General features: G+C 40.6%; 1 protein-coding gene across 1 annotated transcript; it reads left to right on the top strand.

The window, feature by feature from the left end:
- The first annotated feature begins 18,896 nt into the window (after positions 1–18,896).
- LOC125903952 (B-cadherin-like) lies at positions 18,897–52,315 on the top strand. Its single transcript, XM_049601170.1, has 18 exons — positions 18,897–19,305; positions 20,597–20,711; positions 24,240–24,328; positions 25,818–26,030; positions 27,601–27,741; positions 29,776–29,931; positions 31,026–31,170; positions 32,984–33,156; positions 34,351–34,479; positions 35,051–35,236; positions 35,799–36,043; positions 42,106–42,248; positions 42,406–42,497; positions 42,652–42,784; positions 44,244–44,462; positions 45,435–45,565; positions 48,402–48,545; positions 51,265–52,315. The coding sequence occupies exons 1-18, from the start codon at positions 19,255–19,257 to the stop codon at positions 51,475–51,477; spliced, it is 2,718 nt and encodes a 905-aa protein (XP_049457127.1). The 5' UTR covers positions 18,897–19,254; the 3' UTR covers positions 51,478–52,315.
- Positions 52,316–72,089: the final 19,774 nt, after the last annotated feature.

Below are 72,089 nucleotides of genomic sequence, written 5' to 3'. Positions count from 1 at the left end.
CCTGGGCGACGACCCCCTATTGCATTGCATTCACACGTTGTCACGTAAATAACAAATTCCAGCGCTCCTGTCAATCAGTCTTGGATATGTCAAAGATTTAATATTTATGACCCTCTTAAGTCATTAAGGACAAAAATGTGCACTTCCAAAAACTGCTATAAAAATAATACAGATTAATATTTTTTTCTGCTTTTTGGGTTAAAGCTTTCAACAAAATCAACACACCTTAAATGTCAATATGATAACTCTGACCACTCCATTTGTTCTCACTGTCTCTCTTGCATGACACAGAACTATGGACCATCAGTGAGGTGCTGATGTCTTTCTGCAGCGTTGGTGAAGAGGAAATACAAAAAGAGCTGGATGAAGCAGTGACGCAGCTATTACCATCTGCTAAGAACCCCCCCACACAGGAAGAGTACTGTGTGTGGCGGAAATGCAAAACACATCTATGGTTTATGGTTATGGTGTAGAGTTGTAAGGGTACTATACTGAAAGTGTTTGGTGTTTTGTTATTTGTGTTCCTCCCCTTGTAAGGTATGGTCACTATGTCAACTGTGTTTTAAACAGCTTTATAGGCTACATGAATAACATTTGCTTCCTTGCTACTTGTCTGGCACCATCTCTTTCACTCCCAACCACCTGCTTTCTCTACTAAATAACAAGATTCAAGTTCAATTGGAGTTTGGGAGCTTGTTATACATTACAGTATGATAGTGAAAGGACACAGAGGTTTTGTGTGTGTGAGAGTGTGTGTGTGTGTGTGTGTGTGTGTGTTAAAGAGAGAGAAAGAGACAGAGATAAAGAAAGAGAAAGAGAGGAAAGTGATCTGGTCAGAATAAACTTTGTCTATTAGTTGACACACAGAAAGACAGAAAGTTCAGTGGGTTATTTTTTTTCAGCTTGAGTACGACAAATAGTTGGTAGACTGCTTTGTTTCTTTAGATTTTACTTAGTGAAATGTTAAAGCTGCACTCCAATTCAAGAGGATGTTACAGCTGCATATACAATACAAACAGACCAGGGAGTTTGATAGGGTCTGCACAGAAGCTAAGATCATTACTTGGTTTGTTTAGCTTCAATTATTTGGTACAAATAATTAGTAGGTACAAATTGGCGAGTGAGGCTAGATGGCTTTTGAAGACAAGATATTATCATGAATATCACAGTAGAATGTAAAAGGTCAGAAACCTTTGCATGCCAACCCTAAATTGGTGGCAGAAAAGCTCCATCCTATGAAGCATTGTGAGAAGAATACAACAAGATCAGTGTTTAATCAATGTGCAACATTAACAAGTATAAATTAAGACACTGTGTCAGGCTGTGTAGTGGAGGAACCTAAAATACCCAACACTGGCTTCATCCATCTGTTAAAGAAATGCCTTTTTGTCATTCAGACATTGGTGCGTTTTACAGAAATGTTCATTACAGTTTTTTTCAGACATAACAGGATTGTTATGGTAAGAATCACTTCAGAAGAATTTCCTTAACAATTTAGAATAGGCTCACGGTTTGTGGAGCAGATTTTCTTTCTTTATGCAAGGGATTATAATTAATGCTCATGCACTGACCTCACTGTAATGCAAGTAATTTTTAAATATGCAAATGAATCACATTTTTGTGGGGCTAAAGGTGTAAATAGTGTTGCTTTCGTCAACGAAAAGTATGACTAAATATATTCGTCAACGAACCTTTATCACATGACGAAAACGAGACGAGACACAACGTAAATGGTGGTCATGTGATGATAACTATAATTAAATATATAATACAATATTGTTGACGAATAAAAACGAGACTAAATGTGGTTTACAAAATAAAACCTCTGCCAAAATGTCTCTTCATTTTCGTTGACCAAAACGAGATGAGACAAAATAAAGTTATAATGTTTAGTCGTGTTATTATTATTTTGCAGTATTTCTGTTTCCTAGGCTGTGTGTCGCACTGCGCACACAGATTACAGCCGTGACGATATACAGTACAACATCACTCGCTCTCATGTGATATTGCTTTTATACAACAGTTCAACAACAGCTTAAACAGCAATGCTGAGTAAGGAAATGTTAACAAAAGGTAATGAAATAAAAGTATGTTATGTAGCTCCGCGATCCCCCAGTCTGTTGCCAGGAGCTCACAAGCTACTTTGTATTCACATTGATCTGCAACTGTGTAAATTCGTCCAGTTCGGCTGATGAAATGTTGGCAAACCTGGATGTTGGCACGGCCGGATTCAGCTTCCACTCTCCCTCTCCCTCATCCTCATCAGTACCTCATCAGATGATCATTGATAATTCCTGACCGTGTTCGCTTCATTTTTGCTCCTCTCCAGTTTGTCGAGGTCGGCTGATGTTACACAAACACACCTGGAGGTCTGCACAGAAGAGTCCTGGCTTTCCTTTTCCTCGTCCTCTCCTGACGACCTCTCATAATTTAATTCAGATGTAATTTTGGGGAAAATATCCATCTTCTTGGTGTAACGCTATAATGTCCGTTTGCGTCAATGTAGCGAGTGTGACAGTTGGTTAATTAACGGTTGTATTTATATTTATTACACGGCTCTATTAAATGCTGTATTCTGATTGGTCAGTCGCGGCATTCAGAGGTCTGATAATACTGTGCAATGACTGTTGCTATGTAGCCCAGCGTTGCTAGGGACGCTTCCCTGACAAGGAGATTCAACCGTTGCCGGCAGGGCAGGGTGCGCGTCGGGTTCTATTCCCCTGTCGGGAGTTATTTTCCCAGTATTCACCGGCTCATTATACATTATCCCTTACTTATAACACCTGTGAGCGGAGTGATTTTACTGTTCCAAGTCCCAGTGATGTTATACTCTATATCAGCACTCACGGAATGCCTCTCGTCCAATCAAATTACTCTAAACTAACTGTTGTATAAATAAATATATATTTAGCTCTAACTAGGAGCTAATTTAGAAAAGAAAATTTTGGTTTGGTTATACTATACTAGGTACTTATAGTATATTGACTGGGTATAATAGAATTGCATTAGCCTACTAAAGAGAGACTAAAATACAATTTTCATTGACTAAAACTAGACTAAAATGTCATCAGTTTTCGTCGATTAAAACGAGATGAAAATAGTCATGAATTATTCTGACTAAAATAAGACTAAAATGCTCAGACTTTTAGTTGACTGAAACTTGACTAGACAAAAAAGAGTATGAACGTGACTAAAACTAATAAAAACTAAAATGACGGTTTGACACAAAGACTAGACTAAAACTAAAATTAAAACAGGCTGCCAAAAACAACACTAGGTGTAAAGTGTAAAAATCTCTGAAACTTCACACAGAGGTGAAGTCAGAAGTGGTGAAAGTTTATGTTTTATGGTTGCACATTGATGTGGCAAAATGACTACACTGAATGGCCCACATCTACTTAGTTACCTAGTTGGACAAATTTTGGTACACACATGTCTCACCTCTAGACCCTAAAAAAGATTCTTGGTACTGTGACGGCACCTTGGCCTCTGACTACTTTGTTTGGTTGCCTGGGATCTGGGGAATGGCTCATTAGGAGAGATGGCTAACACCTCATTTGGTGAGAATGCTCACCTATTTATATTGGGGCCTGAGAATTCAGTCTCTCTCTCCTCTTTTAGTTGCTGGGTTTGTTTGATCTTGGGTTATTTCATTTTTTGTTATCTTACATCTAAACACATTCACACACTTCAGACATTACTGATAACTGACATACACATTCAAGTTTAGTTTATTTAAATAAATTATTTTTTTCTACTTTAAAGTCATGTGTGGTCTCCATATTTTGTCATACCTTTAAGCCAGGTTGTAGGTAGGAGGTTTGTCCCATTCATGCAAAAGTTTTGGCAATACAAGCATTTCCTGTTCCGTCCACTAAGTGGGAGTTGTTGCGTTTCTTGGGGATGGCCGGTTATTATCGGGGGTTTTGTGCCAATTTTAGCCTCTGTAGTGGCCCCATTGACTGAGTTGTTGAAGGCTGACGTTAAATATGTTTGGTCTCCCCTTTGTCAGCAGGCATATGACCAAGTGAAGTGTCTGTTGTCGTCCGCTCTTGTGCTCGCAGCTCCCCAGCTGGACTTGCCTTTCCAATTGCAAGTAGATGCAAGTGATGTTGGGGCGGGTACAGTTTTGTTACAGACAGATGAAGGGGGAGGAAAGGCCCGTTCGTTACTTCTCTAAGAAGTTCAAAGGGTACCAAAGGCATTACTCTGTCATAGAAAAAGAAGCACTTGCTCTTGTTTGGGCCCTCCAACATTTTGATGTTTATGTTGGGTCAGGTTCTACTCTGGTGGTATATACTGACCATAACCCATTAACTTTTTTGCGTTCGCTTCAAAACCTGAACCAAAGACTGATGCGGTGGGCCTTATTTTTGCAACCCTATCATTTGGATATACGTCATATTAAAGACAAGGAAAATGTAGTTGCGGATGCATTGTCATGTGCGCCTTGGACTTAAGATTTACCTTTGGGTAAAATTTGCCTATTCCTCTTTTGTATTTCTTCTGTCCCAATTTTTTATGTACTCTTAAAAGTGCTTCCTCCGGATCCAAGGTTGCTGGGTCATGAGAATTGGGAGGGAGGTGGTATTGGGAAGGGATGGAGAAATTTTTGTGGTTAAAGGGTTAAGGTAGAGATGTGCTAATCTCATTGGTTATTTGTGAAAAATGGATTAGATAATTGTTTGTTGAATAAAACTGAATATCCATGATATTTAATATGTCTGTCTTTTCAGGGTCTGAGGTGGGACCTCGCTCTTGAGGAGGGGGATGTGACGGCTCCTTGGCCTCTGACTACTTTGTTTGGTTGCCTGGGATCTGGGGAATGGCTCATTAGGAGAGATGGCCAACACCTGATTTGTTGTGAATGCTCACCTATACTGGGGCCTGAGCATTCAGCCTCTCTCTCCTCTTTGAGTTGCTGGGGGTTTTTTTTATCTTGGGTTATTTTGTTTTTGTTATCTTACATCTAAACACATTCACACGCTTCAGACATTACTGATAACTGACATACACATTTAAGTTTAGTGTATTTAAATAAATTAGTTTTTTCTACTTTAAAGTCATGTGTGGTCTCCATATTTTGTTTTTTTTCACCATTTTGAGGTGCTGTACTGTCATAAACAGTATGCAACAAATCCTGCGTAGTATGCCTTTAAAAGGGTGAGTAGAATTCTCAGTTACTAGCAGCCTATTTGGAATCAAAGGTAAACTACTTGTAGCTGGAGAGTCAAAACCTCCTTCTGCCTTCAAATGCTGCTCACAAGGACTGCCTGGTGGCTGGGAAATCTGAAATAGCAACAAGGAGCCATTTCATTTAATGCTCTGCACCTGCAAGGGCAAGGAGCAGAGTTGGAGCTGACTTCGTCACTGGGACCTCAATCTGGAAATCCATCGGTTAAAAAAAAACAACTTTTTTTATTCCTTCCTTTACTTCTGGAGGCACAGCCCAGAGTTTTTCGACTAACGGAAGTGCAGGGGCCTCGGCGATCACTCACACCCTTCACTTCCAGCGGTGCCCCCAGCAGAGTTTAGTTATATATCACATTTTTCACATCACTATATCACCGTTTAGACTAATCTGATGTTTGTAAAGTCTATAAACACAATGATTGAACAAACATTACTATTTCTGTGTGCACGTTTTGTAGGCTAATTAATAACATGGTTATCGTAGATTAGCTGGGCTAACCGTTAGCTGTTAACATTAGCCATTAGCGGTGTCTGTAAAAACCATAGACTAGCCTTTATAAAAATAAAGTAATGACTCAATAAGCAGTCCGTGAATAAAATATTTTTTTCCAGCGGATATCTTAGTTACAACATGATTGAGCTAGCAAAGTAGTTTTGTGTTGCTATGTGTGGTATTTATTAAGTTATGGGAAATCACGATGTCTAGAAAGCAGCAGTGGCTGCAGCTAACAGGGACAGTTAGCAAAGCTAACATCAGGACGTCATCTGTTAAAAGCCTCCCGTTGTCGGATACGACATGAAACTACTCCAGTTAGCTCAATCATGTTGTAATTAAGACAATTGCTGGAATTTTTTTTTTTTTTTTTTTCACGTTGACGGGATGGCGTTTTGGGTGAAGCGGTCGCTATGAACGTGGAGCTTGCTGTTTCTGTAGGTACACATTTCCTGGGGACACCTGCAGGTCTCGGATACGCCCCCTCCGTTGTGATTGGCTAAAGCGCAGCATCGTTCAAACTCAACAATGTAAATTGCAGTGTAAATTGCAGAATCTGTCTTGAGAGATTACTGGGACCTTGGCAGTATAAAAAGGCACCTGGAGTGTGAAACATCACTTCTCTGTGGGGGAGGGGGCAGAGTGTTGGCTCTGGAACTGTTGTGCTTGATAAGGGGTGGTCTTCTTTTGTTAGAGAACAGTAAGATCACTTTGTTACTTAACATATGACATGTGGCTGCCTCACTGAGGTACTTATGAAATATATACAGTACAGAGAAAAAAATTCTTGCCGATTTGTCAGTGTTGTTTTTCCATCTGTTTTCCCCTCCAGCGTAACTAACCAACATTTATTAATCTGAAAATAACCACATAATTTGTCGTTCTTGCTGAGAATCATGGGTGCAGAAGAAAATACTCTCGCCAGTACAAACTAAGTAATGTTTCTATCCACGTATCTGGAGGACAAGGAGAAAGATCAACATTTTCACTGAGCAACTTTTCAGACTCAGCATGCCTTGGAATCCTAAATAAAAGCTTCCCACCTCCAATTTTATGTAATTTTGTCCACCCCACCCCATTTCTTATGCACCCTATAAAAAGACATAAGTCTTGATCACACTTCGGTACAGATGTGGGTGTATACAGCTGCAAACTTGAAGGCAGACATGCACATGTTTGTGTATACTACAGTTGCTGGTGACTAAAGTCCCTTTTCCACCGCAGGAACATTTATCATTAACCCGGGATTTTGAAAAACCTCGGCGCGTTTCCACAGAAATTACTCAGGGAAAAAACTTTCCCTCAACCCCAAACTTTCCCTGAAAAAAGTAAAAAGTAAAAAGAGGGGTAGAACTTTTCGGATTACCAGGAATTCTTGAGGGGCAGGGCTGTGTGCTGAAGAATGCTGATTGGTGCAACACACTTGCAATGTTCCGCACTTCCTGGCACGGGCAGCTGCTGCAAACTTTATTTATGATAGAATAGAAATGTATTGTCATTGCTCCAAAAAAAACAATGAAAAACAGTTTGCAACTCCAGTATTGCAGCAGCAAACATCATACATACATTCATAGCAATAAAAGAGATTAAAAGTGCAACTCGTGCAGACAGTTCAGTGCAATTCAGTTCAGTGCAATTCTCAGTTAATTTCTACAAGCTTCACTTCCTTTGGTACCGAAACCCAGTACTAAATTAGCCCCGGGGCTAAATTATCAAAGACCATAGCACTGATAAGCGCTAACAGTATCGGTTCTTTTGTGCCAGCACTGAACTCCTCCACATACACAAACATCTACACACAAACGCGTACAAGACACGGTAACCAGTGAACAGCTGAGTGGCCTCGGTGGAAACTTGGTGAAGATAACTCAAAAATTACTAAATTACTATGTTACTGTAAGTGAAATTAAACCTTGGTGAATAAGAAGCCAATACTTCATCAATACATGTGTTCAGCAGGCATGAACATGTAAATACGCAGACAGCGATATTCAATATGCTCTGCTCTCATCCACCGTCACTAATGTTATGTTTTACACAAGGACAGTATGCTAGTTCGGCTGATAGCGAATTGTTACTAATAAGCTCAAATGACGGCTGTCTGTATGTAGACTAATGTAGTTTGACACTATTTTAATATACTTTTAAACTTAGCTGCTGGCTGAGACAAACAGCCCCAACTCTCTACACCAGCATGTAAACAGCCAAGCTGGTGGAGCCAAATACAGGGCACACGGCGAATCATCTATGTCATTAGCCTGATTTGAATAAATTTTCCAGAACTGCGCTGGAAACGCAAACCACACAAATTACCAGGAATTCTTTTACCCGGGTAAATAAATTCCTGGAAATAAAAGTTCCTGAAATGTTGGCAGAAAAAGGGCTTATGACATGCCAATATGCTGATATGTAGCAGGTCTAATATTTTAACTATATTTACAGTTGTAGCATTAATTAGCAAATGTTAGCATTTAAACATTTGCTAATGTTAGAATCAGCAAATTAGCCCTTTAAAAATGGACCTCCCACGGATGGCAGGGAAAGATACTTGCTGTTTACATAATCCTGTATGTATAGATCGATCTAGAATAAAAACCACAACAGCTTAAACACTCATTATTTTAGCAGCAGAAAGCTAAGGTTTCTGTCTTCCTCATCATCACATCATTATCTTATGTTACCTTTCTTTACGTGCCGTGCAAATGTAGTATTTTACCGGAAATACACTGGAATTTCCCCATTACGGCCGAGGGAGACCGTTGTTTGCATGATCCTGGATATATCAATCTAAAATAAAAATGATAATAGCTAGAGGATCCATACTTTTTGCATCAGTGAGCTAAGGCTTCTGTCTTCTGTGTCATCATGTTGTGCACTCCTATGATGTCATTACACCAGGTTGTGTGTATCATGCAACAGGGAATGGCTTTTCACTCTGGTCATTAAAATAAGCATATCTCAAAAAATGAACAATGTACAACGTTGGGGTGTAAGAAATGTTTTCTTTAAATACTTTCTCCTTTAAATGAAATGTTTTGATCCTTTTTTTTTTGACGACACATTTCAATACTTAAATCAATTATTGTGGTTTATTGATGTACATCACCTTTTAGCTAGGTTGTATAGATAATAACTGTTCAAAATTTCAGTTGCTGAGATAATTTAGTCTGAACCAAAGAGTTTGACTGACAGACCAACCAACATTTCCATCTCCACTCAACTGAACACTGCAGGAACAGTACAGATATTTTTTGCTTAAGTATCCTTATACTGGATAAAGCTACTTTCACATTTTAAGTGTACTGCATTGAGCAAGAAAAAAAAAATTGCTCAAGTAAACGGAAGGGCTAGGCCCAATTATTCCTGTTTACCTGTCTCACCAATAATACGCTGCCCCTGTGTAATAATCTGATTATGTGGTTTAATCATATCCTGATGAACACTTCATGGGGACATGACAGTTACAAATGTGTGAAATGTGTCGTATGAACTTTAATCAACCCCAAAACAAGCTGCGACAAGCCATCAGTCTCTATACACAGACTGGTGTGATTACACCCATAGTCACACATGAGGAAGTGAATCACTCACTCTTGAAACGCAACAAACTAACAATGTAATGTGACACCGCTTGCTGCCTTCCTCCCACTCCTGCCCCTACTTCACTGCCCCCTCATTTCAGTCCTCCTCCTGTCTTGTCTCTCACACTCTCCATTCCACACTGACCGTTTTTTTTACTGGCTAAGTGGTGGCCTCTGTAAACTGACCAGTCTGTCTTCTGCACCCACATCCCTCTGTCTTTCTGTGGGAAGGATGGGGCGGAAGTGCAAAAGATAACATCTCTTAAGTGCTTTTGGAAACGTCCCCCATCTCTCATGTGTATTCACCCTGAAGCTGTATAAGGGTTACATCACAGAATATATTCTAATGCCTAAGATGAGAGGGACACTTGAAATAAATGTTTTAAACTGAATGTTGCTAAAGTAACTAAAGTGACAAAAAAGTAGTGTAATCAGTAAACGCATTACTTTACACACTTTAACACTGCAAAGTATCTTATTGCTTTCAAATAGAATAGAATAGAATAGATTAGAATAGAATAGAAATAATTTTATTCATTCCCAAAGGGAAATTTATCCAGCAGCTCATAAAAGACAAAAAACAACAACCACACTTCCCCTCATCAACAACAACACAGTGGTATTAAAATATACATAAAATAAGTCAAAATAAATGCATAAATAGAAATTAAATTAAACTAAAATTGCCCATTCCACAGTCCAATCCAGTTGTGGCCAATGTCATCTGTGTAAGTGTGTGTGACCGGATTCAGGAGGTGTTTAGCAGTCTTATTGCCGTGGGGACGAAGGATCTCCTGAAACGCTCACTTCTGCAATGCTGCCAACGCAGTGAGATGAGCCAACTGCTGCAGTTGTTCCTCTATTGCTGTGGAGAGGGTGTCTGCTATTGTCCATTATAGCTTTCAGTTTGTTCAATGTGCCCCTCTCCACCAGTTCTTAGTGGGTCCAGTCTCCTGCTGAGCATGGAGCCAGCTTTTTTAACCAGGGGCCTTTTGTTAGAAAGTAGAATTAAACAATCCAGGATAAGTGGAAAAGCGAGGCTGGACAAATTCCCCTAAATCCATTCTGGCTTAATTGGTTGTTCGAACACCAAGCCAGGCTGAGGAGGTGCGGCTTTGTCAAGCCAGGTGTAACTTATTCAGGTGAGTGCACGTCCACGGCTTTTTTAAATCGACCCCGAGATCGATCACAGATTCACCGATGCAGCAATGGAGAGGGCACGTGCCGCATACTTCTCACCCAGTGAGCAGCGTCTCACCATGGACACTTATGAAGAAGTAAAACATATAGTCACGAAGAAAGGAAACACTGAAGCGATATTAAAGCAGAGAGAGAGTGCGTGGCAAACAATTGCGGACCGACTGAATGCGTAACCTAAAAATATACACTTGCGGCGCAAATGAATCTGTCATAATTAGAGTTCCTTCCACAAATTAACAGTTGTACACTTCACCTTAAAGGTGAGCAGTGGAAGTTCAGCAACTGCTGATTTCACACCAGCAGAAGAGCTCGCCCTGGATCAGAACTGAGGCAGGCCGATGATGGAGGACGGAGGGGGGGAAACCGCCCTCTTCATACAAGGTACATTATTCCAGTATACTGTACATGGAATCAATCATTTTATTCATTCATTAATCAACCACTGGTGTTATGTGGACTGTCTGACTTTGGATTGTCTTGCAGTGGAATACAAATTGACAAATTAAAAGAAAAACTGGACTAAATTGGACTTAGTAAGTGATTTTAATGCACATTGTAAGCATGATGCAATGTATTAATCAGTGTTATTTCTCTCTTTCTCTCCACAGCTCAAAGCAGACAGTGACTGATTACAGTATTTTTCATTTAAATAAAATGAGGTCAAAGAATATTGTGGTTTCATCTTCATGTTTTCATTCACTGATGTAAAGTACTCTGGAGTTATTGGTCCAGTTAACTGGGAATATAATTTGGGAAGGTCATACAGTTATGAAACCTAATAACCACTAATTGTGTTAATGCCAAATACACCTACTTGTATGTTTATTCCAACAATTAATCCTTTTATTGGTTAGGATATGTGCATGTCAAAGTATGTTTGGGCTATGACAAAAATGTTTTAAATGTTAAACGTTTTTTTTTATTATTACATGAAATGACGGTAAAACACATTGTTTTCCGATCGCATTGACAGCTGGCTGGACAGATAAGGCACCAGGCTAAACTAAGCCTGGTTGTTAGCCTGGTCGGGACCAGGCTAAGTGCACAGAATAAATATCCATGGCAACATATGTGCCTCTGCTTTCGAACAACCGAATCAGCGCTAGATTAAGCCAGGATAACCAACATATCCCTGCTTAATCCCTTATCTAGGTTTCAAACAACAGGCCTCAGCTTGTCCAGTCGCTTGGTGTTTTTGTCCGTCAAGCTGCCTCCCCAACACACTGTAGCGTAGTGGCCACTGCACTGGCCATCACCATGTGATAGAACATGGTCAGCATCTCCACACACACATCAAAGGACCTCAGTACCCGCAGGAAGAACAGCCAACTCTGCTTCCTCTGGTAGAGGGCGTCAGTTTTAGAGGACCAGTCCAGCTTCTCATCCAAGAGGACCCCCAGATATTTGTAGGTGTGCACCACCTCAATGTCCTCCATCTGTATGCAGACTGGTTAATGGGGTATCCTCTTCCTTCTGAAATCCACTGCCATCTCCTTGGTTTTGGCTGTGTTCAGGTGGGGACAGCACTTACTGCACCAATCCCTGAAGGCATCCACAAGGTCCCTGTACTCCCACTCCTGATCACTCCTGATACAAGCCACAATAGCTGGATCATCAGTATTTCTGTGTGTGGCAGGACTCTTGAGTTGTACTTAAAGTTTGCTGTGTAGAGTATGAACAGAGTGCTAAAACAGTTCCCTGTGAAGCACCAGTGCTGCTCCTGACCATCCCAGAGACACATTTTCCAAGCCTGACATACTGAGGCCACTCTGTCAGGTAGTCTGTTATGCAGGAGGTCAGGAAGTGATCTACTCCCATCCCCTTCCAACCGGTCTCTCAGTATGGGGGGCAGGATAGTATTAAAAGCACTTGAAAAGTCAAGCAAAAGGATCCTCAAACAACATCCCGGCTCCTTCAAGTGGGTGTAGGCCTGATACTGCATGTAAAGAACCACATCTTCCACTCCAATGTGCTCCTGATAGGCAAACTGGAGGGGGTCCACAGTGGACCCCCTCCAAGGCCTGCAGCCTTTCCTGTACAGTCTCATGAGCTCCACCCTCATCTTGTCTGCTGTAAAGGACAGTGGTAGTTGGCCATGGACGGTAGATGTTGTAGTTGGAGTAAGTTGGTGCTTCGCTGTCATGCCATGTCAGCTTCATTAAAAGCATAGCTGCAAATTAAAGCAACAATACAGTAGATGTAAAAACACACAGAGACAATACATCTGTGATCAGTTCCCTAATTTAATTTTAACAATTTTTTAAAATCTTTTCCTCTTTTCCAATTTCTCGTTTTATTTTATAGAAGTGATCAGTGTAAAACTTAATGAAAGATAAAAGCAACAAAATAAAAGACGCGTGGTACATTCGTTACAAGCGTATCAGTTTGTAGCATGGACCGCGGAACGCATCTGAACAAGTGGGGGCCATAATTTTAAGTCACACGGAGGAGGTGGGGGGGCATATGCATTGAAACAGACAATATTACTATTGTATTAAATAACGTTGCGGAGCACTTTTTTTATTCCGATGCCACACAGTCACATCTGCAGTACACGCTTGAACACGAACACATGCTTGCTCAGATTAACCCCTCTGAGCCCACTCTAACATTCACACACAACAGGCCAAGCCTATTTACACATAAACGCACAGATGAAACTATAGCAAACAACAACAAACAAAGTACATCCAGTCCACAACCGCAACCAAAACTCATCTTGCTGTCTTGAATCTAAATCAACATTATATTCATTATCATCACGTCAGCACTCATATCAGACTGATGTGCAGAGCCGCACACACACACACACACACACACACACACACAAACAACAAAACAAGCGCAGCTGCACAGTTACTGAAAAGTAACCAGAACGCTGAATTTCTGACCATTACCGCCTGCAACCGCAATGTGTATGTCCACTCCCGCCTGCTCCCGCAAAACTCTGAGAATTTATGCCCGCACAATAATAGAGATGCATTGATTTTGTGTCTTCTCCCGTCCCGCAGGAGGAAACACGTCATTTTATAGGCTATTAATAAAGAGATTCATGGGGTTTGTTTCGTTTCCCTGGTCTGCATGTCTTTTGATGCACTGGTAAGGAATAGCGCTCCTATTTCGTTGTTTTCATTTATTCTATTCTCCTCCTCTGTATTTATTTATTTTTCTACCTTTATATAATCATGCAGTGATTGAGATTAAGGCAAGCCCCGCGCCAGGATGAAGTTACTGAGGGGGCGGTTAAAAAAAACGAGGGGGCAAATCTTTATTATGCAACCTGGGTTCACACAGTGAGTTATAAGAGCGCGCAGACGTGCATAATAGTCGCGGCAAATTGGTATGAAAGCTGGTTCAGGGCATATTGGTCCATTTATGAATAAATATGGAGTGGAAACGCTCATGCATGTGCACCAAGTTCCTGTGTTGACATCCTGTCGCTAGGCTACATCTTCTTCTTCTTTTTCTTCTTCTTCTACTGTTTAATGGGGACCCGCGGGACCCGGCGGGACCCAATCCCAATGCAGCCCTCTGTGTCAGAGTACAAAAGTTACCTGGGCCATGGCCCCCCGGCCCCCCCCCCCCCCCCGGTTCCACGGTCTGTGGTTTGTAGAACAAGTTTGTAGAACAGTTTTGAACAGTTAGAACAAGAGTCTGCACTGCAACGTGCAAATCACTCCTTCTCGTGGCAACCCGCGCTCTCCCTGTCCTCGTGGCTGCAACTCTCTTCACACTTCATCGCCAATGCTGTACACAATTTAAAAACTACAACACCCATAATTCATGTAGGAACTGCTGCAGCCAATGTGCAGCCGGCGGGAGCTGCAGGACGACTCAACCACCATGATCCGTTTTTATTGTTTTGTCAGGCAATAACTACTCCAGACCCTGCTCTAGTGTAATTTTCGGGACAATTAGGGCAGGATTCACGATTCGGGACAACTGCTTGGATTTCGGGACTGTCCCGAATTTTTTCGGGACGTCTGGTCACCCTATGAGCGCATGAGACTACACTCCCTGTGGAGTCATCGGCTCCTCACCAGTGCCAACAGCTCATCACATGCTACACAGCTCACAAGAGCAAATTGAAATTCCCCATAAGGACCGACGGCAGGAAAGATTTCTATCTTGTATCTCCTATCTATTGGGTGTCTAACTCCTTAAGTGCTTCTTGTCAGAGCCAGAAGATAGTCCCTCATATACACAACTTTACTCATCACATTGGAAAGATAAACAACCATTAAAAAAAGAAAAAAAATCCCGTAAACCAGCATAAACTCAATCTGATTCTGCCCATCCAGGGCTTGAACCTCTAATAATGAGAACAATTAGGGTTTCAGGAAGAAGCTTTGCTGCTTGGACCCCTACCCTAACAGTTGAGTTACAGATACAATTGAGTTTCAGCCCTTTGAGCTTGAACCCCAAATGCTGACAACAAAAACAACAGAGCTCCAGCAGCAAGTGTCACTTCTCTCCTATATGAGGCTCCAGCAGCGAGCCCAAAGGAAAAAAGCCACATAAGCTGACATTGCCTGCTCCTAAGATTGCCGGATTTTCACAGTAAGTATACTGGGATTGATTTAGTGCTTTATTTGCATTTATCTATCACCAATAATTTAGTTAAGTTACTAATGAAGCATGGCTTTCACATTGTTTGCAAACTGAGTAAGCTGAGTAAGGTTAACAAACATTAGCAAGGACTTGCTAGTCCCTTAGCAAGAATTTGCTATAAGGTTATTCTAGCTAAAGTTACATAAATGAAGATGGATACACAGATTGTAGACTATTGATTTAAAGAAAGTCTTCTGTTAACATTAAATATAAAATGGTCAACCTAATTATTGGCAGTGTTACCTAGCTAACATTAACACTACTGAAAGGAAAAGAGGAAAAATGCTGACTAGTTGCATACACAGTAAAATGTTAACAGATATTTTAATGGAAATAACATTTTGAACACAATAAGTTCTTCCTTGAAAAACTTAAGTGAAGAGAGTGTTTTTGTTTTTGTCATTCCTGTACATTTTCTTTTGACGCAGACAATTTAGGAGCAGCAGTCTGTTAGCTTGTACCTAGTTGTTAGCTAGTAACCCAGTATGATGCCTGTTTCTGGCTAGCTCAACATTGTGTGCTAACGTAGCCACAAAGTATAATAGCTATTTCTTTACACATCCATGCCACTAAGAGGTGGGGCACAAAATCCAGTTTTGTTGTAAGCAGCCTAGATATAGTATGTTATCAAGCAAGCAGGGTAAAGGAAACAGACCTTGTACATTAATGCTGTTACCCATCATGTGAGTTGCTCATGTTTCTCGCGTGTTATTTTTCTGCAGTATGAGGGCAACCATAAACTTTGAAATGTTTGCGAGTTGATAAGGACCCCCTGAATACACAGTTAGTTTTGATGTCTCATTTGTGGAGGAATAGCGAGTTAAGCCTGGCTTCCAGGTCCTCTGAAGGACCTACCTTTGTTGGTCACATACTCCTGGGGATCCACTGGATACGCAGCTACTGTCACAGTTTATGTTGTACTAGTCCAGTCACAATTCTGTTGGCCAGGCTCCAGTCACACAGTCAACAAGGGTAGAAAAAAATATTGCTTTGGTGAATTGTTTGAAAAAAAATAAAAAATGTGAAAAGAAAAATGTTTAAATTACAGCTATTAATCAGAATGCTGGTGTTAAAATTTATTTTCAGTTGAAAGTTTATGTAACATTCATTCTGTTGCTTTGCATCTTTTAGTTGTGCAGGAATGCCTTCTTTTGATAAAGCCTGTTTCCATACATTTTACAGCTTGACTGCCCAGTTTAAAATATTTTTCAGAAAGTTAATCAAAAACTAATCAAATGTAATAAGTTAAATTACTTTGATGAGATAATTAAAATAGTTGCATAATGTATTACATTTCTAACAGGGTAACTAGTAATCTGTAACCAATTACATTTCAAAAGTAACCTTTCCAACACTGTTTGTATCCAGTTCACACTGAATTCACTTACAATGAGTTCAGGTACACGAAAAGCCAGATCAATTACTTTAAGACAGTAGGCTAAGTAGATAGTAATAAATAAAATTAAGTCTTAAGATCAGTCAGCTAAGGATTTTGCATGTGAGGGGGGCCATAAAAGTTGCTGGGCCCTTACAATGCCTTAGACACTGACTGCAAGGCTGTCGATGCAAGGCTGTTAACCTAAAATACTGTCTGCCAGCTGATGTCCAGACAGTTAGGGGAAGAAAAGAATGGATGGATGAAGGAAGCACTCTTTTCTTAGGAATTAATTATTGATGTTTCTCAAAAGAGACTGACTTTAATGAGCACATTGAGGTTTACAAGACTTGCGAACTACAGCCTAATGATTTTGGTGCTCATGTATGATGTTGCATACTCAAATGACACAGTGAATACATCAGAATTAAAAGTCATCAAATCTATCAAGATAAAATAGGATGAAAAGTAATGTAGCTGTGTTTAACCATATCTGAATGTGTGAAAACATTTTGATCAAATGAACGGAAGGAAGCTTCAAAAGGAATTTAAGATTTGATTTGTACTTGTAGATTTGATTCAAGATGTAAATGTGGGTGTCATAGAGTTGAGTGCTGTGTGAATTTTTTTTCATCCACAAACAGGTAAACTGCAAATGTTTGTACAAATCTTTATGCACTCAAATCTTTCTCATTTATGAAAAAAAATGTTATGCACAGCTGTAGATGTTCTTACAGATTCAAAAACTAAATTTCTTTGCTCAGATATATTTTTTACATGTCAAACATTTTGTTTTGTTTGTTTGTGGTTATGTTGTATTTTAGGTAGCCTTGTGTAACATCTTTCCCAAGGGACTACAGAAAAAAAAAATAGCCTCTTGGCTAATTCTGGCATTTTTATACCATGTGAATTTATTAATTTGCACTGTCCTTTCTTAAATAAACTAACTCAAAGTCATTTTAATTCTTTGATCAAAATGTTTCTACACATTCACAGATTTAAATTCAATAATACAAAATGTTTTCACACATTCAGATATGGTCAAACACAGCCACAATAGACTTTTTAATTGCTGTACTGTTGCTCAGGCAATCGGACATCTACTGCATAGCTTCTTCGCATATGACGTCATATGTGATGTGCGCTGTCCAGATGGAGGGCAGACAGCTAGAGGCAAAGTCTACCTACACTGCACACAAATACCTATGATTTGCACCGTTTATGGCTGTTCCATTTAATTAAACTGAGAAAAAACAAAAGCCATTTTACATTCTGAAAATAGTATCACACAAAAAGGTGAAATAAAAAAGTCATGGAGAAACACTGGCAGGTGCAGATCAAAATACTCTTGTCTGTCTGGAGGAGCACAGTCAACTGATTTAAACCCAGATTTTTAACAGCGTTTACCAGACATCGAGGAATGGTTGACCTAGTAGGTAGAAAATAGCTAAAGTTAATTAGTAACATGAGTCTGACGATGGTGTATCCATTTACAGAGCTGAAATGTAAAAGAAAGTAAGAAGAAAGTTACTCTAGCACATTTACTTACCTGACCAAAAACAAGACAACATTCAAATCGTTTCAGTCATGGAACCAACTGCTCACAAAATAGTTATAGCCCACTAGACTTTTGTAGACTTTCATCAGCTCGCCATGTAAGGTTAGTAACGTTAGGAAGTCTGGAGAATGAAATGATTTGTAATTCCAATCGTGTCCACACCAGGCAAGTCGGTCAAATTGTGGTGGAAAATAAAAAAACAACACTTCATTTTGCATGGATCTCATCCAACACCAGTTTCAATTCTCTGATGATACCTGTTGCCTGCAGGTTCATCCAACCCTTTTGTCACTTTCCTCTATATGCAGTTCACACAGTATATAAATTTATCACGTTCTACCCTCCATCTGACTTTTGCCATCATAATAGTCATGTGACTGCAAACAAGCTATTAACAAACATTCCAACAGGAAATACACTTGGACTCTTTTAGAATGTCAGTGTTGATCAGTTAAACAGTCTATACATTTGTGTCTAGTTTGACTCCATACAAATCTTGCCCAAAATCTGTAGTGCGTAATATTCTGAAAACTCTCATTTCACCATACTGACTACACAGAGATCTCATTTGGTTTCATGAAAATGGGGAACCTGAGACAACTGGTTTTCAGAGGCTGGTTTCATACCAATGACAGACCAGTGACTCTTGATGAACAAAAAAAATATGTGGTCAATAGCCTATTAGATTATAAATTGTTGTCAATTTTACCTAGACAATTCCAACGTATGTGGGCGTGCATGCGTGTGTGTTTGTGTGACAGAGGGAGAGAGACAGAAAGAGAGAGAGAGAGAGAGAGAGAGAGGCGGGGGGGTCAGTAAAGGGAAATGAGACAAAGTTGTAGAATGCTGCTCACTTGGCTCAGATACAGTCCATAGCTGGTTAGTAAGAAGTAAGAACGCTGTAAGTGTATCCACCAGGCCTACTGTCTGTTGTAAATCCTATTCATGAGCAGACAGTAACAGAAACTACTGGTATCTGTCTCTTTAGGCGTGTTCAGCCTGTATGACCATATCAGGAGCACGAAACCCGCGCACCTGTAAGCTGACGTCATACGCTGAAAGTACCTGCAGCAACTCGTCCAGCTGAACTCATTCGGTAACTGAAACTAGCCTCACGAGAGAAGACAAAGAAGTAAGGACGAATATTCGGAAGGGAATAGCCTATATAGTTAAAATTCATCTCAAATCCAGTTATTTTTTAAACTTTAATTGCGAGGAATATTGACAGAGGATTTACAGACAGATGGGGACCGCCCGATTCGCGGTTTTGTGCATTTTTATCACCGTGTTTCAGGTAAGATTTCCTGCTTTCGTTTGAAGTTGACGGCTTCCACCGTTTTCTGTTTTTCTATGGTGTTAAATTCAGAGAACAAGAAATACATCGTTAGTTAATGTTAACGTTACCTTAAATATGACATAACATTAATTAGGTGTTTTTAGAAACCTTCATTTCATGGCAGTGTCTGAGAATAATTTCGCTTATGCAACAGGCAGCTTTTATTTCAGTAAAATCTCTTCTTTTATTCGTCACACCACTTGGCGCGGCTCTCAGTCACTGTATTATCTTTAAGGAGTGAGGTTGGAGCAGATGATAATGGCTAAATTGTATTTTAATGGGTGTTGCGTCGACCATATATCAAGGGGGAATTGAAGATAAAAGCTAAACTCTCATAATGTAAAAGGAATGTCTCGACAAACGTGTCAGCCCCCTTACAGACATAAAGCAGCTTCATATTGCTTTATTTTTTTTTAGTTTGAGTCTTCCTCCTCGACGAGTCAGTGGGTCTACACGGGCCTCGCCCTAGTTCTGCTGATGACGTCGCCGGCAGGTTGCATTCCCCTCAAACATGTTTGGAGTGGATTGCTTGCAAAAGCGCCTTAGGTCCTAGGCTACAATTTGTTCACATAAATGGGGTTTACCGTTGTGTTGTAATAATTACGAGAAGTAGTTTCTTCCACTTTTATTTGTAGTTTTGAATAAACAAGTTTTTAGGCCAAGTTTACAGAGTTGCGATCAATGCTAGACCCAGAACAACCATTTTGAGATTTCATTGTTAGGTAATAAAGCAAAAACGGCAACTATGCTGATTCTAGCGTTTCCAGTGTGACTTTGCTGCTTTTTCTATGTGTCATATCATGTTATGTTGTGTTTGACCTTTGTACTGGACAAAACAGACTATTTAAAGACCTCACCCTGAGATCTCAGTAGTTGTAATGAGCATGTTAAACCTTTTTTGACATTTCATAGACTAAACTAATAGAACTACTGAAAAAAAATTGATGTTTTAAGTTTATCTGCCTTAGTTGGGGATTACACTAGTGACAGGTAAATCATTCTGTAACCAGAGACCATGGATTAACAGAATTATCCAGAAACATGGACAGTTTCAATGCAGCAGCCAACAATGTAAGAAGACGGGGAAAGAGGACTAAATTTCACACATGTTAAAGTAGCTGATGATTAATCACACAGAATGGCATTTAATGTTTCCAGACTGAAAAAAAAGTTTTCTTGTAGCAAGCTGATTGTACATTTCCCATACATCTGGTTTGTGATTCATTACAAGGCTGTTTTCCTCTCTTAGGCCTCTGCTTTAGTGACTGCTGAGGAGCCAACATGTGTAACTGGATTCCAGTCAGATTTGTTGATTTTCAAAGTATTCATAAAGCACCTGAAACCGAACACAAGACTGGGAAAAGGTAAGAACAGTTCAGGATGCTGTTTTCTCACTCATTAGTTATTACACACACTTGGAGGAAACTGTGTTGTGTTCATTTCCAGTATTTAGTATCAGTAATATATGAATTATTTTTAGATTGCAGAAAAAACATTTTAGTGATGGAAGCATGTAGATTTAAATTAAAGCCAGAGATGAAACCCCTTAGCTTTTCTAAGGTGCTCCACTGGCTCAGATGACCTTCTACCGATAAGCTGTTATTGTTCTCACCCCCAAACAACCACATGTCTCAGCTTGCACTCACCCAGCACCTCATGCAGTGCTCTTACCTGCAGGGCAAAACAATGTCCCCGAGCCTGTTTTGCAGGCCTTGCTTTTCAAATAGTGTGGAATACACAATGTGCAATGAAAAACACTGCTGTGGTTTTGCATGTTTGTCAGGTCATGGACATTTTCCACAGTCTTTTTCCCAAAGTGGTCTCTGTAGAATAATTAACTACCCTCTTTGGTAAGGCCTGTGTCTTTGTCTGATTGTTACATCTTTGCTTTTCAGTGTTATTCTATGTAGCTCAAAAGGATACTTCACCCCCAAATCAAAAGTCACCAGATCATTTCATGTAGGAACTGTTTTCTCTCTACTGAACTACACCAGCCAACCATATCACTGCACAGAAGGACAGATGCAACTACTGCTCGGTCACCTAGCACCACTGAGCTAGATTTCGTTACAGGTCAGCTGAGGAAGACACTTAATGATTACATCTTGCACTGACATGCGTTTTTCCTTCTTCACGGTGATATGGTTGGCAGGTGTAGTTTGGTAGAAAAAAAATAGTTCCTACATGAAACTGCACATGACTGTGCTTTACCATCTTCAGGGTACCTGCAGGGTCTAAAAGTATATTAAAAAACATTGAATTTTATATTTTCAAATTATGGCCATTAAACTATTATATTTCCTTCACAGAAGTTTTAATACTTGGGAGGTTGTGACACATTTTTCTGTTAAACTGACTTATCAAGTCATAAGAAATTACAGTGATTAATGGTCATAGGGTATACTTAATATTGGCCCTAACTGCATGTAAAACAAACAAAATGACTCTGGGTTTAGAATAATTCATCTGTAGCATAAATCACAATAATTATATTTTGTTTTTGTTTTAACCATGTAAAATATGCAATGCATATGTCAGTACTTCTGCTGTTGCTTATATGCATTTTGAATACATTTTAGTATTCACTATGTTAGGTCACATTTGCAACAAGTCTGTGTACAGGTCTGACTGTCCTACAGCAGGGGTGTCACCAAAAAAGCTCAATACTGAGATGAGCACTGACCACTGAAGGAACTCGGCTCCTTATTACCTGAAAGAGCTGAATGACTCATTTGCACGCCCCGCTGAGTCATTCAGTTTAGTTGGATCCACTGTCATCATCAGTGAGCCTACATTTACAGAGCGAGCGGGTGACAAGGAAGAGGAGAGAGTGGCTGCCTGCTAAATCCCACATTCAGAACCAGTCACGGCCGCACTTTAGGCCAGAAAATAGATCTGCTCGCAATATATGCAGTTTTAAACAACACTTTGTCTGTTTATTAATTGCTTTTAACTTGTTCCGAATTGCTTCTGAACCGTCCGTGCTCCGTGCGGAGCTTTGTCCGGACTCCGTACATCTCCCTCATCTCCCTCATCTCCCTGTTCTCTGTGTTCAACAACACAGAGAACAGCTTGAACAAGCTGCGTGTGAGCTAATGATCAGGGATTTCACTCTGACTGACTGCACATGTGCGTCTACTTCCGAAACACAGCGGTTGGGGTGCGTTTGATGTATTGTACTGGGACGTTTGATTTTTCCACAACTGGACCACGGACGTCAAAAAACGCCGTTTGCACTGGGACAGGACAAACAATAAATGAAACCAATAGGGCTGTACCCAAATATTCGGATATTCAGATATTCGTTTCTATGGGTAGGTATTCGATATTCGTTTATTTATTTATTTATTTATTTTTATTATTATTATTTTTTTTTTTTACATATTTTTTTGGTCCTAAATGTAGTCTTTTTGTTGTTGGTAAATGTAGGTTATCAATAAGAATCAAAACTTTGAAATTGCATTGTTAAAAATGTGAAAATACAGTATAGCCTACCAACTGAGCTTGTGCGCACGGCATGCTTGAGCGCATCCGTCTGAGGCTGTGGATCAATTCCAAGTTTTACCACTTTATCACTATTCCCTCTAACTTGTAGCTGTTTTTTCAACATTTGTTTCCCCCGTTTTGTACAATAAATGATTGTTTAAAGTTTCAACAAGTTTCTTTTGGAGTGCGTGACACAAGTGTGTTTTGAAAACGACCGCGGACTGTCACCTGCTCAACGCATCAGTACCTTCGGATGCCATGACAGTAATAGCCAATAATGTCAAAATTACTTGCAGAGGCTTCCTACAACTTGTTTCAACGGTTCCAATTTAATCAGAAGACAAATTAAAAAGGATGACTAGCCAATGTAAAAATCAAAATGAAGCATAGAATAATGTACTGAAGGAGACTGTTGTGCCATCACATGTTTTTTTGTGGTTTGAGAGCAAAGATCCGGTCGCCGCTGTGCAAAACTCCCCCCCCTCCCACTCTGCCGTGAACGAATATTCAAATATTCGTTCTAAATTCTGCCGAAGGTCCGAGTGTTGTATCTATATGTACGTATGTATGTTATATACGTGTGTGTGTGTGTGTGTGTGTGTGTGTGTATATACAGTACAGGCCAAAAGTTTGGACACACCTTCTCATTCAATGCGTTTTCTTTATTGTTGTTTGTATGTTTTATATTCTAGTTTCTTCAAAATAGCCACCCTTTGCTCTGATTACTGCTTTGCACACTCTTGGCATTCTCTCCATGAGCTTCAAGAGGTAGTCACCTGAAATGGTTTTCCAACAGTCTTGAAGGAGTTCCCAGAGGTGTTTAGCACTTGTTGGCCCCTTTGCCTTCACTCTGCGGTCCAGCTCACCCCAAACCATCTCGATTGGGTTCAGGTCCGGTGACTGTGGAGGCCAGGTCATCTGCCGCAGCACTCCATCACTCTCCTTCTTGGTCAAATAGCCCTTACACAGCCTGGAGGTGTGTTTGGGGGGTCATTGTCCTGTTGAAAAATAAATGATGGTCCAACTAAACACAAACCGGATGGGATGGCATGTTGCTGCAGGATGCTGTGGTAGCCATGCTGGTTCAGTGTGCCTTCAATTTTGAATAAATCCCCAACAGTGTCACCAGCAAAACACCCCCACACCATCATGTGATGTGTGTCTGTCAAGGCCCGAACATACTCGGGCGGAACGTACGCGGAACGGACTCTGCGGAGGTCCGCGCGGACGTCCGCAAGCCCTGTTTGCTTGAAAGAGGCAGTAATGATACTTAAGCGCTTTAATAGATTTCTGTCACAGTTTGCAAAAAGATGTTTATTTCTCTGTGTTCTGAAAACTTGCCAATTCTGTTGTTACTGTATGTTCTACATTTGTAATGCATGGCTATTTCTTCTGTCCAATTCTAGTGGGCTTCACAGACTGCACAGAGCGCACATCGTTCCTTTTCAGCAGTGAAGACGACCATTTCATGGTGCAAAAAGATGGCATGTTGAAGGTCAGTGGAATTAAACACACTTGATTGCAAAATTGCAGTTTCTAATGCTCATGTGGTGTATTGTAATACCTGGCCTTCTTGGAGTCTTTTGTGTGTGTTTGTGAGAGGGGGTGCACATGACCCCTGACTGTGCTAGTCATGGATTGGCCACAACGAATGCCTTGTTCAAGCAGAGGCTTATTCATAAGTGTGCTTGGTACCAGAACATCCTAGGGCAAAGATCGTTGATCATTGTTTAAATGTTTAATTTTTGCTAGATTTTATCAGTTGGATTATTAATATTGTGTACTGAATCTGAAACTCACTCTTAAGTTATTGTTGTTGATCACAAACTTAAGAAATGAGTCATCATTTTTGTTTGTTTTTTACAGAATCTTTGATGTCAAACTGTTACGTTATCTCACTTATTTTGTTGCAAAACTGTTTTGTTAAATTAATAATATTTTTTTTTAACTAATTTTCAAAACGTCAAGAACATCGTTGTCACAAAAATACCCTGAAATATTGTGATATTATTTTAAGGCCATATCGCCCAACCCTAGTGCTAAAATTGCAGCTTTGCTCTTTGCAGATGATGTGGTTTCCATTGGCTTCATCACACTGCCAAATATACTTTGGCGGCTGTTAATATACCTTAGTGGCCCACCTATGTCAGGAAACACCAGAGTCATCTGTGAGTGTACATTTTAAGACAGGGATGTACACAGGGATGTGCATGTGTGTGTTCAGACCTGTGTGTAATTGACAGCAAGAGTGAAAAAATTGAATTTCCGCTTGAGGATTAATAAAGTATAAAGTATATCAAATTCCTGTCAAGAGCACATTTTTTATGATTTAAAAATCTTCAGTGTTTATGAATGTGTTGTCCTAACTTTAAATATTGCCATATTGGCTGCAAATAAACATATTTTTTAACTATTATTTTCAGTTTGTAATATTAGCCTAGTATTAAAACCTCTATCAGTGTTTCCCCTACATTGCTACAGGCTCGGGGGGCTGCCGTGCCTACGGACCCCCCACCGGGCCTATGCCAGCAAAAAAATCATAAACAGACGGAGGCTCTCATCACCTCATTACCTACTGTAATTGGTCCCAGATTGTGCCTTTTTTGTTGTCTGTGAAATGTTTGACGCTAAAAATTTCCTGGGGGAGGACCCCCAGACCCCGTGCTAAATTTGTACCCCAACTGAAGCTTGCCACCGGGCCTGAATAATTTTCTAGGGGAAACGCATATAGTATTGAAATTCAGATTCAAGACCTGGTTGTTCTGATTAGCTCTTCTGATCGACCCCTATAGAGACCATTTAAAACAAATAGCACCCTTCATGTTAATCTCTGTCGATCAACCCTGCACATGTTGATGAAGAATATTGTCAAACTGAATTTTTTTCCCCCCAAGTTTTGATTTAGTCATATAGAGAGCTTGCTTGAGTCCAGATATGTTGCCAGCATGTTGGCCTTTGATAATGAGTGTTTTTTTCCCTTCCAGGTAAACAGAACGGTTGATATTAATGGACAACGGGAGTTCCTCATCCACTCCTGTGACTCACAAGGCCTTAAAATGAGTGTTCCTGTCAAGGTATTGCACCATAGGCATCACCATGGGAACCACCACCAAAATGTTGAGCATCACCATGGACACCACAAACACCAAAACCATCAGCACCATCTTAAAGAAGTGGACTCTGCTGATCACACAGAGGTGGGACACCATTGAGACACTATTGAAGAAACACGAAGGAAGTCTAAATAAAGGAGAACACTTTCAAAACATATTTATGTCCAGTAGTTTAGCAGCTGCCACATGCATCAAATTGTTGTTTATCAAGCATCTGTAACAAGACGGACCTTGTTAGAAGCAGTTTTGACAGTGAAAATGCAGTGCATGCAAAGGCCCTTTTTTCTTTAATAAACACTGCCCCTTTGTGGCTATTTATGATTTACCAAACCTCAGTGCTTCCATTTTGTTAGTCTTTTTCATAGCTCTGTTGGTAATGCCAGATTAGATTGTTTGCAAGCTGCAGGATGTGAATTTCAAATTTTCTTTTTTCTAGAAAGCAACAATATTTTATTATGTGTACTGTAACTTCATAGAGTACTTGTTGAATTATTTTTTGTAGTACCTATATAAAACCTAATAATACCTTTTTTTTTTTAAGCCATAGTAGATGGTATGAAGGCTCTAATTTATTATCTGTGCAAAGTTCCCTGGTCCTGCAGCGTTGTTTACAATAATAAATGTTAAAGAAGGTAATAAGCAAATGATTAGTATAATTGGGTAAAAAATGGAAGACAAACCAGCTTTTGCTTCTGGCATGTGTCTGCTTGGGTTTAAAAGTTTAATTCAGTTAATTTTCGTTGCCTCTCCTTAATTGTGACATCATAGGCAAGAGTCCGAGATTCATCATGTAGACTGATCATAGCCCCAGTGTGCCTCTTCCACATAGCTGCTGGTAGCTTTACCAAGCCTGATGTTCAGCAGCAGAGAGTCAACACTGACATGAATGCTATTTCTTTCTCTGCAGTAGCATTAAACACAACACATGGGCCTGCCAGTTACTGCGCTGTATTCACTAAATAGCAGGGCTACAGCTCTGATGCATTGACACTGCCCCCAAAACGCACACACATTTTGTAGTAGAGCCGTTAGGTCAGCTACAACACAACACAGTGTCTCTCGCAAAGGGCCATGCTCCACTGTCTTTCCAGTGTAGACATGAAGTCCAACAACAGCTGCTCGCTGGTCAGTTCTGACTACCAGCTCTACTTCATTGTCCATACTTCACCATGCAGTGTTCAGACAGACAACTCCCGGATCAAATACTACATAATCACACCTCCTTCAGTCATCCCCCTTTGCATTTTCTCAAAATGCTTAGAGGGAGCCTTATAGCAGAATTTTAGGGTGTGGTTGCTCCTTAAAGCAATTATCATTTAAAGTGGTGTGCTATCATTTACTAGTAGTTAACATCATTATCTTTCTTTCTCTGTGCATTAATCTTGTTTTTTTCCTGCCTTGATGAATAAAAGACCCAATCTTTTTCTAAGTAACAACACAGTTGTTTATCAGGTAATGACTACTACTACTTAACAAAAGAGATTGTCTTAGTGCTGTTCAAAGCATTTTTACAGGACTTTTTTGTTTAAAAAATAACATAAGTATTTATGCATTGTCATTGTAATTTCCCTAATCCAGCATTTTAAGACAATGACAGTCCAGTGTCTAATTTATGCTGTATTATAACTGGCTACAAATATGCATGTTCTTTCAGAGTGCAACTGATCCACAGGTGCCTATTCTGCATTTCCCCAAGCCCGGTGATGGGCTGAGGAGGAGGAAGAGAGACTGGGTTATTCCCCAACTCAGTGTTGTTGAGAATGACAGAGGATCCTACCCCCTAAAAGTATCTCAAGTAAGAGAAACTAATTGTGCCTGAGAATTTGATAATGAACTGTATTTTGAGTTTGTTTCTGCAGAGAATGACTCCATGTTGGTTTCCAGTCTTAACTTTGGCAGCTTTTTTAGGTTTAGTCTTACACCATGTTCACACTTGGGTTACATGGCATAAGTAAGCATGGGATGCATATTCTATAATTAATAAGAATGTCTTTGATAATAGATATTTTTTTATATTTTTTTTATTTATTTATTTTTTGCTAGATTCATTCGCAGCTCACAAAAAAAATAGACTGGGTGCCGAAACTGTCACTGCAGATCACGAGGCGGCTGCGTTGCTTGGGGCCGCTGCATGTCCAGTGTGAACAGCTCAACTGGTCAACATGTATGCAGAAAGGTTGTGGGCAGTGCTTCACAGAAAACTGGCGCACTTTGTGGGACTTCCACGCTCAGTGGGATCCCAGCGTCAGTCTTTAGGCCAAAATGCTTTCTTTTTTTGCCTTTAATGGACAGGACGAGAGAGAGAGAGAGAGAGAGAGAGAGAGAGAGAGAGAGAGAGAGAGAGAGAGAGAGAGAGATGCAGCAAAGGGCCACAGGCTGGACTCAAACCCGGGCTGCTGCGGCAACAGCCTTGTACATGGGGCGCCTGTTCTACCACTAAGCCACCGACGCCCCACGAAAATGCTTTCTAGTTTTAGTCTCATTTTAGTTATTTTTATCTTTCACAGTTTGTCACAAACATCTCAGAATGCTTTAGTCCAGTTTTACTTGATAAAGTATCATTACTTTTTAGTCATCTTCTAGTTATTATATCTATCTAGTTATTACTTTGAATCAAAAAGTTTTTTATTCTTAAAACTAATCCAATCAGGAAAATACAGGTTTAGGAATTTGGAATCAAGGTAACAGGTTGTATCAAGTGTTGAAGTTTCATTTAGACAGATTTTTACAACTAATTTTTCAAAAAAAATTGTTTTTCAAACTTGCATTTCTCCAGTAGAGTTTTTGACAGGTTTAAAGGATGATTTATGACCACACAATTACTGATCAACATTTGAAAAGCTCAAAATCTCAAACTTATAAATACCATAAATAACAAATTGGAGACAACTAGACAACTGTTTGTACCCAGGTTAACTGTAAACTGACTTAATGATGTCACAGTTAAGAAGCAGAAAAACAACTTAACCACAGGTTGCACTAATTTGATTAATTTATTTAAATGTGAAATGTGAAAACACACAAGGTTGCTCTGCTTCTCACTGCCTCTGTTATAATGAGGTTTTCATTTTTCTTACCTGTTTGAATACCGTGGAGCGGCATGTAGAGAAAAATAAATAGCCCTGCCGCACAAAATAAATGTTGAGAAGCCCGGGCGTCAGTAGTCAGTGTAGCAGCTTCAGTTGGTTGTAATGCTGCTGCAGACATGCTGTGACCCACGTATTTCACCTGTTAGTCAGCGTTTGTTAACACAATGAACACTGGTTTCCACTAGTCATCCTGTTTTTAAGAAATATCAAAAGGTTGTTTTTTGCAATAATGAAAGATCAAAGTAGTTCTCAGGTGCACCATTGCTGATATGTATTGCACGTCTGTCCATCCTGGAAGAGGGATCCCTCCTCAGTTGCTCTTCCTGAGTTTTCTACCGTTTTTTTTCCCCCGTTAAAGGGGTTTTTTTGGGGAGTTTTTCCTTATCTGCTGTGAGGGTCCTAAGGACAGCGGGATGTTGTATGCTGTAAAGCCCTGTGAGGCAAATTGTGATTTGTGATATTGGGCTTTATAAATAAAATTGATGATGATGATGATGATATGATGAAACAGCACTGTTGTTCAAAGAACATAACATAATTGATTTTTGATCTTGGCAACAGTATGCAGAATTTTGTAACCAGGCTGCTTTTGGCTTCTGTACCCCAGAAATGTAATTGCAGTATAACTCAGAAACATCTGCACTATTTTCCTCATGTAGTGGAAAATAGTTCTGAAGTATTCTAACTGTTGTTGTAATTGGTGCAAGTGGTAAAACTCAGGCTTGTTGTGTTGTGCCCAGATCCGTTCTAATGAGGATAAAATTAAGAAGATCTACTACAGCATCACTGGTCCAGGAGCTGATGAGCCTCCTGTTGGCCTTTTCACCATGGACAGAGACTCTGGTAATCTGTATCTCACACAACCACTTGACAGAGAGGAGAAAGACAAGTATACGGTAAGCATCATCTCTAATGATAGTCTTATACAGTACATACACTCTTGTTTACTTTTCAGGACCAGATAGGGAGTTCTCCAGACACACTTTGTATTTTATTTCGTTTCAGAATACATTATTTTAGAATCAGCATTAGACATGACAGCTTTATCTTAGTTAAAACTATTTTTTACTAGTCAGCACTATCAATCAAATTTTTTATTGCTACATGAAATCATATAGGGTATGTTATCAGTTTATAAGGATATAAGGTAGGACTGCTTGATTAATCGAATTTTAATCTAGATTACGATTTGGGCTTTTCAATGATTATTAAAACAAAATAATCGACATAAAACGATAATGCGCTTTTTGTCAGTTTACTCTGTCTTGTGCTGCAAATGAAACGCACCCGGAAGCCGCGCTTGCACAATACTGCCCCCTCCCCTCCTCTCCTCTATTCCGAAGATTTCAAAAAACGGAAAAGAGTTTTCAAAAACTCTATTCCGAAGATTTCAAAAGTGTGTGTGTGTGTGTGTGTGTGTGTGTGTGTGTGTGTGTGTGTGTGCGCGCGTGCGTGTGCATCAGGGCCGAACTCCGCCGTGCGCAATACAGAGAGCGGAGGAGAATTGTAAACTCGTAACCATGTGGAGACAGAAATGACATGCCGTCGTGTAAATACGTCATCATGTGCGCCACATAATTGTGATTTAAATTTTGACCAGAATAATTGTGATTATGATTTTTTCCATTATCGAGCAGCCCTAAAATAAGATTGTTCAGATTCTAGTGATCTGTGTTGTTGTTGATGAGGGGAAGTGTAGTTGTTGTTTTTTATTAGCTACTGGACAGCTGGATTTCCCTCCGGGGATGAATAAAGTTCTTTCTATTCTATTCTATTCTATTTCTGTAAATTCATTGATTGGCCTGGTCTATCTGGTACCTTCTCCCTGACCTCAACAGAGAGAGAAAGGGTGTTATTTGGGTGGTTGGGGACCTGATGATTCCCCTGGCCTTATTTTTGCAGGACCTGGTGTAAACATGGAATGAGAGCATCTGCTTTGTTTATTCTTGCATGTGCAGTATTATAATACAAATATGTATGTTGTCTGCAGTTTCAAGCACATGCTGTATCAGATGGGTCAGGAAAGGCTGAGGAGCCTATGGAAATTGTGGTGAAAGTAATTGACCAGAACGACAACAAACCTGTTTTCAGTCAAGACACCTACGTGGGAGAAGTTGCTGAGGCCTCACCAAAAGGTACTGTCAGTGGATTTCATCTCAGCCTGAATAAGATCTGTGTTAGTGTTCAGCAGCATGTTTCACATTTACCAGACAAGTGCAAGTTGACTTAAAGCTAATATAATCAAATCCAGGACCTGCTTCAACACATTGGGGAGTACTATACATTTTTGTGATACACTCCAGAGTGGAACTTCTACAAAAGTGAGCATGCTAGTAAAGCTAAAGCCACCTCAGCTTGATAGAAAGCTTCAGTTATACACTAAATGGGGAACTCGGTGGAGACAGAGTTTCAGATGGCAAATCAGAAATAACTTTGGATCATGGTAATTCCTCTCATCTGGCTGTTGTCTAAATCTACCTTTTTTTTCTGCGTATGTATTGCATCATCGTAGTTAGTCTTTGGTTATCAATAATAGATTGTACGATATTGTAGGGATATTTTATCAGTTGATATTAGGGCTGCATGATATCAGGAAAAAACATTTTTGAATATTGCATTGACGATATAACTCGCACAAAAAAAGAAAAAAGAAATGCAGTAATATTAAGGTAAGGTAAACTTTATTGTCCCCTAAGGGAAATTAATCTTGGGCACAGTGCTACATTTCATTGCTTCACAGGACAAGATAAAAACATCATCACAGGGACAGTTCTATCACATAAAACAGACATGGACTACATTTAACAATCACAACACAGAAACATACAGAGACGTCAAAAGTGCAAGAAAAAGTGCTGAGTGCTAAAGTGCCGTGTTTGATAGGTTGTCCATGTAATGAGTCCCCGGGATCCACAGAAATGCAGTGATATTGATAGGTTGTCCATGCAGTAAGTCCCGGGACCCACAGGTGGTCATTTGAGTGGGTTCCCATTAAAAAAAAAACAAAAAACAAAACTGATCTTGTGTGACATACATGGTATATACAGGAAGAAAATGGTGGCTGCCAGTTAATAAATTTCTTCTGCACAGCGCATCCCCTGTACAGTTTAACATCATTAGGTTGTCCTCAACATGAGTCAATACTGTATCAGTAGAACGTGCCCTGGACAGTAAAACACAATCATCACTGACATGAGTGAATACAGCAAGTGCTGTCACAACAGATGTAAGACTACAGAAACGTCTGTAGTATTATCCTACATATGTGTGAATTCTGGTGTATTTTATAAACATTAAAATACAAGGTTATGGTTTATTGGTGGTCCTTGGGGAGAGACCCAGACCCATTGTCTTTACCAGGAAACAGCAGCGCACTGGGATGAGTCTGGGATGAGGACAGGTGGGTAGGCAGGTGTCAGATCTGTGCAGAGGCCAGAAAAAAAACACAGACACATCACAGACAGTATGATAATAACACAAAACATACGTTTTGCTGTCAGTGGTTTGTGTGACATGAGAAATACTTTCAAAACTCGTAAAGTCACCCGCCAGTGTTTCAATATGACATGCGGCATGTGAATGCATGGCACATGTAAATATACTCTTTATGACAGTTAAGCAGTCTTGTGATACCTATATCACACATGTTGATATTGTGATGAAGGTACATTTTTGATATATTGTGCAGCCCTAGTTAATATGCAGGTATGACAAGACTACAGAATGACTTAACTCACTGACACTGCACACACACACACACACACACACACACACACACACACACACACCACAAACACCAGGTGCATTGTTAGGTTGGAAAGAAAACTAGTATTCTGTTAACCCTGTGTGGCCCAGCTTTGCTTTGTAAATTGGCTCTTTAATGAAGTGCTCTGAATACTTTGAGAAACCTCTGTACTTCATTTTCACTTCTGACTTCTCTCTCTCTAGGTTTTGAAGTGTTGAAGGTTGAGGCCACAGACAGTGACGAGCCGAATAGTGACAACTCAGATATCCGCTACAGTATTTTGAGCCAGGATCCACAGTTGCCCAATGACTTCCTGTTTGTCATCAACTCAGTCAATGGAGCAATCAGAGTCAATGACGGTCGGCTAGACAGAGAGGTGAGGCTTCTGAAACTTATTTAACCGAAGGGCCCATCCACATGCTGTGTCTTTAACCGCCTGGAAGACACAAGGTTGGGCACTGGGTGCTACTCTTGTGCCTACTCTGTGCCAACTTTGAAGAGTGCAGAGGCAGTGTGTGCCTAAAGTTGCTAAGCGACCATAACCAGCACTATATCATAGCCTGCTTACCAGAAATCCTGAGTTTGGAGCTGATCTTCCTCCAGGTGTTGTTTCTTGTCCATGGCATGGGTGTAAAGCTCTGGCAGCCCTGCAACAAACTGATCAACTTCTTGATATTTAACACAGACTGATATTTACTGAAGAATGGAAAGATAGCTCTTGGCTGTACTTGGTTGTTCTTTCCACTATACATGCAGTGTGTGTGGCTGCGTTCCAAAGTTGTCCTCTGTTTATCACATGACGCACCCATCGTGCCCTGAAAAATAGGTGCTCGGGAACACTCCTGTTTTCTTGCTTGATTCGGTTCAGTTAGGCGCTAGGTGAGGTGTAGATGCTTTCATGCTAGCTCATGTGCAGACTGAACAACACAGGGAAACCATGTAATAGATAATACAGATACATTTATGCAAAACCGCAGATTGCGGAAACAAAGACAAATATAGCTGTAAGTGGAGATTACTGGGTTCAAGCCAGCGTGGATCTTTAGAAGTTGAAGTTGCGAAGGATCTAGATGTTTGACAGTTTACGACAACTGCATTAAAGATAACCACCAGGTGTTATGATGATTAGACAGACCCTCATACATTTACAACCAAATCTGTGCTGGGTCATGCTCTTCCTTGGTGCAACTGTCACCCCTTACTGGTCAATTGCAAAAGCATTTTGAGGACACGCTTCAATACTTGGGTTTGGTGATGTTTTGACAAACTACTTTACGGGTCAAATTTTGCACAAGGCCAATGCACTTGTTTGGAACTGGTGGCTCCCCCTGTTGAGTGATTTTAAGATAACTTTGTACATGGGTTTCAACATTCTCATTAAAAATATCCTGCAAGTTTTGTAATGATCGGGCAGTTTCTTGTTCTACAGTTTGATTTGTTACGGCACGTGTTATCATGTAACATCATTACAGCAGCTGAGGCTAATGGGAATGTCATTACTTTCACAGCTATTTAAAATGTCTTAATGGATTTTGCTCCAACTGCATTTAACTTTTATGTTTCTTTACAGAAATACCCAAAATACACATTGGTGGTACAAGCAGCTGACATGATGGGAGAAGGGTTAACGGGACAAGCAAAAGTCATTCTTACGGTCACAGATAGCAATGACAATGCTCCAGCCTTCACTCAGCCCACCGTAAGTACAACATACATATAACCAGGCACAGCAGATCTGTCAAGCTTCAGAGCAGTGTCCATGGGGCAATAGAAAGGACTTTAGTTAGTGTTTTCATTTTTTTATGTGGTAGCATTACAGTTGATGTGTATGAACCGGTATCATACATGGTCAACTTTAAAGCAAAAACAGCTTTGCTTGAGAAGGTAGCCCATCATAATAAATTTTTGGTAACATTATAGATTGTAAACAATAAAGAGCTGCTCCTTTTTATTATTTTACTCAGCAGTTTGAGTAGCATATGATCTCAGTTTTAGTCCTGATAGTTTATGACATGATTGAATAATCTTTGCATCTTCAACAATGCATTTTATATATGATGACAACTCTTACACTCAAAATATCTGTTTGTTGTTGAAAGGTAAGTTTTAGATACTTTTTGGCTAAAAGTGAGTGAACTGTATTAAATAGAGTATCCCAAAGCTGTACAGGGAAGTAATTAACGAAACTGCATCAAGCAACAAGCAGCATTTTTTTTTTTACAATCCTTGTTTTTTTCTGTTTCACCAAAAACACATCCCTTGCATTCCAGTATGAAGCAACAGTTCCAGAAAATAAAGTGGACACTCAGGTCATTACAGTGTCAGTAACAGATGGTGACCAGCCACATTCCCCAGCCTGGAATGCCAAGTTCACAATTGTCGATGGTGATCCTGGAGGACTTTTCACTGTGAAAACAGGAAGTAACAAACATGAAGGAATCATTTCTACTGCTAAGGTGGGAAGTAAACTAAGAATTTTCAAATAAGACACAATATTAAACCTGTGATGTTTTTCAGTGTCAATCATTGTTATGTAGTATCCAGGTAAAACAAAAAGTAAAAAGGGAGTTTAAGTTTTAGTCCTGGACCTCACTGAACTGCTGCGGCTTATGTGTGCCATGTTCACACAGATAGTGTTGCTGCTGCAGAACTGTATGTTACTCTAGGTACGGTATTTCTACAATTAAAAGCTGGTACTAAACTTATTTATGGAGCTGTGCAAACCACTACCTTTTCAACCACATGGTCCTGCAAATACTTCACAATGAAAGTAAAAGCCTCGTGTTAACAAATGAAGGGATTCTGTCCATAGAAATGTTGTCAGAGGGCTGTTATTTTGAAACAGAGACAGGAAGTGTGGAGTTAAAAATAAAAGTGCTAACCTGTTAACATGGGTGCTGGGGAAAAAAAAAATACAAGAGGTTTTGCAATGTACATGTGCTGCTCACACAGGCAGTTTGTTCAGGTTGTAAGACATTTATCTGATGTGCTGCTGTGCTTTTTCCTTCATGCAACCAGGGTCTTGACTTTGAGAGGAGCACCAAGCACACTCTGCTGGTTGCAGTGGAGAATGAGGTTCCTTTTGCTACTCCACTGCCTACTGCCACCGCCACAGTGGTGGTGAATGTGCAGGATGTCAATGAGGCGCCGGTGTTTGATCCAGTGCAGAAGCATTTGTCCAAACGGGAGGACCTTGCCATCAACAGTGATGTAGTGCGATACACCGCTTCCGACCCAGACATTGCACGCAAACAGACAGTCGGGTAAGTTTGTTGTACCGTGTTATTTAGAACATGTACTTAAACACAAGATTATTACTGCTAGAGGAACTTAGGAAAAGGAAATTGTAAAACAAGATTTTAAGTGACTGCTGTAATTCTTTAATCTTTAAAGAGCAGCAAAGAGAGTGCATTCATCACCAGAACATCTAATGGCTCACTTACGCTACATAGATACATTTATATGGACACTGACCATGTAAATGTTGTCTGTATAAGCACACATTTTCTAAAAACTTTTGGATATAGACTAAATGTAGCAGCACCACTGGAGGTTGTAGGGGCAGGGTAGTATAGTTCAAGCAAATAAAGACCATAGGAGTTGACAGCAGGCCTGGAATTTCGTCATTTTAGGGGCAAGGCCACTTGGCCTTTTGTGTTGTCAATTTTTTGAGAGCACAAAGGCCAAAAGCTGGGGCAGCAAGGTCATAAAATAAAACAATGATTTTAAGTCCACATCCATAATGAATTTAATTTAAGGATTAAGGATGTATAACTATCTGTGAAATGAATAAATAAAACAAACTCAAGTAATAATAATGAGTGTAATAGGTAATAATGTGATTTATTTAATAGTAGTAATAAACCCAATGTGTTTTAAATATAGAACAACCAGGTTTATGTATTTATAAGCAAACAATCTTAAATATTAAGCTTGGCCTATTTTTGAGTGTACATGATAAACTGTTTCACTGAACAAGACTGGCTTACAGTTATTTTTGATGTGTTGTTAGATAGCTAAGAAACAAACAAACTACAGCAGGGCTATTCAATTACTATTTCAACTGGGCCGCATTTCAAAACCAGATGATGTCGATGGGCCACATTTTTAGCAGCGAGCAACAGATCCACTTATATACAGGCGTGGCCCTTCTCAACATAATACAGAAACAATTAAAAAGAACTGTCAATGCACAGAAGCATAATAAGTGATATTAACAGTATCTAATAACACACACTATCTCTCTACCAACATCTCCCTCTCCCCTCTCCTCCACACACACACACACACATGCACACACCTCACCTCCTGCTGCTTTCCTTACAGATCAGTTACACAAGATATAGTTTTATACAGTCCATGGCAGCAACAGTCATGTTTACAACAAAGTCACTATTTAAAACCCAATAATATCTCACTGGAATAAATAAAATAAATATTCCTCCTGACATCACAATACTGAGTGAAGAAAGTCACGTTATTTCAGCATGAAGACAAACATCAGTATCAGTCATTCATCCTGCTCTCTGTCCCTCCTCTACTGAGGACACTCACTGTCTGCAGGTTGGCTGCCTCAGGTACATGTTCAGATAAAGTGTTAGCCTACATACAGACAGCTTTCATTTTAGTTTGTCTTTAACAGTTTGCTGTTAGCCTTGCGAGTGCGATGTGCTTGTGTCAACCGCGATCATAAATCATAATAGCGGTGAATGAGAGAATCATATTTCAACAGCAGAGCAGATTGAAATTTGGCTTTCTACATGCTGACCACATGCAGACCTGCCAACCTGTACGCATTTTGCGTACCAGGCACGCATTTTGACATCAAAGTACGCTGGTACGATTTGATGCTCTAAAAGTACGCATATCACTCAATCGCGCATTTCGCTGGTTTCAGTGTATTTGTCTATGCAAGATGTCACTCAAGTTGATACCTGGTGAATATAGGTGCGTAGGCGGAACGAAAAGATTTCGGCCAATCAGATTGCTGCATATTGCCCCCGCCCTCCCATCCACGGCTGACTAAGAAAGATGCGCTTGATTCAGTTCCATCCAGTTAGAGACAGTGCACTGTCGCCCTCACCGTAAAGTTAGATAAACCCTCTTCGCCCACACCTCTGGGTAGTCCTCAGTGATGACTCTATCAATTCAAACAATGCTGACAGGTAAAATGACGTAAGAAATGCAAAAATTTAGAGCTTTGAGAGCTTCTGTCTGTAAGCAGTTAGCTTTAGCTTGTGTCTATTAGAGCTAGCTTCTATCTTAGCAGTTAGCTTCTGTCTGTAAACAGTTAACTACAGTCTCATAGCAGTTAGCTTCTGTCTGTTAGCAGTTAGCTCTTATTAGCTCCTCACTGTCAGCTCAGACCGGAGTTACCGTGTGTTCAGTCCTTTAGACGGTATCACCTTCTCACGCCCGTTTAAGAAATCTCACTCCACCGCGAGTCCTTTTTTATTTATTTTTTTACACCCTCTAGTGTGTTCACTTGTGTGTGTGTGTGTGTGTGTGTGTGTGTGTGTGTGTGTGTGTGTGCGCGTGCGCGCGCACGGGCACGTGTGTGTGCGCGCCCAACGGGGCCAAACTCCACCGTGCGCGATTCAGAGAGCAGGGGAGGATTGTAAACGCGCGACCATGTAGAGACAGAAATGACACGCTGTCTGTAAATAAGATAAATAACATAAGGCTATTTAGTTTGTTTAATAAAAGGACAAGGTATAGACCTGTTCTATAGGAAGGTTTACCTTAAGTGACTTCTTTGTGATCTGGCACTATATAGAAAATAAAATTAAGTTGACCTTCGGGAGGGGGGGTGGAGTGCCCCCCTAATAAAATGGTAGGGCAAACACTGAAGTAAATAGTGTCAAAGTCGCCTGTCGTCGATACATTGCTGGTGAGAATTGTACCAAGGTAAGCAAATTGCAGACAAATTTACATTCAACTGTGTTATGAAACCATGTGCCCTGCCTGAATAACTATAACACACTTATGATAAAAAGACTTTTTGTTTGATGAGTCTGCTGAATTTCTGTAAGGAAAAAACAAGGCAATAAGAAGAGAGTAGTTCTAATAGGTGTCGTACTACACAAGAACATGATGAGGAATGCTAATGTAATGCACTTGTCTATGATCTATTATCTATTTCTGTATGAAATTGCATGAAAATAGGATTTCGCCATGTGATGTTTCAAAATTTTCTCGGGGGAGAACCCCCCGAATCCCACTTGAAATCTTTCTTTTTGTCACAAGAGGACATAATGCTGTATTTTTTAAGCAGATGATCAATACTACCATCAGATTGATGAAATTGACCTTGATCTGCGCCATAAAATAAATATTGGGCGTCTGTGGACGTATGTGGGGCTTAGGCCTATAGATATGAATATGTAAACGTACGCTCGTTTCTTCTGTTTGCCACATGTGCATATTGACTTGTATGGTTTAAAAAAAACAAAAAAACAAAACAGTGCCGCCGTGTCCACATACGTTCATGACCATGCACGAGTGTCTGGTAAGGTGGTACTCATAACCTTTCTTCAAGGTTGGCAGGTCTGCACATGTATGGATAAAGTATTGGCTTGGCTGGCAGAGGTTTTATTGCACTTACTTACAGTAACAAGAGTAGTTGTCAGTTGTCAGACATTCAGTGTCTCCTCTGGCAGCAGCACAGCGTCTCTCCCTCTCCTCTCTCGCCGTGCGCACACGGGAGTTGGTTTTCGGCAAGAGAGTTTGTCATAAACCTTTGGTAATGTAAACCTATGTGACGCTAGGGGCTCCACAAAAAACTCCATATGTGAATGTGTGATAGTTGTGGTATCATAACAGCCTGTCACAGGTTACAGCGTGATGATTAGAGGAGAAATGGCAGAGCATAAAGGTCCAGGTGGAAAAAACACAACTCAGTCATTTAGGATTTTGCTAAAAGAAGGAAATTACCTTTTGATATTGATCCCAGGGGACATTTTGCACCATAGAGTACTGGGTTTTAATTTTGAGTTTTGAGATCTGCATTCTGCACAATAAATGCTCTAAAAAATACATTATATCTTTGCTTTTGTTGTTGTTTTTTTTATCAATTTAGCTTTGCTAAGGGACTACAAACCCATTCAGAAACACTTCTATTATAACTTTTACACTTAAATTTATACCGCGATATATACCGTTACCGTGAAGGGATTCGATTTATACCGTGATATGAATTTTAGGTCATACCGCCCAGCCCTAGCCTATGACCTCCTCCATCAACACCTAGTTTGATGTCAGATACTTTCGACTCTGCCCTCTAGTGCCATCTAGAGGATGTATCTCAGCCAACATAAGTATAAATAAGCCTTTAGGTGGCTGATGATGACTGGATCACTGGGGATGAAATGTAAGAGAAGCTGAGATTTTTGTGAATGTGATAAGCTCATGTAGAGGCTACAAAACCAACCATATAGATGGCTGGGCAGAAGGGGCACTAAATACCTCTATTGGATAAGGACAGTTAATGATAGGAATTAAGTATGGAGTAAGAAAGTAATTTTAATCAATGTAAATTTACTGTTGGGAGGATTTTTTTTTAACTTATAAAATGTAAAGCAGTAAAAACTCAAGTGTAGACAGGATTTACTACACTAACTTGTGTCTTGCAAAATTTAGTCAATCCTTGCTTTTCTTCAACATATTAAAATTTAGCTTTGATTTTTTTGAGTTGGATGTTTTCCCTGCTGAGAACTGCTGAGATTGAGGACCTGCCTCACATTAAATAACTGTAGGCTAGGACTGGGTGATATCGTAACAATATATCAACCTATTTTCAAACAAGATATAAATTTAGATAATAGAATTTATATTGATATAGGATCAAGTTGCGTTAAATAACGCTGTGATGCAGGTGAGTGTGCATCTCTCCTCTCTCAGTCTCTCCGCACAGCTCCACCCCACTCACTCACCCACAAGTTCCCCAGCAACACTAAAGCCCCGAATCCACCGAGCAGTACGGTATGGTTCAGTTCGGTACGCCTTTTTTCCATTTCCACTGTGAAAAGTTGTGGATAGTACCAATGGAACCGTTCCGTACTGTTACAACTTTTCAGACCCCTTCTGTTGGGGTACTTATTACACAGATCTGGTACTAAAAGGTGGAGCTGTGAACACTGCAGTCCGTTGATTGGTCAGTAGCGGACGGTCACTCTACTCAGGGCTAAGCTGTGGCTGGTTTTGAGGCTCAAGTAACTACTGTTCGTACCCTGGAGAGTTTATTAGTAGACTGTAACTACTAAATGAAAGGATGTTTTGCTGTCTCTTGCAGCAGCTGTAGTTGGAGAAAAAGTAACTTATTTCACTGGATCAACTGCAGGCAACTTTTAAGGTGGAGAAGAGAGACACAGAGCTGCTACTCTGTTTAATCTGTCTGTTAATTAGTCTATAGTGGCACATTGGTCTTTTTTGTTGCACATGCTACGCTAAATCAGTCTGTGAGATGAATTAAGTGACCGCAGTAGCTCATGTGCAATATTTATAGGAGACAGATCTGCTTGATTGTCAGGTAAGCATTTGTTTGCTAGTATGTGTGTGAGGTGGACATAGCACACTGCCATTCTTCTTGGTAGTTGTAGTCTGTTGTGTGACATTGTGATGGCGCTTGGATACAGGTGACAGATGGGTTTTTAAAAAAATGCAGTGACAACACAAACATTTCATACACAGGATGTATATAACACAGGCAAACTGTCTCTCGCTCCCTCCTTACCTTGGCCTATCTGATGATGCTATGTGCATTAATGAGACTAATAGTCTAAACAAATAAAAATATTTGAATCATTTCCCAGCACTAGATTCATTCGAAAGGCCATGGAAAACCACTTTATAACTCCCCCCCACAAAGATTTTGAAGTGTTTCAATCTACAGTGGATTTAGACCTACTTGATACTTTTATACCCATATTATAGTTTTGTGTCCTGTGCTGCAAACCTTTAAACCTCTGTGGCTCCAGTGCTATATGCAAAACGTTAACATACAGCCTGCTATTTCTTTTATATAATTTTTCATTTAAATGTTGTGCAGCTGTATATTTTCAAATGGGAAAAAAATCCCTGTCTTTGCATTTTATTTTAATCGCAGTCACACGTGCTTGTGTCTCTCATCTCAAATGTAGCCTTTTTTGTTTCTCTCTCTCAAAAGATATATTTTTGGGGCATTTTTAGAGAGAGAGAGAGAGAGAGAGAGAGAGACTGGAGTCAAAACCGGGCTGCGGCAACAGCCTTGTACAACTGAACATGTAGCCCATTTCGTAGAAAAAAACAGAGATTTACATCTTTTTGTGATAATCTTGTTTATGTCCAGGTATAAAATTATTAGAGACCCTGCCGGCTGGCTGTCTGTGGGCAAAGACACAGGCGTGATCAAACTTAAAAATCTCATGGACAGAGAGTCCCCCTTCGTCAAGGACAACAAATACACGGCGCTCATTGGTGCATATGACAATGGTAGGTGGAAGGCAACACTTACACATCCACATGCTCATTGGATTGTCTGTACTTTTTTAGGGCTAGAAAATATGGGATTAATCTTACTGTCATGTTATAGCTTCTCTAGAACAGAATGGTTTCTGATGTGCGTTTCTGTGTTCATGTCTGTCACCAGATGAAATACCAGCCACAGGAACTGGTACTCTAATAATCCAGCTCGAAGATGTCAATGACAATGCACCCACCATTGAGGAACGTGTAATCAAGGTGCGTCTTCTTCCCCCAGTACTTAACAGTTTTTGAGCAATTTTAATGTAAATGAAAAATTTGTATTCTGTGTTGGTATGTGGTGTTTCAAATATATCACACACCAACATGAACCAGCAAACAAAGAGTTGAGTGTGACATTGTGTTTTTTCAGATATGTAACAAGAAATCAGCACCTCAGCTGCTGTCAGTAACAGATAAAGATGGACCGGGCAATGCTGCTCCATACAGTATCTCTCTACAGGGCATGTCCAAGACCAACTGGACCGCTAGGATGAACGAATCCAGTATGTACACTATTTATACAAGACTAAAATGTTGTTTTTCGCATAGCAAGCAACAAACTAATGCCATCCAGTCAAATAGCCAGACCCAGGAGAAACTCGTAGGTCATTCTTGGGGAAAAATTATAGATAAGTATAAGGTTTTAAAAGTCAGTCAAAAGTCAGCAGAAAAAAAAAATTAATAGATCAAGAAAGATAGTATAAAATATTTCACACTGTTTACGAGCCGAAAATTTCCCTGAAATTGTCCGAACCAGATGTTCTGTAAAGATGAGAACAAAGTGTAGTGTTTTTTTATGAATGGATTCATAATGTAGTAGGAAAAGTGCAGACTTTTTTTTGGGGAAAAAAAAAAAAGCGAGCAGGGAAACATGTTTGTGTTTCTAGAATATTGCCCCTATTCTGTTTTCTAAAACATAAACTTCAAAATTTCTAAAAATAACAATTATTGATCATATAAGGAGTGTTTTTCATTGCATTTGGAGCAGGCAGCCAGCATAGCCGAAATGTCTGCAACTATGTGAGAGAGTGCAGGCCAGAGCGAGCTTGATGTTGTCAAAAGCAAGGCAAGAAGTATGGCATGAGACTGAACGCATGCTCCTCTTTCACTGTATCAGCGACAGCTCTGCCCCAGCTGCCTTATAAGTGAACCAAATCTGGAAATCCGCAACCAAATTAGTTTGAATCAAAATATTTCTGAATTACGCTGTGTGATGTAGTTATCAGAAAAGTAAATTAACTATCTTTTCTGCATAGGTAAACCCTTATGGCTGCCTTGATTGTGGTTTCCATGGTAACAGTAAATAAGCAGTACAGACATTGTGAAAATTAGTTAAACTTTTTCCAATTCGTTTTCGCTTCTTATTTTTAAAAGAGACAAAAAACATGGGAGTAAAAATAATCTAATTATCCATGAACAATATAAAGGGTAAATAATCAGAGTACAGGTGAGATCGGCTATTTCACGTCCTGCTTGGGCAGAGATGAATTTGTCGTGGATTGGTGTTAATTTATTTGTATGAGCTACAGTACCTAGCTACTATCTATTTTTTGGTAACATAAAAGCTTACATAATCAGAATGTAACATACATGTTATCAGTTGTATTTTAAAAACATTTGGTTACGTCAAACACCTAACTATTTAAACATTTAAACTTTTCAAATAGGGTCTGAATAATCTCCTGCTAAGTCTGGAAATTAGAGTCTGGAAAATAATGGAATTTGTGTAGGAACCCTGCTTTCAGGTCCCAGGTGTTTGAGAGATTTAAGCAATTTGAGTTAATTGGTGCCCTGACAGCTCCGTGAAAAGGGGCCCCTCATGCAATGCATTTAGGAGGATGGTTTGTTTAGGCCAAAATGTGCTTTAAATTATTTGTGGAAAAAATTCAGTCATAACATTTGTGTTCACAAAAATGTTTATTGTGTTTGACAAAATGACCTTGATTTTCTTCTTCATTGCAGAAACGGGTATCATCCTGAATTTAGTCACTGAGCTACCCAGTGGAGAGTACACTGTGCTCCTGAGGGTTACAGACAACCAGGGCTTGTGGCAGGACAGCACTGTCCAGGCCACAGTTTGTGACTGCACTGGGGAGGAGGTATCCTGCAAAGGACGTGTCGCAGGTGGCACTGAACTGCCCGTTATCCTGGGAATACTGGGAGGCATCCTGTTATTACTCAGTAAGTCTGATAGTTTATTTTAATTATATATGTAAGGTTGCTTATCATAATTCCAGGGACTGTGGATGTAAATTACAACTTGCATGTAAGAGAAATTTTGAAGTTTTGCATCACAACTAGAGTTTGAACCCTGGAAGATATTTCGGTAGTTAAGTCTGGAAACAAAGATAACCTGCAACTGGAGGATTATAACTCAATCAGTTTGGTGTATGGGATGCTGTGACCAGCCAAGTCAAGTCAATTTCAGTTTTAATTTATATAGCTTTTATTTTTTATATATATATACATATATATACTATAATGCAGCCAGCCACCTCTGGGCAAGTTGAAATGTTTTGACTTCACGATAAGGGGCTGTCACGTTGTCCATCTTTATACACAGTCTATGAACCATGCATTAAGCACTAGCATGGCAACCTCAAGTGATGACCGTTTTAAAAGATTAGGCTGTTGAAATATTGTATTTGTTGGGGACTATTTTCAGACGCAGGTTCTGGGTTGACATTGAGATTTAGGGGAGCTATGTAGAGCTCATTCTCCCTTCTTTTTACATCTTTTAAAATGAATGGACCACTAAGCTCGGAGTAGAGCAGCTGCTCCTTCACGTCAAAAGGGGTCAGTTGAGGTGGTTCGGGCAACTGATCAGGATGCGTCCTGGACACCTCTCATTAGAGGTGTTCCAGACACTGGTAGGAGGTCCTGGGGTAGACCCAGAACACGCTGGAGGGATTACATATCTCATCTGGCCTGGGAAAGCATCACTGGGGAGAGGGACGGGGGTGCTTTGCCCAGCCTGCTGCCCCTGCGACCCGGCCCCAGACAAGCGGGTGAAAATGGATGGACCAATAATGATTGTGATCATCTTTGCTGACAGGCTTACCCCTTTATTTTTTTGCTCTGTAGGATATGTTTGGACTTGTGGTGACTGAATCATGGGTGTGTTGTATTAAGCTTTGTTCTCTGTGTGTTCAGTGCTGGTGTTGCTGCTGCTGCTATTCGCAAGACGGAGAAGAGGAGAGAAGGAGGAGCCTCTACTGCAAGATGACGATGTCAGAGACAACATCTATTACTATGATGAAGAGGGAGGTGGGGAGGATGATCAGGTAAATTGAGAGAGATTTGGACTGTTTTTGTTATGATGAGGCTAAAGGAGTTGTCAGGGCTTAAAGTACTCCGGCGTGGCGCCAGATTTCCGGCTTGATGGACATTTCTAGTTTTTTTTTTTTTTTTTTTTTTAATGTGGCAACAACTTGGCATAAGTTAGCATTTGACGAATCATCTTCTGATTTTCAGGGAAGCACATGCGTAGTTCCACCAATAGTATAGTGTTATCAAATTCGGCTGGCCAATAAGAGCTCATTGGGGAGGGTCTAAAAACAGCAAACACACACGGACAGGGTTTCAACACACACTACTTCCAAGCACATGTTGTAGTCAGTAACAGCCTGATATCCAAATGAGTGTGGGTGAATGTGCAACAGAAATGGACAAGTGAACTGCATTTGAATGATTACCTTGTGTTAGCTTGACCGCCAGCTATCGGACACTGAGAGAAAACAGCATGCCGTGCAGTGTATTTGGCACTACCGATGCTTCATATCCAGGTCAATTCACACACTTGTGAGTAAACTAGCATATATAAGAGGAGAGGAGAGGGCTCTGTCTTATCAATAAGCAATATACTATTTATGGTGTTATGTCATAGTGTCATTTCTGTCTCTACATGGTCATGTGTTAGCAGTTCTCCTCTGCTCTCTGTATTGTGCACGGCGGAGTTCCGCCACACACACAGGTGAGCACGCTAGAGCGCGGCTCGGGCCACATTTTCCTGACCAAACCTGTCCCTTAGCCCGGCGCGGTTTGTCAGCTGACAAAGTTATTGTTACGGACAGTGTGTAAATAAGTGTGTAAATAACCATCAACAGACTGCTGTTATGCACAGACAAACACGCTGCTCGCACAGCAGCGCAGCACGGCACTGTTGGAGCGGAGCCAGTGTTGTGTTCAGGCATTGTCACGTAAATAACAACTTCCAGCACTTGAATGGGTCATAAACAGCAGCATGTCAAATGACTCTTTACTTTTAGTATGTTCAATAAAATTATATTTTCCTAAATCTTGAGACACCTCATATGTAAGCTACACAGACATTTCACCTGCTCATTACTGTGCACAAATATACTGTATGTACTTAGTCCTAAAGTGCCCTTCTGGTGCCAGTAGATACATAGAAACATGCCAGCAGGCTGTGCTTCGCAAGCATACAAAAAAGTTTCACGCGTGTGAAATTTTTTTTTCATGCGTGTGCTTCACCTCCGCTGCTACAACTCCATTCTAGGGGAAACACTGCTGTGTGTGTTTTGTGCAACAGGTGGATGCGGTAGTCTGCTGGTAGAGTAGAGAGAGAGAGCCAAGTAGTGTTGAAGTAGTGTAGAGCAGGGCAGAGAGATGGAAGCAAAATATATCAAACCTGGTGTTAATACAGCAGAACTGGAGAGAGGGGTGAAAAATAAATGGAGGTGGGCATGGCTCGAGGAGGGCACAAAATTATGGACGGACCTCTTCTGAGGACGACTGACAAAGATTGCCGCTGTGCAAATTAGAGTGTGGCTACCCGATCTGAGCCTGACGGGTCCCGACGGTACCTGACAGGTCGGGCCGGGCTCAGTCAAAAATGTATAAATTTTTATTCGGGCTCGGGTCGGATTCAGTCAGCTTTCAGTGAAAATGTAGTGTAAAAGTAAATAAAATCCTATTGTCTGTCCTGTTTAATGCTTGGAGTGTTATTTACGTGACAACACGTAACACTTTGCACGTCTGTCCGTCCTGGAAGAGGGATCCCTCCTCAGTTGCTCTTCCTGAGGTTTCTACCATTTTTTTCCCCTGTTAAAGGGGTTTTTTGGGGGAGTTTTTCCTTATCCGCTGCGAGGGTCCTAAGGACAGAGGGATGTTGTATGCTGTAAAGCCCTGTGAGGCAAATTGTGATTTGTGATATTGGGCTTTATAAATAAAATTGATTGAACACCTGAACACAACACACACACACACACACACACACACACACTGGCTGTTTCTGTTGTGCATCTCTGAAGCTCCAGAGACGATTCTGAGTGCTCTTGCAGTCAGAGGACTGTGTATGTAGCTGCGTGTGTGACTGGGTCAGCTGTCTGCAGCAGCGCCAGTAGTTCTGTAGCAGTTCGGTCAGTTCGTGGTTCTCCTGACGGGCCAGAGCACAGAACTGGGCTGCACACACTTCAACACCCTCTAGCCAAGCTCGCAAACCTCCGCCGGGCTCGCACACACTCAGCTACTCCAGTGAGAACGGCTATTATATTTTTAACTGCTGATGATACTGCGTAATGTGTGTGTTTGTTTAAACAATCTACTAATAGAATAGCACAAATCAGTGCCTTTTTACGGTGTAACTGGGTTAAATAGCCTGTAACTATAACAACTGTGTGACACAAACTCAGTGCTTTAGTAATTAGCCTAAATAATGTCGGGCTCGATTCAGTTTTGGAAATAACAAAACAGAATGACTGTCGGGTTCAGACGGGTTCGGGTACTTTGCTCTCGGGCTCGGATGGGTTCGGACAGAAATATGCGGCCCGTGCCGCACTCTAGTGCAAATGTCGCATTTCATTTTGTTGCATTATCCTGATATTGATTCAAACTATATTGCCCACCACTACTAGTGATGGTATACAATTATCCATGTAGGCCTGGTAAAATGTCTGCATAAAGGATTATGGATTACAGTTTTGATGTGTGTGTCTTTGTGTGTAGATTAGCAGCAGGAGACAAAAGTATGTTTCATATAAAAACATCACTACCAGAAACATGGATTACATTTATTATATAAATACAGAAAGAGATGTTTGAGTTGAAATGAAAGATGCAGTATCTCATGTGTAAACCCCTACATGTGTTCGCCACCAGGACTATGATCTGAGTGTTCTCCACCGTGGTCTGGACAACCGGCCTGAGGTGTTAAGAAATGACATGATCCCAAACTTCATGCCGGCTCCTCAGTACCGACCTCGCCCCGCCAACCCAGAGGAAATTGGCAACTTCATTGATGATGTGAGTCAAAGATCTGAGAGCTTATTCCAATACAATAAAATCTAACGTGGTTAAAATATGTAATTTGTCACTGCTGTTACAAATGAGTGTGTTTCTGAGGAGGTTCAGTAAATATTTGTTTGAAATCACAGACAATCCCGTGTGGCCAAATTCCAAAATCTGCTCCAGAGCATTTTCAAAATTGTCTCAGTGAGAGTCTCCAGTCCCCTTTATCAGAGCAAAAGTACAGTGTCTCCTTATGTTATAGGCTGTGGGTCAACACAAGATTTAAAATTATTGAATTCAAATAATGAGGCTTCTTTTGGTGCAGTTTGTTTATGGCCGTATGTATTTGTCATCACATGATTATGCCTCTGCAACAGTGTTAGCCATGGCCAGAGGCATTATGTTTTTGGGTTGTATGTCCATACGTACAGTACAGGCCAAAAGTTTGGACACACCTTCTCATTCAATGCGTTTTCTTTATTTTCATGACTATTTACATTATAGATTCTCACTGAAGGCATCAAAACTATGAATGAACACATGTGGAGTTATGTACTTAACAAAAAAAGGTGAAATAACTGAAAACATGTTTTATATTCTAGTTTCTTCAAAATAGCCACCCTTTGCTCTGATTACTGCTTTGCACACTCTTGGCATTCTCTCCATGAGCTTCAAGAGGTAGTCACCTGAAATGGTTTCCACTTCACAGGTGTGCCTTATCAGGGTTAATTAGTGGAATTTCTTGCTTTATCAGTGGGGTTGGGACCATCAGTTGTGTTGTGCAGAAGTCAGGTTAATACACAGCCGACAGCCCTATTGGACAACTGTTAAAATTCATATTATGGCAAGAACCAATCAGCTAACTAAAGAAAAACGAGTGGCCATCATTACTTTAAGAAATGAAGGTCAGTCAGTCCAGAAAATTGCAAAAACTTTAAATGTGTCCCCAAGTGGAGTCGCAAAAACCATCAAGCGCTACAACGAAACTGGCACACATGAGGACCGACCCAGGAAAGGAAGACCAAGAGTCACCTCTGCTTCTGAGGATAAGTTCATCCGAGTCACCAGCCTCAGAAATCGCAAGTTAACAGCAGCTCAGATCAGAGACCAGATGAATGCCACACAGAGTTCTAGCAGCAGACCCATCTCTAGAACAACTGTTAAGAGGAGACTGCGCGAATCAGGCCTTCATGGTCAAATAGCTGCTAGGAAACCACTGCTAAGGAGAGGCAACAAGCAGAAGAGATTTGTTTGGGCCAAGAAACACAAGGAATGGACATTAGACCAGTGGAAATCTGTGCTTTGGTCTGATGAGTCCAAATTTGAGATCTTTGGTTCCAACCGCCGTGTCTTTGTGAGACGCAGAAAAGGTGAACGGATGGATTCCACATGCCTGGTTCCCACTGTGAAGCATGGAGGAGGAGGTGTGATGGTGTGGGGGTGTTTTGCTGGTGACACTGTTGGGGATTTATTCAAATTTGAAGGCACACTGAACCAGCATGGCTACCACAGCATCCTGCAGCGACATGCCATCCCATCCGGTTTGCGTTTAGTTGGACGATCATTTATTTTTCAACAGGACAATGACCCCAAACACACCTCCAGGCTGTGTAAGGGCTATTTGACCAAGAAGGAGAGTGATGGAGTGCTGCGGCAGATGACCTGGCCTCCACAGTCACCGGACCTGAACCCAATCGAGATGGTTTGGGGTGAGCTGGACCGCAGAGTGAAGGCAAGGGGGCCAACAAGTGCTAAACACCTCTGGGAACTCCTTCAAGACTGTTGGAAAACCATTTCAGGTGACTACCTCTTGAAGCTCATGGAGAGAATGCCAAGAGTGTGCAAAGTAGTAATCAGAGCAAAGGGTGGCTATTTTGAAGAAACTAGAATATAAAACATGTTTTCAGTTATTTCACCTTTTTTTGTTAAGTACATAACTCCACATGTGTTCATTCATAGTTTTGATGCCTTCAGTGAGAATCTATAATGTAAATAGTCATGAAAATAAAGAAAACGCATTGAATGAGAAGGTGTGTCCAAACTTTTGGCCTGTACTGTACATCTGTCCATCCCATTCTTGTGAATGCAATCATCTCAAGAACGTCTTGAAGTAATTTCTTCTAATTTGGCACAAATATCCACTTTGACTCAAAGATGAACTGACTGTTTGACTGTCACTGACTAAATTTTGACTGTCAAGGTCACTGTGACCTTGTGTCCGTATAATTCTTGTGAACACGATATTTAAGCCTTGAGGGAATTTTCTCAACTTTGACACAAACGTCTACTTGGACTCAAGAGTGAACTGATTAGAATTTGGTGGTCAGAGTCATAATATTAAATATTCAAAAGGTCAAAGGTCAACTTTGCTGTGTTTACTGTGTTCTCTTCACATCATAATGTTCTTTTCAACACTTATCTGGCTATGGCACAGCGTCATAAATCAGGAACAATGGAGGAGACATTTGGTCAGATATTGAATCGGTAACACTTATCCTGAACTGTGCAGATTGTATAGATTTTCTGTGTTGTTGGGGGGAAGATGTGTGTGAAGCATCCGTGTTTTCACAGACACGATTGTAAACTGTAACTGCAGCTTGACTTGTTTGGAAAGTAAACAACCACAAAGCAGTAATTCAGGTTGTCAAATATGGTTTGATACTGATTTGATTAGGCTTTATATAAAAACTGAAGGTCTGTAAAATGAGAACATAATCCTCTGCTCCTCTCTCAGAACCTGAAGGCAGCCGACAACGACCCAACAGCACCCCCCTATGACTCCCTGTTGGTATTTGACTATGAAGGAGGTGGCTCTGATGCAGGAAGCCTCTCCTCTTTGAACTCATCGAGCAGCGGAGACCAGGACTATGACTGCCTCAATGAGTGGGGACCCCGCTTCAAGAAACTAGCTGACATGTACGGAGGAGGTGAAGATGACATGCTGTAAATGTACCAAAGAATGAATAGTATGGATGGGTGGCTGCACATATCGTCATGTGAATGTTAGATCAATGTTAAGCATGAACTGATAAATGACTGCATCCCAGGGAAAATATAGCACAGCCAGAAAAACATATGTGGGTCTACTGATGATTTGTTTTTTTGTTTGTTTGTTTTTCTGAGCATGGGGATTGTGGTTTAGTCAGTGCAGGGCTATAAGCAGTTAATGGCCACTGCGCAGAAGCCAGAGGATGAGTTTGTTTTTTTATACACGAGTTCCCCATTTTGAATAAATAAACTATGTTTGCTTGTTTTTTAGATCCTTGTTTAGTTCTAGGCTAAAAACTAACTATGCCTTTTGTTTTTCTGTTCATTGAGTTGTGGAGCCACATCATCAGTTTCAATTCTGATTTATAGATTTTTTGCAGATATATCAGCCTAGAGTAAAGCTTACTGGGTGACACTGAATATGTACACAGATGTTTGCAGTTGTATCAGTAACATTTGTGCAATTTTGGCAATGTATGGTACTTTATATTTTTCAGTTTTTTGTTTAATTATTTTTTGTGGAGTTTGTCCTACTGCTTCAGTTAAAGTTCACTGCTTTGTATTTCTATTTGAGTAATGAAATTACAAATGATCAAGGGAAAAATCCAGGTAGCCAGCCAAAGCCACGTCACCCTCTGAGGGCGTGGTCAATGAGTTATCAATAAGTCAGTTGACATCTTTATCACATGCAATGTCAAAACACGTTTTGCAATTACCTCCAAAGGTTCTTTATTACAAATGCTTTGTTAATTTTGATTTTTTTTTTTAATACATAAAGTTTTCTTAATACAATAATAGATTTGTGACTGGTCATATTTCACTAATTGAAATTAGTCTTTCACTAAAAAACAGGCATCTAAAATTTGTATGGAACAGCAAAGCAGCAGTCCTGATGGAAGTAGTGCAGTCAAGTTCTTCAGTACTCACATGAAACTAGAAAATGCATGAGTTCAGTGGAATTCAAAAATATTGCTGAAAATGCAGAAATCTAAAATGTATTGTCTGAAAGATATGTAAATCTGGCAGAAATGGAAGCTAAACTGCATCACCTCAAAGCTGAACTGTAATACTGTCAAAGGGGGAGAAATACTTTGAATGTAAAAAGACTTAAAACACCAAAAACAGTTAAATACAAGCAAAGATGTCCTTAAAGAGCATAATGTTTTGACATTTGAATAGTTCATATTACCTATTGAAGGGTTAGGGTTAGGGCTTTTATTTTTAAAATTTCGCTCTGTCAAGGACCTCCCGTAAACTTATGAAACCATCTTGGGGCATTTATTTTGAAAATTCAGCCTTGTCCTCATCATCTCACAACAATTAAGCATACACATGCAGATTATCTGTACATTACACTACATTAGGGGTCACTTGATGCTGTGTAAAATTTAAATGTGAGGGCAAAAGCCAGTGTTCAAAGAAATGGCTGTCCGCACACAAATGCGATAACTTCAGATGGCCTTGAGCAACAAACTAATATCTAATCAGAATTTTGATTCTGACATACAACAAACCCTGCTAATTAATCTGATATGGACTGAATCAGTGAGGACATACAACCGCATGTCTGGCTCTAAAAAGAGGGAGGAGACAAAGAGAAACTGTGTGTTGTGTTGAAGATGTGTTGCAGTTTTCTCCTTTGCTGATGGTAGCTTGGGGAGGGGCACAAAGTGCACCATCCCACTGAACTGGTCCACCACGGTCAATAACTGGTACCATTTTCAAAAAGCAGAATCTAAGGCACTCAGAGCATGTAACTGTGTTACCATCTGATGGTGGAAAGCAGTAAGTGATATGGGCTGTCAGATGCTGTAGTCCACTGGAATGGCACAGTTGAAGATGTCAGCACAGTAAGAGGAGCGATCACAGTGCTGCAGCTGCGTATAAATCTCTGATAAAAGTTGGCGATAGGGGTGGATGATAGTAATATCACAATCATTCAGGGTATTTTTGCGATAATATTCTTGACAATATGACAAATTAGTACTATATATGTGTGTGTGAGTGTATTATTATTATTATCATTATCATTATTATTATTAATTTAAGAAAACAGTATTGTGACAAATAAGTGATATAGTTTAACATGTTAACCTAACAGTTTACTGAACAAAAATGGTTTCTCAACAGTAACTCAGAGTGTAGTCTGAGTGGGCGGAAGTTTGCTGCAGAGATCAGCCTCTCATTGGGTGGAACGAGCCACCCGCTGAAGTCCCGCCCTACTACCTCTGGTTGTGTAGCAGTTTTCAACATGTCCTTACTAACTTTTGCGGTGTTTGATCTTGCGCGGATGTAGCCATTTTTCTGCCATGGTTCGCGTCCTGTAGGTGATATTTTTGTGGGCGTGTTACACCAAAACCTGTTTCCCCCCGGCAATATTTTTGCAAGCGCACCGTTGCTGTGGCACCGCCCAGAACGATTGTGATTGTTTGAAAGAAGTACAAGCAGCCAGGGCGTTTTTTTCTCCAGTCTCACAGTGAGAGTCGGCCCAGCCAGACCTTTCTTTTCTTGAGAAAGATTCAAATTCTGTATTCAATATTAATAGTACAACAAAATAAAATCTACCACTAATTACACATTTAAACACCTCCCAAATATAGACCCACTTGGCCAAACCATTCTACATTGGTGTGGGGTGTCTGGGTCCAGTGATGTGAAAGCTATTGAAGAAAATAGACTTTTTTTTGCCCTATTAGCCCTACTGTATGTTGCTCATTGTTTTCTGCCTATGAAGGGGAGGTGGAAGTCACTGTTGAACCCAAAATGAATATCCGAATATCCATGGAATATCCAACGTCAAACTAACTTCACCATGGTGGAGCCACTGTTCCCTCTGAACGGAGGGAAACACGCGGTAACTTGCTGAAGAGTCTGCGAAATCCAGAGCTGTTCATAAAACATTCAGGACGTCTAACGCCTAACGCCCCCACAGTTTATTCCACACTACTGAAGCTGCTCCTCTTTTCGAAACCACCGCGGAGTTGCTAATTTTGCTTTCAGCCATGCTTCTTGTTGCCGTGGGTAACAGTATGACTTCATATGTCAACAAGTACAAATATTGCGAATATCACTATGAATTTTTCATGTGATATTAAAAAAAATACCGGTATTATTGTGAAGGAGATAATTTGGCAAACCCCTAGTTGACGAAGCTCAGGGAAGCATTGAAACTGCTTGCAGGAGACAGGAACGGGCGACATGGCTGCTGAAACCCTCTCAGTGTCCATCTGCATGCTTCCTTGAACAGCAATGTAAACAAGGAAGGAAACTGACTAGGCGTGGACCTTACACCTCTCGGGCTGTAATGAAGAGAGAGCTCTCCAGGAGGTGCTGCAGGACGTTTTTGTCTGTCAAGGCAAGCACTCCTGCCCACTGAAAGTATTTTGGGTGGCAGTGAGTCCAGACTGATTCAGAGAGAAACAGAATGATCGAATTGATCATTTTGTTGATAGCGCCGTAGGCTCACTGCGAACAACAGTCGACTCTGTAGCTCCTCTTAAAAAGAAGTTAACAAAGCAAAGAAAGTTTGCTCCTTGGTATAACTCTCAAACCCGTAAGTTAAAACAAATATTGCTAAAGTTTGAAAGGAATTGGCGATTAACCAAAGTGGAAGAATCTCGTTCAATCTGGGCAGACAGTCTCAAACTTATAAGAGGGGCCTCCGCAATGCCAGAGCAAACCATTACTCAGCTTTAATAGAAGAAAACAAGAATAAACCCGGGTTTCTTTTCAGCACTGTAGCCAGGCTGACTGAGAGTCAAAGCTCTATTGAGCCTTGTATTCCTTTAGCCCTTAGCCGTAATGATTTTATGAGCTTTTTTAATGACAAAATTCTAACTATGAGAGGCAAAATTCATGACCTCCTGTCCTCAGATAGTAGGCCTACCTATCTCAACTCAAACACAGCTGTAAGACCTAATATATATTTAGATTGCTTCTCCCCAATTTCTCTTCAAGAATTGACCGCAGTGATTTCTTCATCTAAATCATCAACATGTCTCTTAGACCCCATCCCAACCAGGCTACTTAAGGAGGTCTTACTTTTAGTTAACACGTATATATTAGATATGATTAATATATCCTTATTAACAGGCTATGTACCACAGTCTTTTAAGGTAGCTGTAATTAAACCTCTACTAAAAAAGCCCACCCTGGATCCAGAGGTGTTAGCCAACTATGGACCAATATCTAATCTTCCCTTTCTTTCAAAGATCCTTGAGAAAGTAGTCGCAGACCAGCTGTGTGATTTTCTCCATGATAATAATTTATTTGAGGAATTACAGTCAGGATTAAGAGTGCATCATAGCACTAAGACAGCACTAGTTAAAATTACAAATGACCTTCTGATTGCTTCAGACAAAGGACTCGTCTCTGTACTTGTTTTATTAGATCTTAGTGCGGCATTTGACACTATTGACCATCAAATTCTGCTACAGAGACTGGAACACTTAATTGGCCTAAAAGGTTCTGCACTAAGCTGGTTTAAATCTTATTTATCTGATGGTTTTCAGTTTGTTGACGTTCATAATGAATCATCCTTACGCAGACCTGCCAACCTGTACGCATTTTGCGTACCAGGCACGCATTTTGACATCAAAGTACGCTGGTACGATTTGATGCTCTAAAAGTACGCATATCACTCAATCGCGCATTTCGCCGGTTTCAGTGTATTTGTCTATGCAAGATGTCACTCAAGTTGATACCCGGTGAATATAGGCACGTAGGTGGAACGAAAAGATTTCGGCCAATTGGATTGCTGCATATTGCCGTCTGTCTGTAAACAGTTAACTACAGTCTCATAGCAGTTAGCTTCTGTCTGTTAGCAGTTAGCTCTTATTAGCTCCTCACCGTCAGCTCAGACCAGAGTTACCGTGTGTTCAGTTCGGTAGACAGTATCACCTTCTCACGCCCGTTTAAGAAATCTCACTCCACCGCCGAGTCCTTTTTTATTTATTTTTTTACGCTCTCTAGTGTGTTCACTGTGTGTGTGTGCGCGCGCCCGCCCAACGGGGCCAAACTCCGCCGTGCTCGATTCAGAGAGCAGGGGAGGATTGTAAACGCGCGACCATGTAGAGACAGAAATGACACGCGGTCTGTAAATAAGATAAATAACATAAGGCTATTTAGTTTGTTTAATAAAAGGACAGTAAAAGGAAAGTTTACCTTAAGTGACTTCTTTGTGATCTGGCACTATATAGAAAATAAAACTAAATAAAATTAACTTGACCTTCAAGGGGGGGTGGGGCGGGATGCCCCCCTAATAAAATGGTAGGGCAAACACTGAAGTAAATAGTGTCAAAGTCGCCTGTTGTCGATACATTGCTGGTGAGAATTATACCAAGGTAAGCAAATTGCAGACAAATTTACATTCAACTGTGTAATGAAACCATGTGCCCTGCCTGAATAACTAAAACACACTTGTGATAAAAAGACTTTGTTTGATGAGTCTGCTGAATTTCTATATGAAAAAAACAAGGCAATAAGAAGAGAGTAGTTCTAATAGGTGTCGTACTACACAAGAACATGATGAGGAATGCTAATGTAATGCACTTGTCTATGATCTATTATCTATTTCTGTATGAAATTGCATGAAAATAAGATTTCGCCATGTGATCTTTCAAAATTTTCTCGGGGGAGAACCCCCCGAATCCCACTTGAAATCTTTCTTTTTGTCACAACAGGACATATTACTGTATTTTTTAAGCAGATGATCAATACTACCATCAGATTGATGAAATTGACCTTGATCTGCGCCATAAAACAAATATTGGGCATCTATGGACGTATGTGGGGCTTAGGCCTATAGATATGAATATGTAAACGTACGCTCGTTTCTTCTGTTTGCCACATGTGCATATTGACTTTTATGGTAAAAAAAAAAAAAAAAAAATGCCGCCGTGTCCACATATGTTCATGACCACGCACGAGTGTCTGGTAAGGTGGTACTCATAACCTTTCTTCAAGGTTGGCAGGTCTGCTTACGTACCAAAGTTTGTTTTGGAGTTCCGCAAGGTTCTGTGCTCGGACCAATCCTATTTATTCTATATATGCTTCCTTTAGGTAACATCATTAGAAATCACTCTATAAATTTCCATTGTTATGCGGATGATACACAGTTGTATTTATCGATGAAGCCAGAAGAAAGTAATCTCCATAACTGCCTTAAAGACATAAAAACCTGGATGAGCACCAATTTCCTGATGTTAAATTCAGACAAAACTGAAGTTATTGTTCTTGGCCCCAAACAACTCAGAGACTCTTTATCTGATGACATAGTTTCTCTAGATGGCATTGCTCTGGCCTCTAGCACTACCGTAAGAAACCTCGGAGTAACATTTGATCAAGATTTGTCTTTTAATTCTCATTTAAAACAAACCTCACGGACTGCATTTTTTCATCTGCGTAATATTGCGAAAATTAGGCCTATCCTGACCCGGAAAGATGCAGAAAAATTGGTCCACGCTTTTGTTACCTCAAGGCTGGATTACTGTAACTCTCTATCATCAGGTAGCTCTAGTAAGTCCTTAAAAACTCTCCAGCTAATTCAGAATGCAGCAGCACATGTACTAACAGGAACTAAGAAACAAGATCATATTTCTCCTGTTTTAGCTTCTCTGCGCTGGCTCCCTGTAAAATCCAGAATTGAATTTAAAATTCTACTCTTAACTTATAAAGCTCTAAATGGTCAAGCTCCGTCATATCTTAGAGAGCTCATAGTGCCTTATTATGCCACCAGAACACTGTGCTCTGAGAATGCAGGGTTACTTGTGGTCCCTAAAGTCTCCAAAAGTAGATCAGGAGCCAGAGCCTTCAGCTATCAGGCTCCTCTCCTGTGGAATCATCTTCCTGTTATGGTCCAGGAGGCAGACACTGTCTCCACATTTAAGACTAGACTTAAGACTTTCCTCTTTGATAAAGCTTATAGTTAGGGCCGGCTCAGGCTTGCCCTGTACCAGCCCCTAGTTAGGCTGACTTAGGCCTAGTCTGCCGGAGGACCCCCCAATAATACACCAGGCACCTTCTCTCCTTCTCTCTCTCTCTCTCTCTCTCTCTCTCTCTCCTATCCTATTACTGCATCTTGCTAACTCGCCCATTCTGGATGTCACTAACTCGGCTTCTTCTCCGGAGCCTTTGTGCTCCACTGTCTCTCAGATAAACTCATATCACAGCGGTGCCTGGATAGCGTGATGTGTGTGGTTGTGCTGCTGCCATGGTCCTGCCAGATGCCTCCTGCTGCTGCTGCTGCTGCTGCCATCATTAGTCATTAGTCATACTTCTACTGTTGTTATACACATATGATTATTATCACATATGTATACTGCCAGATACTAATATATACTTTCAACATATTGTACCACAGTAGCCAGAACTATAATTATAATATTATTACTTTCATTAATGTTGTTGTAAGCTACTGTCATTACCGTCTGTCCTGCATCTCTCTCTCTCTCTGTCTCATTGTGTCATATGGATTACTATTAATTTATTATGCTGATCTGTTCTGTACGACATCTATTGCACGTCTGTCCGTCCTGGAAGTGGGATCTACCGTTTTTTTTTTTTCCCCGTTAAAAGGTTTTTTTTGGGGAGTTTTTCCTTTTCTGCTGTGAGGGTCCAAAGGACAGAGGGATGTTGTATGCTATAAAGCCCTGTGAGGCAAATTGTGATTTGTGATATTGGACTTTATAAATAAAATTAATTGATAGATTGATTGATTGAATGTTGAGCTCACATCATCAGGATGGTTTTACCAGGCTAACAGATAGCCTGAATGACAGAGAGGCTTTGGCTTGTTATTAGTTTGTTGCATGGTAGATCCTGAGAAGCCTGGACCTGTGTTTATGAATTCCCATGCACACTCATCCATGACAAAGTTACCACGTGTGCATGCGTGTGTGTGTGTGTACGAAGGAAAGTGTGAAAATGTATACGAAAGTGTTTATTCACAAGAAAATACAAGTGTAAATATAGTCAGGACACGTTTAGGAGGTGGTCAGGGATGCACTATGACCATATTGAGAAGTGTAAATGCAGTCAGCTGACACTGAAGCTGCAGAGTACACAGTGGTCCCTCTGTCATCTGATGCTAACACTACTCCCTAATTCCAAAAAATTATTACCATAACAGTTGTTGATGGGAGGGAGTTGTTTGAACCCAGGGTGGGAGAGCCCCTCTGTGCAGAGTTTGCATGCTCTACCCGTGTCCCCCCATCCTGGTACTACAGCTTCCTCCCAGAGTCCAAAGACATGCAGGTTAATTGGTCTAAATTGGCCGTAGGTGTGAATGTGAGTGTGAATGGTTGTCTGTCTCTATGTGTCATCCCTTTGATAGTCTGGTGACCTGTCCAGGGTGTATGTGCCTCTTGCCTAGTGTAAGTTGGGATAGGCTGCAGCCCCCTCGCAACCCGTAACAGGATAGGTGGTTACAGAAAATTAATGAATAAATGAAATCATATCAAGATACAAGCTGAATATGAGATAAATTTTAATGCAAGATGTAAAGGAGGCCGGTGTTTTCGACTGGAGAGAGAGATGTGTCCAAACCTCCACTCTTTGATTTAAGATTTAAGACTTACACTAGCAACGCTTAAGGCCTTACCTAATTCTGCTGGATATCTGAGCATCGCCAAAGACTGGAACTCTGCCATTCACAACAGTCTGGTCCACTACAATCATGAAGTGTCTAGCTGTCAGGGGGGAACTCCCTGTTAAACTCCCCATTGAGACTGCCAAAAGACCACAGTGAGGAATGTCTGTAAAAAAATATTTTGCCATTACTTGGCTTACATATAACAATACAAAATTCACTGATTTGAATGTCAATATGTTAAAGATAAACTAACTTTATACTGTTAAATATACTGAATATAAAAATACTAACTTTTCAGATGTTTACTAGAATCCTTAGCATGCCCCTGAACTAATACAGCAGTATCAACCTGTTCATGGCTGAAGAACGGCCTATCTGGGCCCGTATTCCTAAAGATTCTGAGAATCCTCTCAGAGAGCTCCTAACTTAGCCTAAAAATTCCCAGCAAGGAGTCTTAGCTTACGAGTGATTCCAGAACACTCTCAGAGAACTCTGAGCAAGGAATGGACAGAAGCTCCTATCTTAGTGAGGAGGTGTGGTTGACCCCGTTGCTAGGTATGAGTCATCATTTCCAAAGCTGTGATTGGTTGATCCTAAAAGCTGGATAAAAAACTTACTTTTGGTGATAATTGATAAACTTAATTATGGAATCTAATCTTATGAAGACTGTGTAATTGTAAATAACATATCACATAAAAGAAAATACATGTTAAATGAATAGTAAACTGTACTATAAAATAATCCTACTGAATGCCCACATATTCACATAGTGATGGTTATATTAATTTGCTTTTATTAATTGCATGCTTTTGTACTTTCAACTATCAACATCTCAACTTAATTTGGTATTAACGAGTGTAACACAACACAGCTTTCATCAATGTCCTTGATTGCTGACAGGTGTATAAGAAGTAGACTTGTCTGGCTTTTACATCTGCTACAAACTAGTGAACAACAATGGAGAAAAAAAGAACAAGAAAACCCAACTGGACCGAGGAACAGTGTTTGCTTTTGGCTCAATTGATCAATGAGCATAAAAGTGTTTTGAGGGGTAAATTTAGCCCCAGTGTCACAGTGCAAGCCAAGAAGCAAGCCTGGGACACTATAGCACAACAGATAAATGCCTCCTTTCCGTTGGTTGTGCGCACAAGTGAGGATTGCGAGAAGCGGTGGTATGTGTTGCAGTCAAAAGCAAAAGAGGAGATTGCGGCACAAAAACGTGAAGCTTCACGCACAGGTGAGTGATATACCACTTCCTTACACCTGCTGGCAAAGTTAATTTAAATGCCTAATTATTGTGTATATATTGATTTACTGGATTTCCTTTTAGGGGGTGGACCACCTTCTAAGCAGCTGTCCCAGGTTGCAGAAACAGTATTTGATATACTGGGGCAGTCAGAAGTTGGCATCACCGGGCTGAGGGAAGGCATTGACTCCTCAATGTTGCAGGCCATTGAAATGCAACAATGGTAGAACAAATGAGTTTTCATATATCAAGAGGCAGGAAAACAAAATATTAAGCACAGTGTTTATACATTGCATAAACCATTTAGTGTATTGCTTGTGCATGTTCCTTCTACTAAATCAATTAAAACAAAACAATAATTAAACTAAATGTGTTCCCCTTTCTGTAGCATGGAGCGATCAGAGGAACCGGGCCCCTCAACATCACAGGTGTACGACCATCAGACAGAGTCCAGCCTGCCCGCTGCTGCCGCTCAAACACCATCCCTGCCTGCTGCACCTGCTGCTCCAACACCATCCCTGCAGGACAGAAGATTAGAGTTGACGATGGATGTCTTAACGCAGCAGAAAAGAGTTCTCTGCCTACAGGAGGAGTACTATAGACTGAAAATTCAGTTCCTAAAAAATAAATTGAGTGACAAATAGATATTGTGTCTTTGAGTAATGTGTCATGTATGTAACTATTGTAAGTGATGTTTGGTAAAACTATGTGGTACATTGATTAAATGCATTCACACATTTTCTAATTACATATATTTTCTAATTACATATACTGTAACTTGCCTGAAATGTAAATTTGTAAAGTGGCCTCTGTAAGATAGTCCACTTTGAGCCAAGTTAACATGTGGAAAGTCAATGTTTTCTTCACCACCACCACCATCATCATCGCTCTCCTCGTCACCATCACCCTCAAGAGGTTCTGCAATCTGCCGAGCCTTGCAAATGTTGTGCAGTATTGCACAGGCCACGATGACTTTGCAGACTTTATCAGGGGTCAGCCGCACCTCTCCATGGAGGACATGAAAGCGTCTCTTCATTTGGCCAATGCCACGCTCCACAACTGCCCTTGTTCTCTTATGGGCCCTACGGACATAATTAAACATTATACATTATGTACATTATTTGATGGAAATATCTAGGATAATCCAACATGCAATTTACATTTTATGTCCATGCATAATTCTATATTGTTTGGGTTACCTGTTGTAGTTTAGTTGCGGCCCTTGGTGTGGCTGGAGGTAAGGTGTTAGGAGCCATGGTTTGCATGGGTAGCCACTGTCCCCTAACAAGTGGCAATTGGCTGGCACATAATGTCCCTCGAAAAGCTGTCTGAGACCACTCTCAGAGAGCATTCTGGCATCATGTGTTGAGCCTGGCCATTTAGCAACAATGTCTAAAATTTTGTAGTCAGCACTGAAAACAAGCTGAACATTGATGCTGTGAAATCTTTTCCTGTTCACAAAGATGGCTTCATCTTCTGATGGTGCAATTATTCTGACATGTGTCCCATCAATTACACCCACAACACCAGGGAATCCTGCAATGTCCATAAATGCCCTTTTGTGGGCTTGCAAAGTGCGGGCATCCAGTGGAAATTTAACAAAGTGTGTCACAATGTGAGGTTGTGACAATGCTGTCAATGTTTGATTGATGACCCTGCTGATGGAGGGTTGTGACAGACCCAAGTCATCACTGCTGCATTGTTGCATTTTCCCTGTTGCCAAATACCTCAAGGTTGTGATTACCTTCATTTCAGGTGATATGGCATTGTGGCGTTGGGTAGGAGAAGTCAGTGCATCTCTAATGAGATCGACCACAAAAACAATGCCGGCGCGATCCAATCTGTAGCGTTTTAATAATTCACCATCTTCCAGTGTCTGGAGAATATCTCTCCTGCCTCTTCCCTCCGCCATTTTGTCCTCTGCTTAGGGAACTCCTAAGCTGCTTAAAAGTCCTCTTCCCTGCTCCTAATAGATCTCACCTTAGGAGCACTCTTAGGAGCTAGGATTCTTTTGGAATAGCTTTTATCTTTACTAGGATCTACTCTTAATTTTTAGGAGAAATTCTAAGAAAACACCAAGATTCTAAGAATTTTCTTAGAATTTGGCCACTAGGAGCAACTCTTTGCACTAAGAATCTTTAGGAATACGGGCCCTGGTCTTCACTGAAATGGGAGAGAGAGAGAGAGATGTTGCTTGGCAACCAAGAAGAGAGTCAAGTTTTACAAGAGCTCCTTGATTATTTGATCTGTTTGTTGTTTAAAACAAAGTGAAATGCCTATTTTTTAAACTTATATGCTGTAAGAAGAAAGGAGAAGACAAATACAGCTTCAGAAGAACAACAATTCACCAGAAAATCCATCAAAAACAAAGACAAACAAGGATTACAGTGGACAACAGTTACCAGAAGAGCAGATACAAGGACAGGAGGAGGAGGATGCTAGCCCTGCTAGGCAGTGATGTACATCTAAGGTACTGAAGAGCATCCATCCACTTCTAAATGGAGAGGATGTATCTGTAACAAAAACGTCAAGAGGAACTGGAAAATCCTGAAAATTATTATTATTATTTTTCCCCCCACACATTTCTGATCAATCTAATCAGTTAGCTAAGTTGAGCTAACATTAGCATTGACAGTTAACAGTAAGGATTCCATTTCGAACAGTTAACAGTTGGGACAAGCATTGTCAGTTACTTCATTCAAACAAGGCTCAGTGAGAACCAATCAAGAAGCTAGAAGTAATCGGACCAATCAGAGTACTGTATACAAACAGCCCCACCAGCATGAGCCAGTCAGAGACACTCCCCCACTGCTCAACTGTGAGTAACTACCACCCAATCCACTACCCTCCTGACATAAAAAAAAAAAATGAGTCTCAGAGAAAAGAGTTTAAACAGAAGCTGCTGGAAGAAAAACCTGAGACTCTGTTTGCTGATCTTTATAAAAATGGAGAGGTTAGCAACCTAATATTTTATTCTGGACACCCCAATGCATGGCACAGTGTCATCATTCTACATCACCCCTCTGCAGAAAGAAAAGGTATCTGTAATGGATGGAAGCTGCACATTAAAGAGAGTGAGGACCCAGATACAGTGATGACAACTATCAACATCTACAAAACTGGGAAAATTATGGTACAAGGCAACTTAAAGAACTGCCAGTTTGAATTTCAAACCTTGAAAACATTAGCAGGAGCACAGAAAGAAAAACCTGGCCCTGCTACCATTCTTCCTCTAGATCTCCCACAGACAGCGTCATCATCTCCATCACCAACACACAGCAGCCTAGCAGAGGACCTGACCTGCAAGACCCCTGCTCTCATACATACCACCATGAATGAAATGAGAGATAAGCTTGCACATATGGAAAGTGAACTAGTGCAACTTCAGGAAATTTCCCTCCAGAAAAACTCTCTTAGAGAATTGAACAAAGCCATCCACCTGCAACTGTCAACAGTGAAGTCACAATATGAACAGACCCAGACCCAGCTAAAAGAACTGCAAGATGACAGAGAAACATGCAAGAAAGAGTTGACCGTACTAAACGAACCGCTGAGAGAAATGCAGCAAGAGAACACTAACAACAAGAAAGAGATCTTTTTACTGGCTGAGAAGCTAAGAGAGAAAGAGGCGACAATTAACAGTCTCAACAAGCAGCTACAATATCCTACTACCCCAAATCCACACCTTGATAAACCACAAACTCTCACCAATCCACCGGCTGCCTCTCCTGACCTGCAGCAACAACCAGAAACACAGACAAACCTCAGTTCCCCCAGCGAGCAGCAACACCCATCAGAGCAATTGTCACCTCCCCTTGATCAGCAAAATTCGAACATTGTTCTTCTTATAGACTCTAATGGGAAATTCTTGGATGAAAAAAGGCTGTTTCCAAATCACAGCGTGACCAAACTCAGGTGTCCCACCACTAACAAAGCCCTTGACTTGCTATCTGAAGAACATCTTGGCAGCCTGAGCCACATCATAATCCATACAGGCACCAATGATTTGAGAGCCCAGCAATATCACTAAGAGCAGTGATTAATGAGGCCAACAGCACTTTTCCCAACACAAAGATTGTCATGTCCACTCTGCTCCCACAAAAAGACTTCCATCCTAAAACAATTTTAGGAATTAACGCCAATATATCAAGAGACTGTGCTCTCAAACCTAATGTATATCTGGCCCATCACCCAAACATCAGTGTGGACAGCCTCTATGACCAAGTACACCTCAAAAAGGAAAACATTTCTGTCTTTGCCAAAACACTGAAAGATGCAGCGCTGGGTCGCATCCCCACATCAGGCCACCAAAACAACAGAGAGAACAGAACATAGATGGCACCGACCAGGACACAAGGACTAGCACACTGGAGACAAGAAAGGAGAGGTCCACCAAGACCACCGCACCAGCACCCACAACACCGCCCTCCACACCACCCAGGACCTGGAACAACTGGAGTCTCTGTTAGCAGAGTGAAACTAAAACACAAAGGGTCTCATTCATGAAAAGTGAGTAAATCTGTGTGTAGATTTGCACATAAAAGCCTACTCTACTAAAAACCTACCCCGGATTCAGGAACGCCGCGGGAAACTCAGATTTGATCGTAAACACGTGTGTATGATCATGAATGCCAATCCATCGTAAAGTGACAGCGCGCTCCCGGTAATCAGCAATTAGCATAAATCCCCGCCCATGAATAGCCAATGACCACCATATAAGGAGGTGTAGGTGCATCCAGTCGACCTGTCAGTCATGGCGCAAACAAAGAAAGAGAGAGAAAGAAAAAAGAATTTTTCTGAAGCGGAGATCGAAATAATTTTGGGTGAAGTGGACTTAAGAAAAAACATTTTATTTTCTTCAGTTAGTAGTGGTGTGACAGGCAAAGCGAAGGCCTGGAGGGAGGTAACAGATGCTGTTAATGTTGTCTCCGTGGTACAAAGAACCAGAGGTGAAGCGTAAATGGTTTGATATGAAGCTGGAGGCAAAGAAACGCATAAGCACACACAAAAAAATTCGGCAGCCACAGGAGGAGGAGGCTCACAGTCACAACTATCTGCAGACGAGCGCATCGCTGGCAACTGGGGAGACCTCTCTGTCAGGAATTATTCCTGATGGAGACAGCGACATGCCTCCACTGGAGTCAACATCAAACCCAGACTGTAATGTGTTATAGCCTAATACATTCTGAAAATCATCATTGATTGCGTAGTGGTCACCAAACAAACAGAAGGGTTTTGAATGAAGTGGGAATGGGAAACCAAAGATGTTTTGTTTGTAATGGATAAACTCTAAATCAGTGATGGCTGTCAGAATGTAGAGCTATTTAACATTTATTTTAACAAATGATACGGATAACATATACCCTACAGCATGTTTTGTATGCATCGTCTTCAAATTATTTGATTCTTAATAGCCTAAAGCTCTGTTTTATACAACGTAAATTAAACATTTTCAAATCAGATTTATTCATTCAAATGATCAAAAAGCCACAAAAACAAACAAACAAACAAAAAAAAAACACGTGTTGTCTCAAATAATTCTTTCAGCTGCTCCTGCTGAACCCAGGCACCGAGGCCGAAGAGGCTGTGATCCGGCTGTCCTTACGGATATTTTTATTATCATCATTCAACATGTAGAAAGAACGTGTAATCTATTGAGTCGATCTACATAGATAATTCACAATCTTGAACCTAATCTGGATCTTAAACCTGCTAATTGCCAGCTAATTTAACTAAATGTGTTATATTTTTAATATTTTGTCATCTTTAGATTACACGTTTCAAAGGCATCTGTGTATTGTGTACATAACGGAGAGCAATACGAGTTAAAGTTGTAATTTCCAATAGTGACAAGCAATATGTATGTGCTTTACTAAATTTACACAAGCACTAGTGGAGTGGTCAGGAGCAAGAGTAGATTTTGTGAGTAGCTAGGAAAAGATCGGAGCTACTAAAATATTGATGAATGCGGACATGCACGTAAATTTCCATCTGCGAACACACAAATTCCTTCTGCTCACGTTTCATGAATGAGACCCAAAGACATTTAAATGTATGTAGTCAAATCTTGGGTATGATTACCTTTTATGGAATGCACTTTGCAGATACACACACACTGACTTTAGTGCAAACTGCAAAGGTACACCATTATGTTTTGCTCTTCATGTAAGGTTTACAAAATACATTGTTAAACATGATTGTCTGTTTATTAATTCTGCTTATACAGTACAATTTATCGATAAACCCAGTTTAAGTAAAAAGTGAGTAAATATTTTCCACATTAGCTACAGCAAATTGCTAATATGCTAACTGAAGAAAAAATAATTTTTAATTGGCACACACTGTGCTTCATAATGAGTATTGCACTGTCATTTTGTGGTCCTTTAAATGTCTATATTGCAGTCTGACAAACACTAATAATAATCAACTACACACAATGTCTTGCCATGTATGTTCACGGCACTGCAGCCAGGCCCCCAGGAACACTGCTCAGCCGTGCAGCCTATTTTTCCCAGTGGCTATTCTTGGTAATGCAACGAAAAAACTCAAAGCAGGCCCAAAAAGCATTTTCCCTATAGACCACCATTATAAAAGAGATGTTTGTGAAACTGTTGACAGGACACCTTCAACTGCAAACAAAGTCAAATATGACTCTTTCTATGATGAATTTTTGGTCCATGGAGTTTTTATATCTGTAAAACTTTCCTCAAGCAGAGAAAAGCATTTTAAAAATCTGTGATGTCATCACAATATAAAGTTTATGAGTCGAACTTGTGGGTGGAGCTGGCAGGAGAAACACTACTGCTCAAAGTCAGTGAGCTGCATACTAGGGAGGTAAACTGAGAAGCTAGAAACTTTTTTGGCATATGCGCCAAGCAAGTCTATGAATGAATAGGCGTGCAGTTGCTCTGGTGCAGCTGCTGATGAAGTATGCATGCACGTGCCCAACTTTACCCTTGTGCTACCCACTTCTATGACCTTGTTGCCTAGGATACAGATCAAGCTGCAGATTTAACGCTTGATATCCCACTGTCTTTTCACTTTTTACACCTTTTCTCTAAAATAGTATGCACTTTATGAATTCAGTATCTAAACAATTAAAGTTTGCCAAATTGAGGAGGAATATGAACCTGATGTGGACAAAAAATATGTGGTATGGTGGCCCCAACACAGAAAAAGATTGATTAGACTCAATCCATCCATCCATCCATCCATCATTTATTTGTCACATGGAAATATACAAGTTACAACCCCCATAGGTCTGGGGTGGGTAAGGTTGACATGTTGTCCTCTAACTCAGCCTGGTAGGCCAGCAGTAGCAACAACACACTCAGTGCCCTCGCCAACTGGCCTCCACTTTGTAGCTTTATTCAGTCAGTGATAGCTGGAAACAATCAGCTTTGGAGGGCAGGGCCAGGCCTGCAAAAATCATTGTGGACTTCTGCGTAAGATGGAGGTGGGATGCCAGCAGAGGCTCGACTGGAGGCAGGTGGGAAAAACCTTTTTCTTCCATTTTGACACTGTAATTTGCCAACCCTCCCTGGAAGGGGTTCTTGGCAAGAGTGGATCGATCCATGACTGGGTCGCCTCCTCCAGGCACTTGGGAAAGACCAACAGCAGCTGTCTGGTAGAGGATTTAGCCTTGGGTAGCCTTGTTCACTTGTGGCAAGATGTGGTGGTCTCTGTGAGGACTTCAGGCCACACATGCTCAGCTTTGCAGCCGCTCTTTTACAGGCTTCGTGCAGGTCCATGCTGGCAGCAGGGCTTGGGGATCCTCAGTTCATGCCATCCACAACACCACATCGTCCGCATCTTCTTTAGAACTAAGGCTAATGAACTTGTCCCCTGAGTCTGAGTCATTCCCTGTGATATCACCGTGGTCCGCCATAAGGCTGGCCTCATCGGGTCGGTTTGCAGAGTGACAGCAACAAGCTGTTCGCACCAGCTGGTGTCTGTGGGGACAGTGTGTCCCAAGGCACTCTCTGCTAACTCCTGTGGTGGTGGGATGGCTACCTCTGGCACAGCTCCTCCAGTCTGCATGTCGAAGTGTTCTTAAGCAAGATACTGAACCCCAGATTCAGCTCCCGATGGCTGTTCCATTGGTGTGTGAGTGCATTAAAAACTGAGTAGTAGGTGGCACCTTATATGGTAGCCTCAGCCACCAGTATGTGAATGGGTGAATGTGACTCTAGTGTAAAAAGCGCTTTGAGTGGTCAGATGACTAGAAATGGTCCATTTACCATTTACAGGATCTGCTGCTGACAGGCTATCTTGGAGCACTAGTCTGCATCGGCAGGTCTTAACAGAAAGACGTGTACAATGCTCACAATCATTCTGGGATGCAAATGTGCGAACATGCAGAACACCCAGGACATCCTACAATGACAGTATTTTAAAACATGCAACATGGAAGTTCAAATACAATGAGCACAGACATAAAAAGCTTGCACCATATATAAAATAAAGCAGTCTGACCCGGCAAACACACCATAAAAGACATGATGGTACATGAAGGCAGACTGACAATAGCAAGATAGTGACAGGTGACAGCAGACAGCAAGGGAAGTTCAGCACAGACAAACTGAGAACAAAAAGGTGTAACTGAGTTTTAGTGCTGACAGATTACTACTAAAGATTACAGAGTACAAATTAACCATTTCTTTAAATGAACTTTAAATGAACTGTATGTGTCCAGTTCCCTCATTCCCTCTAGTGCAGCTTTAACAGAGAATGCAGACTGACTGAAAGCACTTTTCAATCAATCAATCAATCAATCAATCAATCAATCAATTTTATTTATAAAGCCCAATATCACAAATCACAATTTGCCTCACAGGGCTTTACAGCATACGACATCCCAGACGTGCAATAGATGTCGTACAGAACAGATCAATCCATATGACACAATGAGACAGAAAGAGAGAGAGAGACAGAGACAGAGAGAGATGCAGGACAGACGGTAATGACAGTAGCTTACAACAACATTAATGAAAGTAATAATATTATAATTATCGTTCTGGCTACTGTGGTACAATATGTTGAAAGTATATCTGATATATATCTGAGTTTACATATGTGACAATAGTCATATATGTATAATAACAGTAGAAGTATGACTAATGATAGCAGCAGCAGGAGGCATCTGGCAGGACCATGGCAGCAGCACAACCACACACGTCACACCATCCAGGCACCGCTGCAGTACAAGTTAACCTGAGAGACAGTGGAGCACAAAGGCTCCAGAGAAGAAGCTGAGTTAGTGATGTCCAGAATGGCTGAGTTAGCAAGATGCAGTAATAGGACACGAGAGAGAGAGAGCGAGAGAGAGAGAGAGAGAGAGAGAGAGAGAGAAGGAGAGAAGGAGAGAAGGTGCCTGGTGTATTATAGGGGGTTCTCCGGCAGACTAGGCCTAAGTCAGCCTAACTAGGGACTGGTACAAGCCAAGCCTGAGCCAGCCCTAACTATAAGCTTTATCAAAGAGGAAAGTCCTAAGTCTAGTCTTAAATGTGGAGACGGTGTCTGCCTCCCGGACCATAACAGGAAGATGATTCCACAGGAGAGGAGCCTGATAGCTGAAGGCTCTGGCTCCTGATCTACTTTTGGAGACTTTTGGAGAGTAACCCCGCATTCTCAGAGCACAGTGTTCTGGTGGGATAATATGGCACTATGAGCTCTCTAAGATATGATGGAGCTTGACCATTTAGAGCTTTATAAGTTAAGAGTAGGATTTTAAATTCAGTTCTGGATTTTACAGGGAGTTGTTAAGGACTTACTAGAGCTACCTGATAATAGAGAGTTACAGTAATCCAACCTTGAGGTAACAAAAGCGTGGACCAATTTTTCTGCATCTTTTCGGGTCAGGATAGGCCTAATTTTCAAAATATTACGCAGATGAAAAAAATGCAATTAAATTTGTTTTAAATGAGAATTAAAAGACAGATCTTGATCAAATGTTACTCCAAGGTTTCTTACGGTTAGAAGATTTAGATGAAGAAATCACTGTGGTCAATTCTTGAAAAGAAATTGGGGAGAAGCAATCTATATATTAGGTCTTACAGCTGTGTTTGAGGTTAGATAGGTACTATCTGAGGACAGGAGGTCATGAATTTTGCCTCTAATAGTTAGAATTTTGTCATTAAAAAAGCTCATAAAATCATTACTGCTAAGGGCTAGAGGAATACAAGGCTCAATAGAGCTTTGACTCTCAGTCAGCCTGGCTAAAGTGCTAAAAAGACACCTGGGGTTATTTTTCTTTTCTTCTATTAAAGCTGAGTAGTAGATTGCTCTGGCATTGCGGAGGCCCCTCTTATACGTTTTGAGACTGTCTGCCCAGATTAAACGAGATTCTTCCAGTAAGGTAAATTAACAATTCCTTTAAAATTTTCACGATATTTGTTTTAACTTATGGGTTTGAGAGTTATACCAAGAAGCAAACTTTCTTTGCTTTGTTAACTTCTTCTTAAGAGGAGCTACAGAGTCGACTGTTGTTTGCAGCGAGCCTACGGCGCTATCAACAAGATGATCAATTCAGGAGAGGTTAAAGTCGGTACGGGAAACCTCTGTTACTGAAGGACATGGTATTTAATTTAACAATGGATGAACCATTTCCTTAAATTTTGTGACAGCACTATCTGATAAACATCTAGTATAGTAACTGTTGCTGAGTGGCGTGTAATCGAGTAAAAAGAAATCAAAAGTAATCACATAATTATCCGATAGCGAGGGATTCTATGGA

This window comes from Epinephelus fuscoguttatus, linkage group LG16, assembly GCF_011397635.1.
Source record: "Epinephelus fuscoguttatus linkage group LG16, E.fuscoguttatus.final_Chr_v1".
Taxonomy (NCBI): domain Eukaryota; kingdom Metazoa; phylum Chordata; class Actinopteri; order Perciformes; family Serranidae; genus Epinephelus; species Epinephelus fuscoguttatus.
The sequence above is the reverse complement of the archived record's forward strand: the minus strand, read 5'-3'. Positions and strand labels throughout refer to the sequence as shown.

What these genes read in the sequence shown, in the direction of transcription:
- LOC125903952 (XM_049601170.1), top strand. Translation starts at nt 19,255, where the DNA reads ATGGGGACCGCCCGATTCGCGGTTTTGTGCATTTTTATCACCGTGTTT. An exon ending in GAACACAAGACTGGGAAAAG is followed by an intron (nt 20,712 to 24,239) that starts GTAAGAACAGTT and finishes GTCCAATTCTAG; the next exon opens with TGGGCTTCACAGACTGCACA. An exon ending in TGCTGAGGCCTCACCAAAAG is followed by an intron (nt 31,171 to 32,983) that starts GTACTGTCAGTG and finishes CTCTCTCTCTAG; the next exon opens with GTTTTGAAGTGTTGAAGGTT.